Source organism: Primulina eburnea, chromosome 5, assembly GCF_022965805.1.
Source record: "Primulina eburnea isolate SZY01 chromosome 5, ASM2296580v1, whole genome shotgun sequence".
Taxonomy (NCBI): domain Eukaryota; kingdom Viridiplantae; phylum Streptophyta; class Magnoliopsida; order Lamiales; family Gesneriaceae; genus Primulina; species Primulina eburnea.
In genome coordinates, this window is record NC_133105.1 from 37,428,788 (window position 1) to 37,500,876 (window position 72,089).

At 40.0% G+C, this 72,089-nt stretch overlaps 3 protein-coding genes and 1 non-coding gene across 4 annotated transcripts; 2 read left to right on the forward strand and 2 right to left on the reverse strand.

Moving 5' to 3' along the window:
• Nucleotides 1-18,403: 18,403 nt before the first annotated feature.
• On the reverse strand, nucleotides 18,404-18,510 carry LOC140833218 (small nucleolar RNA R71). Its single transcript, XR_012118350.1, has one exon. It is a non-coding gene; the product is annotated as a small nucleolar RNA R71 (small nucleolar RNA).
• Nucleotides 18,511-35,566: 17,056 nt separating this feature from the next.
• LOC140831515 (ferredoxin C 1, chloroplastic-like) lies at nucleotides 35,567-36,013 on the forward strand. The gene has a single exon (XM_073195269.1). It carries the CDS (start codon nucleotides 35,567-35,569, stop codon nucleotides 36,011-36,013), a length of 447 nt encoding a protein of 148 aa, XP_073051370.1.
• A 680-nt stretch (nucleotides 36,014-36,693) lies between these two features.
• LOC140833171 (FRIGIDA-like protein 4a) lies at nucleotides 36,694-39,879 on the reverse strand. Its single transcript, XM_073197649.1, is given in 4 exon segments — nucleotides 36,694-37,401; nucleotides 37,735-37,796; nucleotides 37,799-37,909; nucleotides 38,861-39,879. Coding segments are annotated over 4 exon segments (1,572 nt in total). The 5' UTR covers nucleotides 39,777-39,879; the 3' UTR covers nucleotides 36,694-36,918.
• Nucleotides 39,880-47,364: 7,485 nt separating this feature from the next.
• Nucleotides 47,365-47,919, forward strand: LOC140831517 (uncharacterized). The gene has a single exon (XM_073195270.1). It carries the CDS (start codon nucleotides 47,365-47,367, stop codon nucleotides 47,917-47,919), a length of 555 nt encoding a protein of 184 aa, XP_073051371.1.
• Nucleotides 47,920-72,089: the final 24,170 nt, after the last annotated feature.

The following is a 72,089-nucleotide window of genomic DNA, read 5'->3' on the forward strand; positions in this document are numbered from 1 at the left end:
GCACGATGGGCGAGCTCACTTGAGAGTAGGTGGAGATGAAGTCTGTTCAACACTACAACACCATCAAATGAACAAATAGGGTAAGTACGTGTAAGAGAGTATTGATATAATTGATTATGTGTATCTCGATGTTTGGGGCAGGAAAGTGACAAAACTCCTTTGGAGAGATGCTTGTTGGAATTAGCTTCTAATAGATGAAGAATGAGGTGGAGTGCAGAGGAGTTACTTGCTCTCAATACACTACCTAAGGAAAAGGTGAACCCACCGTGAAGATTACTTGAGATGCAAGTAAAGGGTACCAAACATCCCCTGTATGAAGATGTACCGATCTTGTGCTATGCGTTCCTAGCGAGGGTTTTCGTCACATCCGGTAATTTAGCTTCTGCTCTTACTATGATAAATGATAGGTGGTTGAGGGTGTTGAGAGAATTTAATCTGAAGTTTTTGGGGTTGACAATGTGGATATAAGGGGATTAGCCATATGATTTGTATGCAAAAATCTTGATGCAGTAGTCCTATTCCCCATGTTGATCAGCAGAGGAGGCTGAATCCACCGCCAATGAAAAGTTGTGAGGGCTAGGTATTAAACATTGCTAAATGCTGGTGTTATTATGCTATATACTGTGTGCATTCCTTGGGTGTCACATACAGTAGTGGCCTAAGAAAGGGAGGCATAAATTGTAGTTAGAAATGGAGAAGTGAAGCGAGATTTAATTGCAACTCTCCATGACTGTTGGCGAGTGTGTAAATAGACTACAGGAAATCGTGAAGTGATCGACGGTGTAGGAAAGAATCACGTTCCCTCTGTCCCTTATGTGACGCAGATCTTGATATAGTAGGTGGTTATCATATTATTGCTTTCTAGATGGAGTTCCAGGCTACAGCAATTGGTCAGTGATGCACCGATGATCAAGGAAGAAGACACTTCCACTGTCCCTACGGTAACATTGGCCTGTAGAGAATGCCATTTGGACGTGGCAATGCGACCTGCTACGTTTCAGAGGTGGGTATATGGCCATATTTTCCTGAGCCAGGCTTGGTAGGAAAATGGAGGTGTTTCATGGATGATAGAATTTGTCTTTGGTTCAATCCTTGGATCATGTTTGTAGAATTACCTTGTTTTGCAGCGATGTCAGGAGAAAAATTTAGTGTTGAATTGGTAGAAATGTCACTTCATGGTTGCAAGAGGGGGGTGATGGGTGCTTGGGCACAAAATTTCAGCGAGAGGAATGAAGTGGACAGAGCCAAAGTTGTGGCAATTGAAATCTCAGCCACCACCAAAAATTTGAAAGGGATCAGAAGTTTTCTTGGGACATGCCGGTGGGGGTTCTATCGTCATTTTATTAAGATGTTCTCTAAATGACAACCTGTTATGTAATCTGTTAGATAAGATTCTACATTTAGTTGTTGACGATGATTGTTTGGCAGGCGTTTGCCAAGATAAAACAAGCTCTGACTTCGGCACCATATCATGATAGTGGCCTACGGGAATGACCCTTTTGAGCTCATGTGCGATGCGAGCGAATATGCTTTGGAGCAGTATTGCGGCAAAGGGCGAACAAAGATGGTTCAACTATCACTATGCTAGTCGTACACTTAACGCACGCAAACAGAGTCTATACAACCACTGAGAAGAGATGCCGCAGTGGTGTTTGCATTGGGCGATAGTTCCAGAACAGATCGCATTGCACGCAAGGTAAGGTGGTCACACACGACCATGCAGCCGGCTTCGTTAATTGTGTGCCACAAAGGAGCAAAACCAGGGGGATAAGATGGATACGCCTACGTCAAGAAGTTGGATTTTTGAAGTCAAAAACAGAAAGGTTGTGAGAACCAGGGGGCAGATCATTTGTTCGCGCGTAGAGTTGGACAAAGAACGAAGGTGGAGCTATGCAACGAGTCGTTCCCAGATGAAAACACGTTTCAAGGTAAGTCGACACATCCATGGTTGCAGATATAGCTAATTTCCCTGCTGCAGAGAATTACGCGCTTGCAGATGTTTAACGTATCATTCAAAGAATAAATTTGCTTCTGATGCAGTGTTATCTGTGGGATGATCCGGTCTTTGTTCAAGAGATGCCGCTGATCAGATAATCAACGAGGTGGTAGCTGAAGAAGAGCTGGTAATAATTCTAGAGGGCAGTGTCATTCCTCACCTAGGCGGGGACACGTTGGAGAACGAGAACAGCAGCGAAGGTAGGAGTCAGGTTTCTATTGGCCTATTTATTGAAAGACAGTTATACTTTAGTCAAGTCTTGTGATAAATGCCAAAAGTTGGCATATTTACTAGACGACATGAATATCACTAACAATTATGTTGGAGGTGGAACTTTATGAGGTCTGGGGTATTGATGTTGTATGGTTTCATGTCCCATACATCTTTTGGTCATCTTACATTTACGGCTGTTGAGTATGTGTCAAATGGGTGGAAGCAATCGCCCCCCGTCCTTAATGATGCTCGACGTGTAAAAAATTGTTAAGTATTAATTGTCCCCCAATGACCCATCTTAACAACAAACAAAGATTCGTACCGCCTGAGCCATTATAAGTATGAGGTACGCATGGGGGTTGTGAAGGCCGAGAATTATAGAAGTGATAAACACAATATTTTATCTTCATTAACGTGAGACTCGGAAGATATGAGAATTACAATGACATGCAATGAGGAAGAAAAGCCATGAGAAAATATGGTTTTCAAGACGCACCGCGGTGGAATCATGACCGCACACCGCGGGCCATAAATTATGATTTTTGGTAGAAAGGCCGTAGCCACAAAGCCGCACCCGCGGTGACAAAAGACCGCAACCCGCTGTGCGCTGACATTGGGGTGACCGCACCGCGGTAAGAACAAGATCGCACCCTCGGTCTTGGATGTTAGAAAATGATACTTCGTGGGCAACAAGCGCCCCGTGGTGCAAAACAGACCGCAGCTCGCGGTGCGACGTGCGTGCAAAGAATTGTTGCCACATCTGGTATGTTATAAAATGCATGGATTATAAAATAGGGTGAGCCGGTCATTCTTCAGGGATAAAGAGAGAAAATCGAGGGATAAGAGGAATACTTTGAATTCCTTGAGCTTAAAAACAAATTTGAAGACATTCTTGTATCGAATCAAATCCGAAAATCGGGTAATCGGTGTTCCTATTGATCAAGCTGCCAAGGACGTAAAGGTTGTTCTTACTTTGAGAGGTTAAAATATGAGTAATGTCAGAATTGACTCCAAATAGCTATAGAAGTTTCCGTCCTACCGTAACATTGTCAATTGAAGTCAGAATGTAAAGAACAGACTGTTGCTGTAATTGTTTTATGATTTTTTGGAAGAGAGGTGGATGTACGATTTGGATCATCAAGGGGTCGGTGGGTGTGTTGTAGCACTGATTTTTGAATATACCGATCTTGCGGCTTAATTCAGTTCTGGTATTAGATATGTGATGTCCAGTGACGGGGTTATTCGGATGGTGTTTATGCCGTCGAAACATCAGGCAGACTGACCTCTAATCCGTTTTGGATAGTGACCGAGATATAAGTTATCTGGATTTTAAATCTTGGTTAGATCAGATATGATGGAGACGGATTGGATATCGAGGACATGAAGTGAATGGTAGCTTGTTCAATATTGCAATCATGTACTAAGTTGAGTATTGATCAGAACAGATTTGTATTGAAGTTATGTCACTGATACAGCGTATCGATATGTCATTTCAGATTTTGATTATGCAGATTTGGATACAGGTCATCGTCTTTCGTCAGACAGGGACGACAAAGGGATAATTCATGTGATATTCGAGAAGATACAACCAAATAGATCCTATTTGAGTTTCCCAATAAAATCAAACATACTAGAATTATGGTTGTTATTTTATGATATGATTTGATATTTTCTAGATGATATATTCGATATCTGGTGATTTTTACGTGTTTTATTGCATTACTTTGTGTGTGTTTGCATTGTGCATGCGTACATTTCGTTTTCATTTTGTTCATTTTAGAGTAATCATACGCATTTGATCGTTTCTCACTTGTGCGCGACAAATTTGCAGGAAAAATGGCCGAAAACAAAAATCGGAGCCAAATGCCAAGCTAAGAAGATAATTTGCAGAAGAGGCGGCGCTAGGGCGGTGAAAGTGTACCGCCCGGCGCGAGAGGCGAATTGCCAAGGAGAAGTCCAGAGAAGTCGGCGCTCGAGCAGTACTTTTCTACCGCCCGAGCGCCAGAAACCGCATGCCCAAGTGTTTTACAGAGGGTGTGGCGCTCGAGCGGTAATTCTTTACCGCCCGAGCACCACCTAATTTTGGCAAGATTTTGCAGCCGATTCTTTACCTTATTTTGGAGGTGTGGCTGATAGGGAAGCGATTTGGACGACTTTTTGGGGGTATTGAGACATATTTTCAGAGCCGTCACAAGTTGGAGAGAACTTTTGTGCTTGGAGTTGGAGAGTCGAAGATTTCCGGGCGTCGTTCTTCGCGTTTTTCGTCAATTTAGTATTTCTAATTTAGCTTTCATCTTTAAACTTTGTTTTGTTTAGTTTTAATATGAACTCGAGTAGCTAAACTTTTAATATTTGTTGGGAATCTATGGTAACTTTATCATTGATGATGTTTTGTTCGTTGAGAATCTTAAGTATAATCTGATTAGCATTAGTCAGTTATGAGATAATGGATTCTCAGTTCAGTTTGACAAAAATTCTTGTTCAGTCAAAGATGCAACTGATGAGGTCATACTAACTAGAAAACAATGTGGAAACACTTACATAGTCAGTTGGAATTATCAACCTTATGCACCAGTATGTTTCATTACTTCAAATTTTCTAAAATCTGGTTGTGGCATTAGAGATTAAATCACATGAACTTTAAATCTATTGCATATCTGATAACCACGATCTTGTCACTGGTTTGCCCAATCTCCCGAGGGAATATTTTTAGGATATTCGTCAGTTAGCAAAGCTTATAGAGTCTTTAACAAGAGCACAATAAATTTTGAAGAGTCTATACATCTGTTTTTTATGAAACTTTACTAACTGATAAGCCAACCGATCCAATTGCTCGATTTACAGATATCAGTTTGGAGGATGATCATGAAGAAGCAAATCATATCAATCGAAACATCCTTCAAACACCTGAACCTGAAATTTTGGACCAATCAGTCGAACAGGAAGTAGTTCCTGATAATCAGTTGGAGGAGCCTATTGATAATATTCCATTACCAACTGATGCAGCAACTAAACTGAAAACATTCAATTGCCTACTGAAGAAATGGCTGATACAGAAGCAACAAACGCTGAACTTAGATGGAAGAAATCACATCCTCCAGAATTGGTGATAGGTAATCCATCTGACCCGGTAAGAACAAGGAATCAAATTCTCAATCTATTTATTCATTCAGCTTTTGTATCGCAATTGGAAACGAAGAAAACTGATGAAGCTCTTGATGATCCAAACTGGACAAATGCAATGCAAGAAGAGCTGAATCAGTTTACCCATAACAATGTCTGGAACTTAGTTCTATGACCAGTTTCAAAAACTGTTATAAGTACAAAATGGGTGTACATGAATAAACTGAACGAAGATGGTTTAGTTGTGCGCAACAAGGCGAGATTGGTAGCACAAGGATATAGGCAAGAAGAAGAAATTGGTTATGATGAAACATATGCACTGGTTGCAAGAATGGAAGCTATCAAAATATTTCTTGTCTATGCATCATTCAAGAACTTCAAAGTCTACCAGATGGATGTAAAGAGTGCATTCCTGAATAGCCAGTTGCAAGAGGAAGTTACGTTGAACGACCACCAGTTTTGTCAATCATCATCTTCCTCATCATGTCTACCATTTGAACAAAGTGCATATGGTCTTTAAACAAGCTCCAAGGAGCTTGGTATGGAACGCTTTCAAAATTCCTAACTGATCACGATTTTTCATGTTGGATCAGTTGATAAGACATTGTCAAATTTTCAAAGAATGATCACAATTTACTCGTTTCAAATTTCTGTTGATGACATCATATTTGGGTCAACTAACCCCAAATTATGCTAGAAATTTGCTAAGTCGATATGCAAGAGAAATTTTGAAATGAAGCATGATAGGTGAACTGACATTATTTCTTGGACTACAAGTGAAGCAACTGGAGACAGAACTTTTATTAGTCAAACTAAATACACGAAGGAGTTGATGAATAAATTTGGCATGAAATCGTGTTCAGCTGCAAGTACTCCCATGAGCTCATCAGTAAAACTGGACACTGATCAAGGGGGAATATCTGTTGAGGTGACACTTTACAGAGGTTTAATAAGTTCATTATTGTACCTAACTGGCTAGTCGTCTTGATATTGTATTTGTTGTCTGTATGTGTGCTAGATTTCAGGCAAACCCTAAGCAATCACATTTTTCAGCTGCCAAGCTTATTTAAAATATCTTAAGGGCACAAAAAATGTTGGGTTATGGTATTCTAAAGAATCTACTTTCAATTTAGTTGGATATTCAGATGCAGATTATGCAAGATGTATGCTTGATCGTAAAAGTACAAGTGGATCATGTCATTTTCTAGGAGACAGACTGATCTCTTGGTTCAGCAAGAAGCAAACATCCATAGCAACTTCGAAAACTAAGCAGAACAGCTACTGGAAGCTGCTGTGCTCAACAGCTCTGGGTTCAGCAACAACTAAGAGATTATGGAGTTGACGCTATAGGATTGCCCATATTCTGTGACAATACAAGCACGATTGCCATTACCTACAATCCAGTTCTTCACTCGAGGACCAAGCATATAAATGTCAGGCATCACTTCATCAGAGATCATGCCTTGAAGAAGGACATACGATTGGAATATGTCTCAACTGAGCAGCAAGCAGCTGATATCTTCACCAAACCATTGCTCGAGACTAAGTTTTCTCACTTTCGCAATATACTTGGATTAATTGATTTATCCTAATCAGTTTTGCTATTGATATATCAGTTGTTAATTAATTTGTGTCATCTATCAGTTCTTTAGTCAGTTACTGTTCATTCAGTTCAAACTTTTATCCATTTGAATTTCAACTTTTGTCAGTTATTATGTTCTGTTTATGAATTACTTCTGAACTGATGAGATTAACTATTGCAGAAAAATAAAATACAGAGATAAATGAAATAAACATTTTATTCATTTGAAGAAATTTTTACGGATTACATCGAAAAACTCTTCCTTAACAAAAGACCTCCACTTGTTCAACCAACGGTTTAATCACCGGTGGAAGTCTTAAGGAAGCTATCGGAGTCAGCTATACGCTCTAGGATCCTCCTTTACTTGTAGAGAATCAGCTGGTAGACATTGTCTTCGTCGAAGATGTCCACCGTGTTAGCAACGTGCAAGCAATCCTGATATTTCTCTAGTTTTGCCATCATTTTGGGAGTGGTAGCCATTCCATACTCTTGAAGAAACTGGAGTCCTTGTAGCTCCTCCCATTATCGAAGGATTTTATGGAAAACTTCATCTTCCATATAAGTTTTTCTTTTTGCAGAGCTGAGTCATGAAGTCTTCAGCCATATCTAGAGTCTTTGAGCTACCTGCACCTGCCATTCTAGCTGTTGAATATTATTTGCTGATATGTTTGCGACTAACTGAGCTACTCTTATTTATAGCCCAGGGTCAAGGAAGATGAAAGGACAAAGTCATTACGGAAAACGATTAACCTTCTAAGCATAAGATTTAATTTGATTCATCTTGCTTAAATTCTTGTAATATTTATATGCATTTATTAAGGAGGAATATTTGTTTAAAATGTTAATTGAGAAAACAGCAGTTAGTAAATCTTCAACTGAAAAGACACGGTTTCACAACTGATCGTTCAACTGATTATTTCACAAACCTTCTCACATAGGTTAATAAATTAACCATTTTTTATTCCAAATTTAGTGACGTGACTGATTATCAAGTATTAAATGCTATCTTTCAACAAATGACTGGTTGAAACGTGGACCCTTTTAATCCATGCATTTTTCAACACACGATTTTACCACACGAACATATGTCCTTTATTCAAAAATTTCCTGAACTGACACGTGTCCAATAATTCGAACAGTCACGTACATCAGTACTTTACCCGCTTCATTTCAGTTCTTCTTCCATATGCATACCTAAAAATTCTCAAAGCAAAAGCAAATTCCAGCTTTCTTTCAGGAAATCATTCAGTTCTAATGTCAAATCAAATCCCCGCTCACATGTTGAATGCTATGGCTATAATTTTGTTTCAGTTCTATCAGTCGGAGAAGCCGATGTCAAAAACGTATTTCTGAAGCTAGAATCAGCTGGGCTGAGGACATTTTTGGGGCATTCTTCGCAAGAGATCTATCCAAAGGAACTTCTTGACTTCTACTCTAATGGGAATATCAATTCTGATGGAAGAATCATCTCCACTGTCAATGGTCAGTTGTTGACCATCTTTGAAGATTCGTTTGGAGAAATGTTCTTGTTGCCTTCTGATGGGCTGACACACCTTGCTGAAGTCAAAGCATCTGATGTCGAAGAGATGCAAACTCTCCTCTCTGCTAGTGGACGGAAAATCAAGGTTTCCGATCCGAAGAAATAACTGAAGCATGAGGTTCAGTTGCTGGATGATATAGTAGCCAAGGGGTTATTGGCAAAGGCAGGATCATTTGCTGCCCTTACCTTAAGAAATTTCAAGCCATTACTGTTATCATGGCTGGACGAAGACTTAACTGAAAGCACCTTATCTTCAACATCTTGAAGAATATGTTCCAATCCACCAAGCAGTCCAAAGGATTTGCAGTTCAGATGAGTTATTTGATAAAAGTCAAAGGGTTGGTGGCTGATGTTTCAGAAAGATCATCAAAATTCAAAGCTTTCAATGCAAAAAATGTTCAGCCACCAAAAACTAAACTGGACATCTCTCCTGATTAGTTTGTTAAGATCAAGAAGGAGATTGGGACTCAGGAGGCTGCTCCCAAGTCAGTTAAAAAGGCCAAGACTCTGGCACAACTGAAGACTACCAAGAGAAAACTGATCGTCAGTGGATCAGATTCTGAGGAAACACTCTTTCAGTTGATTACAAAGAAGCAAAGGATTCAGAAGACAAAGCCAGTGGCTAAGTTGGCATCTATACCAGCTGAGAGATTGAAGCCATCAGATGCTCAACAGCCTATGCAGGCTATTCCTTTGAAAGCCATTCCAGCTGATGTTTTAGCTAAAGATCAGTTACCTCCACCAACTTATACATCCAAGAAATCTATCTCTACAGCTGATAAGAAGAAGGAATCAGCAAAAAAAGCTTAAGCTCCTTTGATCCAAATCAAACTACCTTCAATTCTTGCTCATGCTCGTCCAAAAGGAATCATAATTCAGGAACGAGTGGACACTACTTACTCAGGACTGAACATTCCACATATTCTTTCTGATGAGAAAGGAAAGGGCAAGTTGATCGAAGAGCCCAGGCCATCAAATGCCATTCAGACTCACATTGACCTCATATGGGAACAGGTCAATGCATTTGCTGAGTCCAAACTGAAGGTTTATGATGCGTGGACAAGGTTCGAAACGCACACTTTTGTCAAACAGTTGAAAAAGAAGTCAAAGCTGAATACATTCATCAAACTGGAGGCAACTGTTCTCAGAATGGTCAAGGCTACTACAATAGTTCAGGCATTGGGGAGAAAGAACTATTTCTTTAATCAAATCAGAGCCAAGAAGTTGGGCCAACTGATTGAGAAGCTAAAATGCAAATACATTCCCACAAGTCCAACTGCTTACAATGATCGAGCTGTGCTCACTCAGCTGGACAATGATCTTATTGCTTTGCAATCGCAGATAAAATTTTGGAAATGGATCAAGAGCTAATCAATCATGAAGGCACTTCCGAAGATGAAGAAGATGAATCGCCATCACAGAGAGTCATCCCCTGTACAAGCTGCTGCTACATCAGTAGAACCAACTTAGGATGTGCCACCATCTTCTTCTGCTGGTCCTCAACTTTACTCGGACACTGACTTAACACTTGCCAATATTGATTGAGATCATTCAGTCAGTCACCCGAGAATTTCAATAAAATGTGCCTACAACGGAATCAGTTGATATTAAAACAGAACAAGAAGCTACAGATGCTCAAACTGATGTGCCAATTCAATCAACTGTTGATCTTATTGTAGAAAATGTTGTCACTGAGGAGGCTCGGTGGCTCGTTGACGACTTGCAACAAGTTTAAGTTGACCAACCATCAATATCACCAATCACTGACCATCAAACTGAAACTACCGCAGATCCACAACTGAATCAGCAGGACAGTCCATTTGTTGCACCTAATCAATCTTCTTCTCCTCCAGTTCAACAAGAAGTCAGTGTGAAAGATGTGCCAGAGCTGAGACATGAGGAAACAGAGGTTTCTAACCTAACTTTGGTGATTTTGATCAATCTACCAAGGAACAGGAACAAGGGCCGTCTGGACCAGTATCTCTTCATCCATCATCAGATATGGATTTGGTCCTTGAAGAAATTCAGGACATTCAACTCAACGTGTCCAAAATAATTCAAGAAATAAAGGTGATTCAAAGCACTCAGCTTTCTCATTCTCTGAAGTTGAACTCCTCCAATGAATTTAATTCAGGAAAACTGAAATCTATTCAAATAGCTGTGACTTCCATCTCCTTTGCAATCGACGAGCTTAAAAAGAACAGAGGCCTAGCTGAAAGTCTTTCTCTTACTCAAGACTCAATCAGCAAGAGATTTGAATCCATGGAGCTATCTGTCTCAAAGAAAATCGATTTGCTGCAGACTACTGTATTGACTGCTGTCAAAGACATTGCAGCTGATGTTAGGATTCTATCTCTCAAGGTCAATGTGCTTGACAAAAAGGGGGAAGCAGCTAGGTTGATGAAAGAATAAGAGAGGATACAACTGAAGAGACATTTTTGTCAGTTCTTTGTTGAAGATTATTTGTTTTCTTTGTACGAATATGTACACTAGAAATTGTTTTATCTACAATTCAAAGAATTCTTTTACTTCAAAAGATCAGTTTATTATATTCTGAGTTTTGTCAATCACCAAAAAAGGGGAAATTGTTGGAAACTAAATTTCAGTGATTTGACAAACTAAGCTTCGAAACGTCTTAGAATAACTGATCAAAGGCAACGAGCTTAACTGACTCAAATATTACAACTATTAGTTGTCATTAGCTAAAGATTAATGTGTACTAGCTAAATATTATCCACATCATCAGTTGAAGCAAAATCTAACTGACTGGTCAGTTGGGAACTGATCAGCTGAAAACAATCAGTTATGAGTTTTCAAGCAAAGTATCTTTCAGCTGATCTCCCAGTTGAACACGTCATCAGTTGAGAACGACAACTGACAAATAGTACAACAGGCTGCAACTAATAGTGGAACTCCGCATTTCAGAGATTGCAGTGTACGGATGTCAGAGAATATTGATGTGACAATTAACGAATATAAAGATTCAAATGTTATTTAATATTACCATTGAGAGGGAAGCCTATAAATAGGTGAAGAAGGCAGCTGAAAAGACAACACGCGATCTACTATTCTAATCAAGCTTGCTGTTACTCTGCTAAAATCACCACTCGTATTTGAATATCAAAAGCTCACTCTTATCAGATTTATCAGTAGAAATCAAGGCTATTTTTACGAACTTGCTAGCACTTTGAAATCTTTGTTAAGATTCATTCAGTTGTGTTATATTCAGTCACACTGTAAAATTATTGTGAACTAAGAGTTTCAGTTTGGCAATGTTAAGTCCAAACTGAAGTGGGTCAGTACAATGTGTGTATTCGCTCAAAGTCTTTTAGTGAAAATCCTATTTTCGTTATAGAAGGGGTGACGTAGGAGTTATTCTATTCTCCGAACATCCAGAAACATATCGTGTGCTTTTTATTTCAGTTACTATCAGTTATTCTATCTTTCAGTCAGTTTACCTCCGCAACTGTTTTTCAGTTAAACTGATTGTTATCAACTGACGAGATACCGAGTGTCAGTTTGTCATTAAACTGAACCCTAAAAAAATTTAGAATCAGCGAGTGTTTATTCGACCCCCCTCCTTCTAAACACTTATCACCTACTAACCGATCCTTTCAAGATCCATGAAGATCGCTGGTGCATTGGTCAACCCAAAAAGCATGACCATAAACTCATAGTGCTCATATCTAGTGTGAAATGTTGTCTTGTGAACACCGGATTCTTTTACTTTCAATTCATAGTATCCAGAACGCAGATCAATTTTAAAAAAATATCGATGCTTCTTGTAACTGATCAAATAAATCTTCAATTCTTGGCAGTGGATACTTGTTCTTGATAGTGACCCTATTAAGCTATCGGTAATCAATGCATAGACGCATACTACAATCTTTCTTCTTCACAAATAATACCGGTGCGCCCCACGGAGAATAACTAGGGCGAATAAAACCTTTGTCTAGCAGTTCTTGGATTGATCTTTTAATTCTTTCATATCAGCGGGTTCTAGACGATAAGGTTCTTTAGATATAGGAACATTTCCCGGCATTAGTTCAATAGAGAATTCCACTTCACGATCGGGTGGAATTCCAGAAACGTCCTCGGGAAAGACGCTAGGAAAATCTCTGACAATATCAACATCTTCTAATTTCTGACTAATAGTAGCATGTGCGGTAGTGACACATGCTAGAAAAACTTGGCATCCACGTTTAATAAGCTTCCTCGCACAAAGACAAGAGATAATGTGCGGAATTTGTTTGTTCCTCGCCGCCTCAAAGACAAAAGATTTACCACTAGGCGGTCGAATAGATATTGATCGCTGACGAAAATAAATTGAAGCTCCATTCGCTGATAACCAATCCATACCAAGTATAAGATCAAATTCAGGCATAGGAAGCACAATAAGATCTACCCGATCACATCTTTGAATAAACGAAGCTCCAGATTCTTGACAATTTTAGACGGGAGCATTAGATCACCAAAAGGAATAGAAACTTTGAAACTCAAACCCATATCTTCAGGAATAATATTCAGTGTTTGATGATGGTTTCAGATAAAGGAATGTGTAGCTCCCGAATCCAGTAGTGCATAGGTTGCCACACCTTGAATGATAATCCTCCAAGCGGCGAAAACGTCATTTACATCTTTTCGTGTTGAAGCTTAAGGAAATTTTTTATCATTATTCTCCCAAAATTAGGTGAATATTATGCGTTGAACTTAAGCATTTCTTCAAAAATTTCATTTTAGCCCTTCAATCTTTCGAAATTTACATTTTAGTCCCCAAATTTTTGGATATTTGCAATTTAATCATTATATTTTTGAAAAGTTTCATTTTGGTCCCTTAAATTTCGAGAATTACAATTTTGACCCTTAAGAATTCGATAATCGCATTAAAGCCCCTTAACTTTTGGTTTATTGCAGTAAGGTTCTTTAATTTTTGGTAATTGCACAATCGGTCCTTAAGATTTCGGAATGTAGCATATTTCTCCTCACATATTTTCAAAAATTGCACTTAGACCCCTCAAATTTTGAAGCCCCCTTACAACCCTTAATTATGATTTTTCTTTAATTTTGGCCCAAACTTTTTATTTGGAAATATTACATTCTTCACATAAATTAAGGTCAAAATAAATACCATTTCTATGGTTTCTAAAATCATATCTTAAATCCAACTAAGGTAGTACGTGCAACTTAATTTCCTCTAGATTAAACTTGATCTCAATTCAATTATAATAACCAATTTAACATCTTATGCAATAAGAGCAATATAAAAATGTTAAACGACTAGGTTACCCGTAATGAGTGTAGTGTATGCCTCCTCCTCAGCTTCTTCAGCATTCATAACATAAGCTCATCCCACAGTTGGTGCTTTCCTCTTCGAGCAATCTCCAGCCTTGTGCCCATTCTCCTTGCAGAAGAAACACTTGAATGTTCCCCATTCACATTTGCCAAGATGTAAGCGATTGCACTCCTTGCATGGTGCCTCTCAGGAGGCTTTGGTGCTCCAGGATTTTGTGGCCTTTGCTGTCCTTGCTTCTTGACTCGACCTTGGGGACTTTGAGGCCCTTAAGGTCTAGGAGGACCCTTATATGGTTCTAGTTTGGCTAATTGTTATTTTGGTGTTGTTGCCTCTTGCGATGTATCTCAAACTCGATGTCCTTTAAGGAATGCTCAGACTGGAATGCATAAGTAGTAGCAGTGGCAAAATCCAAAGGGCGCATCATGATAACATTATTTTGTATGGTGGGTCGTAGTCCATCCATGAAGTGTCTAAGTTTCTCTACAGGATCTCTCGCAATAAGGGGTACAAAGTGACAACCCCTATCAAATTTCTTCACATACTCAGCAACAGTTAAGTCTCCCTGACGGAGGCTCATAAACTCCCTCTTCAGCCTCCTTCTAACATCAGCAGTAAATAATTTTTCATAGAATATCTCCTTGAAACGAGCCCAAGTAAGAGTAGCAATATCAATATCATGCTCCGCTCCTTCCCACCATAAAGAAGCATCATCTCTAAACAGGTAAGTGGTACATCTCACACGGTCAGCATCCCCCATGTTCAGATAACGGAAGTGTACCTCGAGTGCACATATCCAAGCCTCGGCAGCAAAGGGATCGGTGCTGCCAGATATTTCCTTCGGCCCTAGCCTCCGGAACTGATCATATATGTCATGCTATGGCCTAGGTGTATTATGTAACTGCTGTAAACACTGCTGTAACTGCTGCTCAAAGAAACGAGCCATCCCCTCTATCGCACGAGTAGCGGCATCCCTGGAGGCGGGGGTGTATTAACATTACCTTGATGGTTCACAATGTTCTCGGCTTGATTCTCATTAACAGGGGCACGTCTAGGAGGCATTTTATCTGAACGTTTTACAAATTCTAACGTAACCAACATGCATTTAAATCTAAGTTTTCTAATCATGTTACATATCCTATTTAATTTAGCAATTTAAGCACGCAAAGCATATATACTCAAAAAGCTAGTAAAAATGTTACGTAAACATATTATTCAAGTCATCATGCAGGTAACATCATATTAAATCATATAAAGCATGTAAAACTTACAAATTGAGGCTTGACGACTGATCTTCCGGGTGCTGATGGTTGCACAACCCTTTACAGAACATGGCTCTGATACCAACTGAAACGTCTACTATTCTTTTTAGTTAAAAAGTACTAGAATTTTTTATAAAAAAAAACTTTCATGATTTCGGCCGAACCTTACCAAATATATAAAATCTTTTTGCACCATTTTTAAAATAAAACAACCAACTAATATTTGAAAGATATAGAAAATAACTCAAATCGTCAAACGTAAATGTTGGGTGCAATAATTGTCCATACTTGATAGAGCGATCGAACCGTGGTGCTTGAGCTGTTGTGATGTTTAAAAGATTTGAGTTGCACCATTACCACCAGCTATAGTTTTTGGTAAAGCGGCAAGCGCTCGGTCCTACAATTTGTATCAGAGTCAAGGTCACGAGTTCGATTCTCATTGATTGCAAGGAATGCAATTATTGGGAGGGAGATTGTTGGGTGCAATAATTGTCCCTGCTTGGTAGAGCGATTGATGGTGCTTGAGCTGCTGTGCGGTTTAAAATATTTGAGTTGCACCATTACCACCAGTTATAGCTTTTGGTAAAGCGGCAAGCGCTCTGTCTGTAATGACCCGAATATTTTTTTTGAATGAAGTATTAATTAAGACATAATTAATGAGTTGTTAATTAAGTATTATTAAGGAATTGATAATTCTGGATTAAACTGTTGGTATCCACCGAATTTTAAATGAATAACCCGAGCTACTTCGGATTACATTATCTCGAGAAATCCAACTAGACCAATGAGATTCTGACACGTGGCAGATAAGATTTTTTCGGATTTTCTGAAATAGTGCGGATGCAACCTATAAATGGAAGCCGATTCTTTTGTTTCCTTCACCGCATTCTTCAGAGAGAGTTCTAGTTGTACCTTAGGCTTTCTAGCCCGTTTCTAGGGCACTTTGGTGTCGGGAAGTTTCGGAGCTAGTATCGACTCGAGAAGGGGTCGGTGAACTGAGATCGAGACATCATCAGCGGGCTGACGACGGACGCAGGTATAATCTTAAATCCTTAGATAGTGATTTAAGGATCATTAGGGAGATCTTTGTAGCATGTTTGATCTGGTTTGTTAGTGATTTTATTATGTTGGTATTGTCTAGGTTCAGAGCTTTCTGTCAGATTGTTTTAGTGAGGTACGTGATGTACTTACTGAGATTTCCAAGCGTAGTATACACACTTATATACTGTATATTTATCTGTTGCATGATACATGTTTTACTGCTTTGGCATATTATGCATGACATATCATGTTGAGCCTGATATCTTTTGACATAGACCTCATTTGTTTGGGCCGCTCAGCCCTATTCTGTTTTGATAAGTGCATTTTATGCACTTAAATTATCTTTATAATTCATACAGATTGTTAGTCTTTTTGGGCAAAATTATGAATTCCGCGTTGTTTTTGGTGTGAGTGCGGGAACTTAGGTACGACTACGACGTGGGCATGAAAATGCATTAAAATGGTGATTATGAGAAGAAGGGTGAGAAAAACAGGAGCCGAGGGCAAGGCAACGGCGCACATGCGCGGCTTAATTTCGCGCACATGCGCGATACAAGCAGTGACCACCACGCACATGCGCGACGTATTCCCGCGCACATGCGCAACACGGGCAGAAAGATTGGCGCATATGCGCCCCCAAATCCGCGCACATGCGCGGCCCATACAGTGAGACTCGCACATATGCACGAGTAAGAGCACGCATATGCGCGAGAAATGCCCCAAGAAGAGAAATACCGAGAGCAGCGCGCATATGCGCGCGACGCGAGTTCCAGATTTAAATAGGTTTCGGCGTTGGATTTAGGGGGATTCCAAAATATTTAGAAACAGCCTCCATCAGAGAGTGCGAAGGAAACACGAGAGCCAACGACGGAACGCGAAGAACGGAGACTGGAGACGCTAAATCCGGACACGGAGACGCACTTTTATCTCCCTTCAACACGTTTCTAATTCGGTTCTTTGTTTTTACGTTTTAATGATCATAAACAGGTTTCATTGTGATCTTGATTTGAGCATGAACTAATTTTATTTTATAGAGATTGATGTAGTCGTGGTGGAACCTATGTTAATGACGATTTGAATTTTCATTGAATTATTTCATCGTGTTTATTTGTGATTTCTTGCTTTAATGCTCTTGAATTACTGGCCATAATTCGATTGATCACATAATTGAAATCTAACACTCGACAGAGGGGATTGAAATTAGGACAGAAAAAATCACATCGTTAGATATTTATAACGTGCAAAAGACGTATAACTCTGACTAATCCATAAAAGAACCTTGTTTACTTTTATTACATGCTACGTGATTTTGAATAGACATATTAAAATTAGTAATATGTAGTACATTTCTATTTAACACTCGACAGAGGCAATAGAAAATATTGTGAGTTTTTTGTTAATAAACATGGTGCTATTTAATTAAATGTTAGTCAATGTTAATTTAGCATAGGGGAGACTCGACGAAATCATATCTCTAGATTTATTTCCTCGGTGAATTTTCTGCTGCGTGCTAGAATTACAGGAATTGTTATTTTATATGAATTGATTTTAAACCAACTATTTGATTTGTTTAAATAAAGTTGAGCTATGTCAATTGTGGTAATTAATATACAGTTTTAAATATTTACTCTTCGTGGGATCGATATCTGTACTCTAACCAGTACTAAAACTTGACACCGTATACTTGCGGTAGCGAAAACACGCTACAAGTTTTTGGCGTCGTTGCCGGGGAGTAACTATTTAATTGCATATTGATATCATTACTAATTAGTCTTTACTTTAATTTAGACTTTATTTTATTTTATTTTATTTTATTTGTTTGTTAATCTATAATCTTTTTGTTTTGCAGTGCATGCAAAGATTTCAAAATCCCGACTTGCTGATTTTTGATCCGGAAATCGAAAGAACTGCCAGGAGATTAAGGAAAGCAAGGAGAGACCAAATTAAAGCAATGGCTGAAAACAGAGATAATCAGAATGAGCTCCCAAGAGAGGTGCCAGTCAGAGAACATTTCCGCCCAGTCATAAACGCTCACTACTCTGGAATATCTCGTGGAACTATTGCTGCTAATAATTTCGAGCTAAAGCCCGCACTCACCAATATGGTTCAACAGAACCAATTTGGAGGAGCAGCCACCGCAGATCCCCATCTTCACCTCAGAACTTTTCTGGAGATCACGGATACGGTAAAAATTAACGGTGTTTCTGACGAAATTATTCGATTGCGCCTGTTTCCGTTTTCTCTTAGGGATCACACAAGGAGTTGGCTCCAATCTCTACCGCTGGGAAGTGTTACTACTTGGGCAGATTTGGTTACGAAGTTTCTGTCAAAGTACTTCCCTCCTGCTAAATCTGCTCAGCTGAAAATAGATATCACCAACTTCAGGCAGAGAGAATTTGAGGTATTATATGAGGCGTGGGAGCGATACAAGGAATTACTCAGGAAGTGCCCGAATCATGGCTATGCAGATTGGGTGCAGATTGAGTTATTTTACAATGGTTTAGATAGGCCAACTAGAGGGAATGTGGATGCAGCCGCCGGAGGTACTATTTTTTCTAAAACACCTGATGAGGCCTATGATTTGCTTGAACAGATGACCATCAACAGTTATCAGTGGCCGAGTGAAAGATCTGGATCAAGGAAACCTGCTGGAGTGTATGCTGTAGACCCAATCACATCACTTACTGCACAAGTTTCGGCATTGACCGCACAGATTGCAGCGATGAACAAGCCAAGCCAATCTACGTCTGAGGTAGCATTGGTGACTGTTGAGGAAGAGCCAGTTATGTAGGAAGCTCAGTACATCAACAACCGTGGCTTTGGAGGTTATCGAGGTAATCCTCCCCCTAATACTTATCATCCAGGTTTGAGGAATCACGAGAATTTCTCTTATGCAAACAACAAGAACGTGTTGAATCCCCCACCGGGGTTCAACACACAAAAAGGGGAAGGAAATCCATCTTTTGAAGATCTAGTTGGCACATTTGTGACTGAGTCTGGGAAGAGAATGGCGAGAACTGAGTCTCGTCTTGATAACATGGAGACGCACATGGGTAATATGGGTGCCACGATGAAATCCTTGGAAACACAGATTGGGCAACTAGCCAATGCTTTAAAAGATCAGAATCGAGGACAGTTTCCCAGCAATACCGAGGTGAATCCTAGGGAACAGTGCAAAGCTGTCACACTGAGGAGTGGCAAGGAAATTGGGATCCCAGAGCCTACTGAAGAAAGTGTAGAGATTGCAGTTGAGGAAGATGAGGAGAAGAGTGCAAGTGTTAGAGAAGAGAAAGTAGAGGAGCCTGAGAAAGTACTTAAACAGCAGCCTTTACCGAAGGTAAATCTTCCATATCCACAGAGGTTCAAGAAGAAGGGGTTGGATGATCAGTTTGCGAAGTTTCTGGAAATTTTCAAGAAAATACACATCAACATCCCATTTGCCGATGCATTGGAGCAAATGCCCAATTATGCTAAGTTCATCAAGGATGTGATGTCCAAGAATAGAAAACTTCAAGAATTTGAGACCGTAAAGCTGACTGAAGAGTGCAGTGCAATACTTCAAAGGAAATTACCACAGAAACTCAAAGATCCAGGGAGTTTTACTATTCCTTGTGTTATTGGTGGTTCTAGAGTAAATAGAGCTTTATGTGATTTGGGTGCTAGTATAAATTTAATGCCTTTTTCTATTTACAGGACTTTGGAGCTTGGCGAGGTGAAACCTAGCACTATTACTTTGCAGCTGGCGGACAGATCACTTACCTATCCACCAGGGATAGTAGAGGATGTGCTGGTAAAGGTAGACAAATTCATATTCCCTGCTGACTTTGTAATTTTAGATATGGAAGAAGACCAGGAGACGCCACTTATTTTTGGAAGGCCATTCCTAGCTACTGGGAAAGCCTTGATTGATGTGCACAAGGGCGAGCTCACATTGAGAGTAGGTGGAGATGAAGTCGTGTTCAACATCTACAACACCATCAAATGACCAAATGAGGTAAGTACTTGTAAGAGTATTGATATAATTGATTCATGTGTATCTCATGTTGGTGCAGGAAAGTTGACAAAAGACTCTTTGGAGAGATGCTTGTTGGAATTAGCTTCTACACTAGATGAAGATGATTGGGATGTGCAAGAGGAGTTACTTGCTCTCAATACACTACCTAAGGAAAAGAGTGATACCCAACTTGAAGAGTTACTTGAGGATGCAAGTAAAGAGGTACCAAAAGCATCCCCTGTATTGAAGGATTTACCGAGTCACTTGTGCTATGCTTTCCTAGACGAGGGTTCGTCACATCCGGTAATTATATCTTCTGCTCTTACTAGTGATGAGAATGATAGGTTGTTGAGGGTGTTGAGAGAATTTAAATCTGATTTGGGTTGGACAATTGTTGATATAAAGGGGATTAGCCCTATTATTTGTATGCACAAAATCTTGATGCAGGAGTCCTATTCCCCCTATGTTGATCATCAGAGGAGGCTGAATCCAGCCATGAAAGAAGTTGTGAGGGCTGAGGTATTAAAATTGCTAAATGCTGGTGTTATTTATGCTATATCTGACAGTTCTTGGGTTTCACCAGTACAAGTAGTGCCTAAAAAGGGAGGCATAACTGTAGTTAGAAATGAGAATAACGAATTGATTTCAACTCGTCCAGTGACTGGTTGGCGAGTGTGTATAGACTACAGGAAATCGAATGATGCGACTAGGAAAGATCACTTCCCTCTTCCCTTTATTGACCAGATGCTTGATATAGTAGGTGGTTATCATTATTATTGCTTTCTAGATGGTTATTCAGGCTACAATCAAATTGTCATAGCACCGGAGGATCAAGAGAAGACTACCTTCACTTGTCCCTACGGTACATTTGCCTTTAGGAGAATGCCATTTGGACTTTGCAATGCACCTGCTACGTTTCAGAGGTGTATGATGGCCATATTTTCTGACATGCTTGAGGAGATAATGGAGGTTTTCATGGATGATATATTTGTCTTTGGTTCATCCTTTGATCACTGTTTGTAGAATTTGACCCTTGTTTTGCAGCGATGTCAGGAGAAAAATTTAGTGTTGAATTGGTAGAAATGTCACTTCATGGTGCAAGAGGGTATTGTGCTTGGGCACAAAATTTCAGCGAGAGGAATGGAAGTGGACAGAGCCAAAGTTGTGGCAATTGAAAATCTCCCACCACCAAAAATGTGAAAGGGATCAGAAGTTTCTTGGGACATGCCGGGTTCTATCGTCATTTTATTAAAGATTTCTCTAAAATTACTAGACCTTTATGTAATCTGTTAGATAAAGATTCTACATTTATTTTTGACGATGATTGTTTGCAGGCGTTTAGCAAGATAAAGACAGCTCTGACTTCTGCACCTATCATGATAGTGCCTGACTGGAAGGAGCCCTTTGAGCTCATGTGCGATGCGAGCGACTATGCTTTAGGAGCAGTATTGGGGCAAAGGCGAGACAAGATGTTCAAGACTATCTACTATGCTAGTCGTACACTTAACGCAGCCCAACAGAACTATACAACCACTGAGAAAGAGATGCTAGCAGTGGTGTTTGCATTCGATAAGTTCAGAACATATCTCATTGGCACCAAGGTAACTGTTTTCACTGACCATGCAGCTCTTCGTTACTTGTTTGCCAAAAAGGATGCAAAGCCCAGGTTGATAAGATGGATACTCCTACTTCAAGAATTTGATTTTGAAGTCAAAGACAAGAAAGGTTGTGAGAACCAGGTGGCAGATCATTTGTCACGCTTAGAGTTGGACGAAAGAACTGAAGGTGGAGCTATCAACGAGTCGTTCCCAGATGAACAACTTTTCAAGGTAAGTGCTACACATCCATGGTTTGCAGATATAGCTAATTTCCTTGCTGCAGGAGAATTACCTTCAGATTTAACGTATCATCAAAAGAATAAATTTCTTCATGATGCCAAGTTTTATCTGTGGGATGATCCGTTCTTGTTCAAGAGATGCGCTGATCAGATAATCAGACGATGTGTAGCTGAAGAAGAAGCGGGTATAATTCTAGAGCAGTGTCATTCCTCACCCTACGGTGGACACTTTGGAGCATCTAGAACAGCAGCTAAGGTATTACAGTCAGGTTTCTATTGGCCTAATTTATTTAAAGACAGTTATACTTTAGTCAAGTCATGTGATAAATGCCAAAGAGTTGGCAATATTTCTAGACGACATGAATTATCACTAACAAATATTTTGGAGGTGGAACTTTATGATGTCTGGGGTATTGATTTTATGGTTTCATTCCCATCCTCTTTTGGTCAATCTTACATTTTACTGGCTGTTGATTATGTGTCAAAATGGGTGGAAGCAATCGCCCCCAGTACTAATGATGCTCGAGTTGTTGTTAAGTTTGTCCACAGGAACATCTTCACAAGATTCGGAACGCCTAGAGCCATTATCAGTGATGAAGGTACGCATTTGTAATGCCCGAGAATTATAGAAGTGATAAACCAAGATTATTAATCTTCATTAACGTGAGACTCGGAAGATATGAGAATGCATGACATGCAATGAGGGAAGAAAAGACATGAGAAAATAGGGTTTGCAAGACCGCACCCGCGGTGTAAACATGACCGCACCCGCGGTCATAAATTATGAAATTTTGGTAAGAAAGGCCGTAGCCACACCGCACCCGCGGTACGAACAAGACCGCACCCGCGGTGCAGCTACAGTGGGGTGACCGCACCCGCGGTAAGAACAAGATCGCACCCGCGGTCGTTGGATTTTAGAAAATGATAAGCATGTCGTGGGCACAGCGCACCCGTGGTGCAAAACAGACCGCACTCGCGGTGCGACGTGCAGTGCAAAGAATTGTGCCACATCTTATGTTATTGCATGGATATATAGGTGGAGCTCGGTCATTCTTCAGGGATAAAGAGAGAAAATCGAGGGATAGAGGAATACTTTGAATTCTTGAGCTTAGAAAATCAAATTTGAAGACATTCGTGTATCAGAATTCAAATCCGAAAGCGGTATCGTGTTCCTATTGACTCAAGCTGCACAAGGACGTAAGTTTTCTTACGTTTTGAGATGTTTTGAAAATATGATGTTGTCAGAATTGAATACAAATCAGATATGATGTTTATACTACCGTAGACATTGTAGAATTGAAGTCAGATTAAAGAACAGACTGTTTCTGTAATTGTTATGATTTTTGAAAGATATTGATTACGATTTTGATATCAGAATTGTGTATCACTGATTTTGAATATACCGATATTGAGATTATGAGTTCTGGTATTATATATGTGATGTTCAGATTGACGGGGTTATTCGGATGGTGTTGTTATGCCGTCGAAACATCAGCAGACTGACATCTAATCAGTTTTGATAGTGACCGAGATTATAATGTTATATTGATTTGAATATTGATTAGATTCAGATATGATTTAGACTGTATTGTGATATCGATGACATGAATTGAATTGTATCTTGTTCAGATATTGATCAGATCATGTACTAAGTTGAGTATTGATCAGAACAGATTGTGTATTGAGTTATTCACTGATACAGCGTATTCGATATTGTCATTTCAGATTTGATATGGACAGATTTGGATACAGGTCATCGTCTTCGTCAGACAGGGACGACAAAGGTATAATTCATGTGATATTCGAGAAGATACAACTCAAATAAGATCCTATTTGAGTTTCCCAATAAAATCACATACTAGAATTATTGTTGTTTATTTTATGATATGATTATGATATGTTTATAGATGATATATTCATATCTTTTGAAATGAGCATGCTTTGTTTACAGATTGTTATTCATTGCATTTAAGATAGGAAGTCTTGACAGAACAGTCAAACTTCTAGACAGTTCGGTGATATCACAGCTTCGGGGAAGATCAGTCTCCTATTGTAGATGTGGATACAGATCAGGCCGAATTCTAGGAATAAGACGTACAGTCACCCCGATTGGGAGGGTAGGTGATAGATCGTCTTATTCACACCGGGATCCCTAGAGTTATAGTTGAGTCGAGTCTAGACATGATTTGACTAGAACTGCATACGTTTATAGATGTGGTTTCATAGACTATGAAACCCATTTTTATTTCTTTCAGTCATGATAGCATGTTTTTATGATTTGATTTGAATAGCATGTTTAGCTGATTTGAGTTGCATGCTTATTGTGAGTTAATTTCACAGATTATGAAATCTATTGTTTTTTATTATATTCATGATAGAATATTTCATGATTTATTTATGTATATGCATGTTTACCATGTTTTATACTGGGATTTATTCTCACCGGATTATCCGGCTGTTGTCTTGTTTTGTATGTGTGCATGACAACAGGTGGGACAAGATCGGGGTCAGAAGATGATGAGAGAAGACGAGTTTAGCGTGGTGATTCCGGACTTGGATATAGATAGGTTTTATTACGGGAACTTTAGTAGTTGAACCTTAGATTAATTGAAAGACTGTTGTACGTTATTGTACTTTTATACAGATATGTATATTATTTAGATGCCATTACCTTCCGCACTTGTATCTTAAAAGAAAAATTTTTAGACCCTGTTTTATCTTAATTGATAATTAAATCCCAAAGAAGATTAAGAAAAAGATCAGCGTCCAGGTCCCCACAGCATTTCTGTAACAAAATTTTTAACTCACTATTGGCCAAATATGATGTGAAGCACAGGGTGACACTGGCATACCACCCGCAAGCCAATGGGGCAAGCAAAGATATCCAACCGGGAGATGAAACAAATATTAGAAAAGACAGTGAAGACAAACCGGAAGGATTGGACGATCAAGCTAGATGATGCATTATGGGCATACAGGACTGCATATAAGACACCTATCGGAATGTCGCCTTATAGGTTGGTCTTTGGGAAAGCTTGTCATTTACCTTTGGAACTGGAGCACAAGGCATTTTGGGCTGTCAAAAAATTAAATTTGATAAGGGAGCATCGGGCAAACAACGACTGCTGCAGCTGAATGAGATGGAGGAGTTTAGGAATGATGCATACGAAAATGCCAAGATATACAAGGAAAAGACCAAGAGATGGCATGACATACAGATTCTTCGACGACTTTTCGAACCGGGGCAACATGTGTTATTATTCAATTCCCGACTGAGGCTGTTTCCTGGTAAGTTAAAATCACGATGGTCTGGACCATTCACAGTGGAAACAGTGTACCCACATGGGGCAATTGAGCTAAAATGCAAAAATGGTGAGACATTCAAAGTCAACGGTCAGAGAGTCAAGCATTACTTTGGGAATGAAGTGCGACACATGGACAACATCCCACTGCGAGAACCAAAGTAGACTGAAGAAAGTCAGGCTGATGACGTTAAACCAAGCGCTGTGTGGGAGGCAACCCACGTTTATTTAATTTTTGCATTCGTTTTATTTTGATTCCTTAGTTTATTAATTTTAATTTTCTCGTCTCAAGTATTAATTTGCATTTTGCTATTTTTTGCAGGTATTCAAAAAAAAAAATCGAGAATCGCTTGGACAGTGTGCTCCACGCACATGCGCGACATATTTCCGCGCACATGCGCGAAAATTACAGAGAGTTCAGCGCACATGCGCCACTCTGGGCGCGCACATGCACGACAATTACAGAAAGGTCGGCGCATATGCGCCAATCAGGGCGCGCATATGCGCCACCTCCCAGCATGCCAGCCCGTAGCATACGCGCATATGCGCCGCTTCAAGGCGCGCATATGCGCGCGACCCAGTATAAAAAAAAAGTGGCAGATCGCGAATTCCTCTCAGCAACACACTCAAATCCCTAGCCACCACACCGCCGCCGCCTCCTTGCACACCGCCGCTCCTCCTTCAGCCGACCGCCGCTACCACCTTTCAACAGGAATTTTTCCACCACAATCCAAATTCCGGTCATCCTCTCGTTCAAGTAAGGGGTTCTCTTCAGATTTTGTTAAAATTTTCAGATTTCATAGAAATTGGTTCAAGTAATTTGGGGAAACTCTTGATATACGTGAAGTGGGTACGTCGAATTGGTATACATTCTCTGTGACTGGGTTGTACATTGCATTGTTTATTGCATTTGTTGGCGTGGTGAGATATTTGCTCGGCTACTTGATTTGTTGAATTTAGTTGGTGTTGGTGTAAGTTGTGATACATTAATTGATTGATGGCACCAAAAAAGAAGTCAAAAAAGGGTGCTTCTTCCTCTTCGAGCTTTGATTCGCACCGATTTTGGAATGAAGAAGCACAACAGGTGTATGAGAGCTCGATGACTCGGTCGATTATCCCGGAGAGGGGATTTAATTTATCAACATTACGTGGTTTTATTAAGCGTGAACTGCAAAGAAGACAATGGGTTGAATTTGCTCAACCGCCTCTAGACGCTGTGATTTCTGTCGTGCGAGAATTCTATGCCAATCTGCGGATACGTCATGATGAGTCAAAGGTACTGGTGCGAGGAATATTGGTATCGTTTGATTCTCATACGATAAATACGATATATCAGATGCCAAGCCTCGAAAAAGATGAGTACAGTGCATTCTTAGATGATGGAGTTGATTATTCAGAGGTAATCCGGACTGTGTGTCAGGCAGGCGCCGTATGGAAAATGAGCGCGAGTGGTCCAATCTCACTGAAGAAATCCGAGATGAATCCTAATGCAAGTGCGTGGACGTCATTCGTGTTGGCTCGGGTTCTCCCATCCTCACATTACCACGACGTAACCAAAGACAAAGTTGCGCTTGTCTTTGCGATTTTGATGGGCAAATCTGTTAACTTGGGAAGAATAATATATGGATCGATCATGAGAGCCGGCATTGGATTAACCCCGGTCGCCCTGCCATGCCCCCACATTGTTACCGAACTCTGCAGACAGGCCGGCGTCTCTTGGTCGCCTGATGAGCAAGTACTTAAGCCGAAGGCTCCCATCGTTGCGCCCTATATGCCTCCCGTTGATTCAGATGACGAGGACCTGCCACAGGCACCGCTTCAACCACTACCACCACCGGCAGCAGCCAGAGAGCGCAGGGGAGACAGATTGAGGCGATTAGAGATTGAGATGCAGGATCAGAGGAGATTACTAGTTGAGCAGCGCCAGGTGCTGGATTCGCTTCAGCACCGCACGGACTATGCCATGGGTTATATGATGGACTTCACATCCGTTCTTGCTCAGCGGTTCCCACCTTTAGGTCCAGATGATCCCATGTTTTCCCAGCCACCTGCTTGGCCACCACAGTATCCACCACCACCACCACAGTATCCAGGAGCTCCTCCACAGTACCCACCCCAGCACATGGATGAGGATGTCGATGATGATGACGGCGAGCATTGACGCTCGTCGTGTGAGGTATGCATGTCCCATTTCTTTCTTGTTTATACATTGAGGACAATGCATATTTTAAGTTTGGAGGGGTGATTTGATTATTTGATCTGAGAGTTGATTTGTTGCTTTGATGTTATTTGCTTTGATGTTATTTTTTATGTTTATTTAATTTGAAAAAAAAATTTAATTCAATCTTTATTTTTATTTTCGTAGTCGTTAATTGTTTTTTAGAATTGTGGGATTAAGGTAATAACCAAACAATGATGAGAGTTGACCCGAAATTCATGTTCTCCTTGATTACGAATCCGAATGCATGCTATCTTTACTTGACCGTTTACACATTAATTCACGATTGCTATGATTGTTGATACACCCGATGTCGAGAGAGTTTTCATGTGGTTTGTGAGTTGAAATGAATGAATGGATTCCAAACCTACATGTTGATTACTTGTTGTTGAGCTACATGTTCACTGACACAAAAATGATTCTAGCAGTCTTTGAAATATGTTGGGCCTGTTTTTTTTTTTGAATAAATTGTCAATTGTTAGCCCTTTGAGCCTAAATGAGAATGAGATGTGATTTGTTGTGTTTGAATACCCGAAAACATGAGCTATTTGTGTTTGTCGATTGTTAATTGAAAGTAGTCTAGAACTTGGCTTGGCACTCTTCGAGGCGAGATACGGGTATTGTGTGACTTAGGGATGATTTAGGCGATTTTTGGAACGTTTGAGCCTTTCAAGCCTACCCATAATATCATATACACCCTAGTGTCCCATGTTTGATCTTAATGAAAATCGAATGGAGTGTGCCAAGGCACACAAAAGCCCCCATTCGTATCAATTCTAAACTCCTACGTCGACTACTAACTTTTGAGCATATACACTAGTGTCTACCGAAAACTGAGAGAAAACGAACATGTGTATCACTACAAAAGTTCTTCTCCCTTGTGTGCATATAAGAATATCATGAAAAGGTGAAAAGAAAGAAAGAAATGTTTATTTAAAAAAAAAAGTTGAATAAAGAGGAAAAGAGTATGACATGTGATGTAAAAAGGAGGACACAATGATGAAAATGTTGTGGCAAGGCAAGTGGAAGTGAAAAAAAAAAGGGAGGAGACGCGTGTTGAAAAATAAATTTGTTTGTTTTCTCTCACTTTTGACTCCCTACCTTCATTTGAAGCCATTAGCCATAGCCTAACGTTATAAGCTTAAAAGACCTATTAACCGAGTCACACGTATCCAATATACTAGTGGAGAAGAGTTGTCAAGGTTAAGCCTATGGACACTTGAAAAATACCGTCGAGAGACACAGGATTTGATTGCGTATATGTGCGCATCTCATGATATTGGATTTTATTTGGTTAATTGTTGTCTTCATAATACCACTTTGTTTAGCCAAATGTTACCCTATAAGTCCTGTTGATTTGTGAAGGTAAATGTGTGCTTCAATGATTTTACTATTTACATGTGTGTCGAGGAGTCCAGAATTTTATGAGATGAACAGCTATGAACTTATCTTGACATTTGGAGTGGGTAAACGAGAATAGCAGAACGCACACGCACGTGAACTTGAGTAATTTGGCATGTGTTCGATTCAACATCATGGAAACTGTAATCTCTGAGGCTAGGGTAGATCAGAGACTACACACTCAGGCACCTCTAGACTGAGCATGAGATTCTTGACTTGATCCTTGATATCCGAGCATATTGCATTTCGCATGCATCATATCAGTTTGTATACTCGTACATTCTCGTATTGGACGATTGTCGCTCACGTCCTTGTTTTCATCTTGGGCACCCCATTCCACGGGGCAGGTCTTAGGTTGGACGGTTCAGACGACCAGGGCAGTGGCTAGAGCAGTTGGGTTTTCGGTGGTGATCTAGTGGAGGTTTCTGTGGTTTATCGTTTTCACGTTCAGAATCATGTATTTGTTATGGTTGTATTAATGTTTAAGACTGTTGTTATTGTTTTTTTTCATTTGGGTTGTAAGATGATTAAGTATTTGGTTTCCGCTGTTTAATTGTCGGTATTGAGTTTAATGTTGCATGTTTATTAGTCTGTTTAGTAGTGGCTCGGGTAAGGGCGCTACACTGTCCTACAGTATACCAAACCTAAAAAGCAATAAATTTGAAAATTCTAGCTCATATTAAAACCTCTCAAAATCTCTCAAAGCATAAATAAAAGGTCTTAAAATCTTTTAACATAATCATAAACATAAATCATGAGTGCGGAAAAGTGGAAACGCTGGTCCTCGGGTTATGTGCACCGACAGTCCAGCAAGGTCGACCATCAAGACCTCCAATAACATTAACATCGTAATCACCTGCATCTTTCACACCTAGTGAGTCTAAAGACTCTACACACCATAATCTTGATAACAAATAATACGTATAAAATCACATACAACAGTGAAAGATATTTTTTACGTAAAAATAACATTTTCATGACATGCATAACATAAACCTCAACCTTTCATTTTCCTCATTTCATAACATATATCCTTTTATCATGATCATAAGCATTTTACCTTTTCATTGAATTTAGATCGTTAATTGTGACTTTCCCCATCCTCATAAAGTCGATGGATCCATCTACATGTAACCACAGTACTGGGCGGCGGGGACATCAGCGACACTCTCTCGTCAACTGAGCCTTGGCCTATCCTCATCGAATGGAAATACGATCGGCGAGCTCCCTCTGGGGCCTTCTCCCACAAATGGGATCCTCTGGGGCTTTTTCTCTCACGTTATCCTCGTTCTTATCCTCATATTCTCAATAGTCACAATTACTTCACTTCCTTCAACATTTTACATTTTCACCACTTTATAAAAATCATGCATTTTATATCTTTTTTCCTTTTAAAACAAACATGCAACATGTCCTCTTAACTTTATCGTTTCATCATAGATTACATCATTGAATCATAAAATTGCATAAACCTTTAAAGTAAACATTTTAGCATATAAAAAAAAGCATTTAGAGCACTGCCATGACGTTTACTAATTTTCGGGTGTAAAATTCCCGTTTTACCCCTATGCATAAAATTTCTCGGTTTTGAATTTTTCTTAATTTCATTGACTCTGACATGTTCAAATAATTATTTAAGCTTAAATTAATTTTTTTCATTATTTTATTTAGCTTAAATATTAGGCTTTTTTATTTACCTATATTTGTTCGTTTTTACGGCATTTTAATTCCGAAAAATCCCAAACTTTAAGATAAAATTCCCAAACCTAAAACTAAATTTTTAATAATTATTTGGCCCTCGTGAACCATGACTCGACCCCCGTGAGCCACGTTTCAATTTTATTTAGCAAGGAAGACCATAGTTCGAACATGCTTGATCACCCTTGAGCCATCTTGTGATTCCATCGAGCCAAGCCCAAACCACCACAAGCCAGCCCTTTCCTTACCCTTTTGTGGACCCTACTGGACCGTCCTGACCCCATGGACCTGACCCTAGCCCCAACCGTGAGCCACAACCCCAGCTGCAAACTCTCGGCAGAAGCTCCCATGCGACATGGACTCCTTAACTTTGAGCCTAGGACCTAGCCAACACCCTAGACCTTGAACCAGTCTCATGTGCATTCACCTAGGACCCTAAGGACGCCCTCTAGCCCAGCCTGTGACCTCAGACCGAGCCCCTCAACCCATGTGTGCTACTGCACTTAAGGACGTGCAACAATCCCTTCTCGGGTGGGAGTCCTAGCCCGAGCCCTGTACTCGAGTCCTAGCTTGCTAGGACTCTCTCCCCGACTCGCACATGATCTTGGCTAGCCCTGGTCCCAGCCATGCCAACCTACACCCCAAAACCGAACCCTCAAGATCACCAAACAGAAATAACGAACCAGCTTGTTTCCTTTGTGATAGCTGTGTGTATGGTATGTGTTCTAGGACCTTAAATCATGTAAAAACCTTGCTCGAACAAGTCCTAATCATGACAGCCCCTTTGTACAATAACATAACATGATTTAGGACATAAATTCATGAGTTTACCACATGTGTAGGCAATATTACGAAAATATTAACAAGAACTTCGTGCTTTTCATACAAGCATGTTTTAAATCAATAATGCGATATGATAGACGAGAAAAGGAGATGTATGGCGTGCCTTTGGTTTTAAACGCACGATTATACATTAACGACGAAGAACAGAAACGAGGAGGGCCTAGGCTTGTGTTCCCTTAGCAACTTTCGAATTTTTTTTCCTCAAACTATGATGTGTATGTGTCGAGTAAGCTGATGGAGAGATTTGTGAGGGTGTGTGGCATCTATGAGGGTTTAGGGTATGGTTTAACACTTTAAATACATAAATAATCAACTAACAAGCTTAGGCCTAATAAGCATACAAATTAGGCTCATTAGTGCTTAATTAAAATGTAGAGGCCCGAAATTTGTATTTGAAAATTTACGGAAAAATTTAAAATTTTATCTTTAAATAAATAAAATGCCTCATTAAAAAATGTACTGATAAAAAGATTCAGTGTTTACAGTGGCAGCGGAATAAAAGTTCAAATGTCAAAATAGCAGCAGAAGTAAATATCTGTTTCAAAACAACAAATTTAAAATAAGCAATCGCGATAAAAATGTTTGATCATAAAAATGGTAAATGAACTGAAGCATGAGGTCCTCGGGTTCCTACTACTGCCGACCCAAGATGGCTCGCTGGTCCCCGCCTCGGTCCCGACCTCATCAGTACCTACAACAATCAAGTCTAGTGAGTCTAAAGACTCAGCATGCATATATCGTAGATAACAAGTAAATATATCATAAAATTTCATGTCGTGTAAAGATATCATGTCGTAAAGCATAACGTGAAAATATCTTGTCATGAGTAATTATAAATACGTGCATAACTGAACTGAAAATCGTAAGCGAAATGTTTGTTCGATAGAGCCTTGTCATGAAATAGCATATGATAATTTTCTGTTGAGAATATGTTCTACGCAAGTGGCCCATAACGTGAAATGGATCGTCTGATCATGACTAAACCACAGTATACTGGGCGGTAGAGATCTACCAATACATGAACATGAACAGAACCGGCCAGTGACCACCGGATGAAGTGATAATCCCATGATAAGCTGCAATCCCATGAACGTGAAGTGGCCACAAGCAATATCGCATATATCTCAAAAATGAACATTTTATATTTTTATGCACGTAATATAATCAAAAATCTTGTATTATTTTACCGAATGGGTTGGATCGTTCCCAGGCTCGCTGCGACCTAATTCTAACGTGAGAAAAATGCAAATAATATTAACTTGACCAACACGTCAAAAACTCGAACTAAAAACGAGACTATTACGCCCAACAAACTTAATATTTAACCATGACTCCGTACCAACCCGAACCAACATCGAACCATCATTTAGTCATGATTAAAATACACCTAAAATACTGGAAAATAATTACCAAGGGCTGTAATACACGAAAATTATGCATGGAGGCCAAAATCATGAAACGCTCTTTCGAGAGTCACTTTGGCACCTTGCACCGTAAATTTTCGTACGAACCCTAAACTTAACCAAATCACGAACGGCCAAAAACATGACCTTCCTAACTCAATAAGGTACTGTCCAGGTCAAGGCCATAGGCTAAAAGCCAAACAAGAACTCGAACCACACCTCTGAACCGAAGCCACCTGTTGTCCAACAAAAATACAGCAGCAGCTATTACGCTTCCTTGCGTCGTTTGCAAGGCTAACGGTCATTGGGGCTTGAACCACCGACCAGAGCCTCTTACCAACATCCTAAGGTATGATTTGAACATGGCTAAGGGTCCTAGGCCAACCACAATTCCAGCCAACACCTACGACAATACAAGCTTCACCCGAGAACACACACATGGCACGCGTGGGGGTGTTGCATTGTTTTGCTGTCAAATGAAGGATCCAATGGCTATGAGGTTAACCATGGTCCATGCTAGACATTCTAAGGTGTTGTATGAGTCATGGCTAAGGGCTAGATGCCAACCACAACCCACTTGACACCTCAAAACCGAAACTCAACACACTCAACAAAAACCAGAATTTTAAAACCGAAAGGGGCTGTTCTTGTTTGTTTTGAAAACCGATGGGACCATGAACCAAGCCATTAAAGGGCATCTTGGTCACGTCTTAGACATGTCAAGGAAAGGTTCTAACCATGGCTACAGCCCCTAGAGCAGCCAAGATCAGAACACTTGCCTTAGACAAGCAACACAAAAATTCGAGACTCATAAATTGCCATAAGAAGAGTTGTTGTCAAATCTCTTCCTCCAGCATGTAGGGGCTGGTACCAATGGACTAACATGACCCTAACATGTCCTAGTACATGTCTAGATGCAGCCTTGGGTACCTGGAATCGAGCCAACCTCCTGAAACCACAAAACCAACAAAAAACGTGAAGCACAAGTGGGAGGGCCAAAAATATGTGCAGAATTTTTCTAACACTTGTTGTACATTTTCGGGTTATGTTCCATGAAACATGATCATATTATGTTTTAAATTACTTATATGGCTTGATTGAAGAGAAAAGAAACGTATATACATGCCTTGGATTTATTTGAAACGAAAACAAATCAATACGACGACGCGGCGCGGAGGAGACGGAGTTGCTTTGCTTTCTACTTTTCTCTCTTGTTTTCTCCCTAGAAAATCTTGATTTTCTCTCAAATTTACTCTGAATTTTCGAAAATGGAGAGGGAGAATGAAGGCTAGGAATGAAGGGAAAGTCTACAAATAAAATGGGATAGAATGGCAAGATCAAATCTTTCTATCTAGAGTTTGATAGATAGGCATGAGGGTTGATTTGATTGAAGGGTGGCCGATTTTATCACTAAAAAAATGTGGTAGAAAATTGCTTATTTAATAATTATGGAGAACTAAAAAGAAGGGAATTATCCTACCAAGAATGGATTAAGGAAATGAATTAAGTGGTGAGTTGTCAAATATTTTTGAATCTAGAAAGGAGTGGACGGTTTTTATCTCTCAAAAACAAGGAGAAAATTTCTTAATTGTTAATTAGTGGTGAATAAAATTTAGGGAATTATTTATCAAGAAAGAGGGTAAGGAAATATATCAAAAATAGGAGAGTTGACAAATCAAAGTTAATACTTTAAGGGGTGGCAGAATTTTTGCTTAATAAATGAAGGGAAATATTGCTTAATTATTGAATTTTAAATCTTTAAAGTTTTATCTACTCATTAAGTATTTTAGTGAATTAATAATTAATTATTGGACCTAGATGAACTTCTTTACTACTTACCTCAAATTACTTAAATAATTCCTTAAACATTCTGTTACATTAAATTAACTTATTATTTATCTTAAATAAATTCTAGGAATGTTTTCTTAATATTAAATTTTATCTCAATACTCCAACTCCAGTCCGACCTCACTTATTTAACTGAAAAGGGAAAACTATACTTACGCGATCTAAAATAAACAATCATGATTGACAACTTTAAAAATGCTTTAAATAATAAAAAAAATCATATTTAATAAAAACATTTTACATTTTTCGGTCAATGGTCTCCGTTCCTCGATTGCAACTTGAATAATCCTATTTTTATGCATAATAACAATAAAATCCTATTTAACATATAATCGTGCATATCACATAATCAATTAAGAAATTAAAATCAATTAATTAGTCATTTGTCATATTTCCTAGATTTGGATGCTATTGGATTACGTTTTCTTGAGCATTACACCAATGTAGGCAAGTTACCCACACTGCACCCATTGAAGCTTTGTACATGTACATACACTATTGTATAAAATCTTAATATTATCTTATTTACAAATAAAGATAATTGCCCATTAAGAAAGTTGGAGCCCATTGAGTTCGACTGATTTACAACTCTATATACATAATTCTTATCATAACATAATATCGAAATTATATCATATGATAAAAACATCGCTCTACTTAAAATTTTAAAATTTTTAAACGTGTTAACTAAATATAAATGACTTTTGCAAGAATATCACTATTATTATCATTTTTCAGAACAAATATTTCATTAAAAAAAATTTGGGCACAACTCTTCCCACGTTCCACTGTATTCACTCTCCATGGATGTAATATAGATATTATTTCCCACCTCTATTTTTCAAAATATAATATAAAATTTCAAAATTTATGAATATTTTTAATTATTTAATAAATAATTAATATGGAGCAATAGTAGCCTTATCTTCTCCCCACTCCATCGCTTCCACCCAAAAAACCACAAGCCAAGAAACAATGGCTTCACTCCCAGCTCTTCCTATAACCGCTACTTCTTCCTTCAAATACTTACCTCTCCCGACCAAAAGATCCCCAATTCTCCCCACATTCCCGCCACCTCGCCGCCGCCACCGCTCATTCACCGCCGTGCGATCATACAAAGTGCTGGTCGAGCACGGCGGGGGAACCACGGAGCTGGAAGTCGACTCGGACGAGACGATCCTATCCAAGGCTCTGGAAAGTGGGTTGGATGTCCCGCACGACTGCAAGCTGGGCGTGTGCATGACTTGTCCGGCTCGGCTGGTGGGCGGCTCGGTGGACCAGAGCGAGGGGATGCTGAGCGACGATGTGATCGAGAGGGGCTACACTCTGATGTGCGTGGCGTACCCTAAATCGGATTGCCACGTTAGGGTTATACCTGAGGAGGAATTGTTGTCTCTGCAATTGGCCACTGCTAATGACTGAGGTTGAGTTTTCATTTTTTTGTCTTCAATTGTGCAACTTCGTAAGATGATATTAAATCTTCAATACAAGCAACAATTTTTTTTTTTACAAAAACCTGTGAATTCACCACGTCATTTTCAGCTCTCACGATCCTCGAAGTACCACGATAAATCATATTAATTTAATCACTTGTGGGATCTTCTTTTGAGATGGATACTTGGGATTGATTCATGATACTAGCCTCTACTCCAACATGTGTCGTAAATTAAATGCATGAGAATGATGATACTGAGATTTATGTTTTAAATGAGTTATGTATAGTATTGCACATTTATCATACTCCAAGCCCACAAGAGGAGACCAAGGCAATGTTCTTGCAATTAATTTTCACACATCCTCTTTGCGAAACTCTGAAAATTTTAAGTTAAAAGTTTTCATATAACAATAATATATATATATATATATATATATGAAATAGTTGTTAAGATAGCTCAGTAAGGCAAACGCGAATATATATATATATATGAAATAGTTGTTAAGATAGCTGAGTAAGGCAAACGCCCCTATTCGGGACGGAGCATCCGATGTTTTCAGAACAAGAAGGATAATTATTACCAGCCCCATGCCAAGAATGTCCAAAAACACAATTTAAGAAAAGTCGGACTCCGACACCCTTGTAAATTACATCGAAAAATCCTATGATTGATCAGATAGAGTCCATGTTAGGCATTTCTTAATACTTTTCACAACCTAGAACGACAAGTTTGCGACAATCAGAAAATACAGCCTGCCCTTGTCAAGGAGATCAACACGCAGATAAAAGGCTACCATTAAAGGTTAGTGATTACAGAACATCAACATTAAAATGACATTAAGATTTCGTCGTCATATATCATCAGTCACCTTTTTCGGCAAGAACCCCCCAGTCAGTAGTAAGCTTGCTGGTAAGTAGGCGCCATTACATTGCTGTACCCTCCGTAAACCTGGTAGTTTATCGGAGAAACAGAATATGATCCGATTATGGCGGGAGGGCCGGTTTCTGGGGAGTAGGGATACTGGGGACTTCGATTTGCGTGTGGGTATGTGGTAAAATTTGCAGGGTATGCTGGAACTGGAGATGGATACTGGGTGTGTGACGGGGAACGGATATATGTAGGAGGAGATGGGAAAGATGAAACATAGGCATTTGTTGAGCGGCCCGCCTTGGCTGGAGGCATGGGGCCTCCTGTGCTGGCTCGTGTTCTTTTGGCGGTTGGGCTAGCTGGTTTCTTCTTCTCGATTTTTGTTTTGTCCAATTGTTCGAGGCGTTTCTTGAGGCTTTCTGGTGGGAATTCAGCCTCGAGTTTGTATTCCTCTATGCACTTGAGAACTGCTCGAATCGATGATTGCTCTTTCTTTGCAGCTAGATGCTGTACACAAATAGTCGACAGAGGACAATGAGTAAAGATATGAATATCTCCACACACCAACAATAAACACAGGTACGCATGTTCGTGTATTTTGTGTCGTCTATTATAGATTACAGCCAACTAAGGTATTGAATCATTTTGGTTACGACGCGCAAGATATTAGAGACGATTTGATAGATGACAGGTGGAGCCAGGCGGAGAACTACCTGATTCATGTTCCGACCAAATATTTGAGAATAACTTACTTTACAAATGATGTATACAGAAAAAGTAAGGATATCATTGCCTGATAAAACTCGATGTACATGAGAAACAATAGAATCTAATGCGTACCGCAGCACGTCCAGAATTGCTGCCATCCTCCAGAAGTGATGTAGCAGCCTTTTTTGCATCTTCAAGAAAGCTTTGAGCAGCGGGACAGGAGGGAACTTTCCTGTGAGTCCAACTTCATAAGAAAAATGAACAGCATCGACCTGCTGTCCCCTTCCAATCAATTCTTCAATCATATCTGCAGACGAGTGAGCATAGAAGTACTGAGACACTATGAAGTATTCCTGCATCATCTAGATCCAATCATATGCCTAGGTGGAATCTTATACCTGTTATAAACTTAATATATGCGCTAAAGAAAATCTGACCAACGAAATAACATGTTCTTAAACAAAAGAACGTAACGAAGTTATATACCACAACATCTATTTATTTGAGGATATCCGACCTTCAACAAAGTCATATACCACAACATCTATTTATTTGAGGATATCCGACCTTCAACAAATTAATCCACATACTTGGGTTAATACGTGGAGAAAACTGTCTGCAAACTCATGCTAAAATCACTAAATCTCAAAATCTCGAACCCATTTGGTCATCAAACTAGTACTAGTTAAAATTAGATGTCAAATCAATCTACACGTATGTTAACCAAAATTAGGAAACCGGGTAGGGATTGAGTCATGTTCCTTCACTATTTAAGTACAAAAAAAATAAAAATCCACTGCGATGACAACTGATATTATTTTTCTCCAAGCTAATCTAGCTAAAAAGAAGTTTCTTCCCTAAACTGGCCACAAAATGGTGAGAAAACGATGCAGGTGCAAGACCTTAATTGTCTCATACAAAACCAAATATTTCAAACAAATAAAAAGGTGTATGATCTTGATATCTCTCACAAACGTGTGCCCACTTCTAATCAATTACTTCATTTGACGTTAACTAACAAATCTTAAGGTTCAAAAATCAAAACCAAGAAACCAGGTCAAGGTTGTCTTGTATTAAAATTTTCGTTTCTCTACTCGTACAAGAAGAAAGAGCATGCAAACAACAAAATATAACCAGCAACCTTTGTTTCCCTGCCTCGGAAAATCAAAACAATGATCTTCAGAGTCGTAAATATCATGAAAAAAAAGGAACAAAGAAGAATAGCTGATTCGACAATGAAACAAAAGAATGAAATTACCGGGCATTTTATTAGCAAGACCAAGAGAGACTGCGAGCTTTGGCATCTGCTTTCTCCAAGCAGAGGCCACCACGAGCTTCCTGTACAAACCCAAATCTCCCTCCTTAACAATCCCAAAAGTCACCAAATGCTGCAAAAAAGTATGCACATCAGGAGTTTTTGTATTCTCAATTCCACCCCTCTCCTCCAAGCTCTTCTTCCATGTCTCTGCAATATTCTCAGCCTTCCCTTTGATGCTCGGCGTCACCAACATCCTCTCCTTCCCTAACACAGGGTCCATCATCACAGGAATCAAAGACTCCAGTAACAACACACAAGCCCACCCCAAATCGTAACTGCTACTTGCCTCACGTTTATCCACAGGAAAAACCTCGGAAATCGCCTCCAAGACAAACTTCGGAGGATCCACACAGTCGGCCAGGGCTTTCGGCAGCTCGGATCTGAATACCTCCAATTCCTTCTTCCTTGCAGTCACGAAGCTCCAGCACTCCCTCGAGGCCATCTTGCGGCAGAAAGTGCTGAACTTCATCAGCACGCCAGCTGAATTATCAACCTCCGGATCCTCCGTTGACTCAGTATCCTTATCCGTGCTGGAATCCTTCGACATCGCAGCAGAAACAGATAGCTTCGTCGCCCGTTCAAGCGATTCGTAGGCCATTGACATAGATTTCGATATCGATGACTCACGATTGTCCAAAACCCGCGTAGATACCTGCGTTTCATTGGTCAAAGCTTGGAACTTCGCCTTCAAGGATTCGGACTTCTTCATAATGTCCTGCTCAAGTGAAGAGAAATGATCGGAGAGTTCCTTCCACAGCAGAGTGCAGCTGGTCATGAGCGAAGTCTGCCGCTGGAACTCATCGAAACTCGGCGGCGGCGGCTGAGTTAACTCGCCTGGATCGGGTTGCGAACCCATCGCGACAGGATAATTGAGTCTGGAGACAATGAATCCGGATTCCGTATAAAAGTAAACCCTAGAATTTGGTAGAGGGAGAAAGGAAGTATGAAAGCGAAGGTGGTGGGGGAGAGAAAGCGAAGATGGCGAGTGGGTGTTGCAAGAGGATGACGTGGACGGCTGATCCTGCGATACGTATGAGCTGTCGGTTGAAGTTTTGGTGAAGTGGCTGAGGCTAACGTGAGCTGAATGTCTGTTTGGTGCGCATACCGCCCAGAAATTTAACAGAAAACAGTGTAACGACATACGTGTCGTTTGTTTTTACAATAATTTTTAAATTTATTTGATTTTGAAATAATAAAAAATTAAACTGTAATATGATATATTAATTAAAAAAATAAACAGGAAAAAAGAAAGTTCAAAAAAAATGTCCAACTAAGAATTGAATCGCAACTTGACGTTTAAGAAATAGAGGTTCTATCCACTTAGATACAATTTACTTACTTTAAAATTTTAGTATTTAGTTTATGTAAATAATTATTATAATAGATATCTCAAACTTAATAATATAATAATAATATAATATATATATATATATATATATATATATGTGTGTGTGTGTAAAATTTTATGGCTGTCCAACATATTTTTATCATTCATATTATAGGAGCAAAATTATTACCAACGCAAGGAATGAATTTATTTTACCTAATTTAGAATTTGCGGATTTTTTTAATTTATGGTAAGTATTCGCTTTCTTCCAAAAATCTTAACATGATGATGAATACTGAATAGAACAACAACTTCGATAATTTTTATATTATAATTATTGTTTAGCCCAAATAGATGGGCCATTACCCAACTTATAGTGATTTAGCCAAAGTCTTGGGAGCCCAAGAGATAAAGCCCAAACAGAGAAAAAGCCCAATGGCCCAATGAAGAAACGTGATAGCAGTTCGCTGCCACGGCCCGACGTGGAAGGAAGTGGAAGAACGTGGAGTGACGGGGGAAGGGAAAACTGTCGTGCAGAGTGGAACAAAAGTGGATGAAGACGATCAGAAACAGTCTCTCAACAACTACACACAAAAAATCTACAGTAAAAGCTCTGCAGAATTCTATCATCAATTGCACGCTCATTTTTTATTTTCCAGTATTTTAGTTTCTTCATATTTCGCATATTCCTCCGACTTTCTTGTAAAAATGTCGATCAAATTCATGGCAGCATAATGAATATTGATGTTGTTTATGAATTCCACCTTTAATTTCAGTATATTCTTCATTTTATGTTCTTATTTTTGGAGACATTTCGAGGGAATTAGAACGAACGATCGAATCGAGAAACACAACGTTTGGTAAAAGAAGTCAGATTATTTTCACAAATTTGGCACGAACACGTGCCTGGCACGCCCGCAATTTTCGTGACAAACAAGTTGGCACGCCCAGTGGGACCAAATGCCTCCCAAGCGTACTGAGAAGAATGAAGGAATTCCTCCATCACATGTAAAAAATCATCGTTCACAGGAGGAAGAAACTGATGCAGAAGGAAGAACGGTTGAAAGGCTTGTACACCAGTTCGAGGAAGAAACAATGAAAGAAGGAATTGCTATTTCTGGTGGTGACGGGTCTTCGCTGAACTTTATGTTGGCTATGGAGAAAAATATCCGCTGTGATTTCAAGGAAATGACCCAAACTTTCTCTACTGTTATGATGGAATTTGTGGCAGAAATGAAGGAATGAAGGAAATCTGTAAGAGGAGAGGCTGCTACACCAGAAAACGCGGAACTCCAATAAACTGACGTTAAATTGCTAAAAGATCAAGGCCAGGGTTCAAGAATTTCTCAAGCAGGTGAAAATCGCCGCTTGGGGGAAACACGAAGTCCAGAATCTGCCAGGGGAGGGAGATACACTCCTCCGCACAAGAGGGATGAGGAATTGGGATTGAAGTTCCAAAACTGCAACAATGGCAAACAAATGGCTGGTAACGTGTTCTCTGTGACGTCTCCTAACTCACATCCAGGGATGTATGTTGACGGGGGAGTGCGTGGATATCCAGCGCCAGGTTCGGGGAATAACACTCGGGGGGCAAACTATTCCCCTCACCATTTAAGACAAACTCCAGCGTTGGATTTTGAGATGGTACGTGATGTGATTCAAGAGTTGTATGGCCCAGGAGTGAGGCCAATCAACCGACCAGAATTCCATAAACCGTATCCTGATATCGTGGATTATGAAAACCCTTACCCAAGAGGATATCGCATTCCAGACTTCACGTTATACTCCGGGGAAGACGGTCAATCCAGCATGGAACATGTAGCCAGGTTTACAATTCAGTGTGGGGAATTGGCAAATTTGGAGAACTTTTCTAATTACAAGTTACGTTTGTTCCCAAATTCCCTGACCAGTACTGCTTTCACATGGTATGCAACGCTGCCTCGGAACTCTATTATGACTTGGCATGATATGGAACGTCAATTCCATACACAATTCTTCAGGACGGTACCTGAGATTAGTATAGCAGAATTGTCAAGAGTGGTCCAAAAACCCGGGGAATCTGCTAATGATTTCATTTGTAAATTCAAGAAGGTGAGAAGCAGGTGCAGAGTTTTCCTTCCTGAATCAGAGTACGTGAAGATGGCACAGCGAGGACTCGATTTTGAACTTAGAAAGAAGTTCCAAGGGATGGAATTCCGTGACTTTTATGAACTCGCTGCCAAAGTGTCAGAGTATGAGGAATTGTTACGAGAGGAGAGCCATAAAAGAAAATCTACAGTGGGCTCTTATTTCCAGGAAGTGGAGGAAGTTGCGTTGGCAGAAGTAGCAAATTCCGGATCACGCACGGTCCCTTCGTTGAGGCGCAAGGGTGAAGAACTTTCCAAGAAAAACATGCCTCCAGCGCAAGCTCCCTATACGTTCGATGCATCAAGGACGGAGGAAATCTTTGATCATTTAGTGAAGGAAAAGTTTATAACATTCCCCCCAGACCATAAGCTGCCCACTAGGGAGGAATTGAAAGGGAGAGATTACTGTAAGTACCACAATTCCTTCAATCATAATACTAATGCTTGTTGGGCTTTCAAGAATGTCTTGCAGGAAAGAATCAACAAGGGGATCTTGAAATTCCCCGAGAAAAAAGAGGCAATGATCGTGGATGAAGATCCTTTTCCCCCGATAGCCAATGTGAACATGAGCAGTACTGACTTGCGCTTCTTGATCAATGAGAGGAGGAGGAGTGGAAACAGGGACATGTCCATTAGGCCGAGAATTACTGTAAAGAAGTGTTGGGTGCCTCGGAAAATGATGTTTGAGGTTAAAGAGAAAAAATCAGAAACTTGCCATGGAAAAGACCGCTATTACAGTGAGGAAGATCTGCATTATACTGGAAGGAATATGAGGTATGACAGGGAATCCATGGCCAGAAGGCCGGTGAACCAGTACCTCAGAAGGAGCCCATATTCTTGGTCGATGAATAACGAGAGAAGAAGTGGCTAGCAGTCATCTCATAAGATAATACAGAGGCCATCTCTTATGAACACTGATAAAAAATATGAGAGGAATTCCCGCTTTGTTGTTCCTCCCAGAGCAATCCCTGATGGTATATGGAGGCGAGTAGAACATCCAAAATTCCCAAAGCCTCTTTCTAGAACCCAAAAACGACGTTTGTTGAGAGAAAAAGCTGCTGAACGTAGGTCTGGGGTAGAGGAGTCATTTAAAGAGAAGAAAAAATTTGGGAGGAAGGCTACTGAATATAATGAGGAGGGAGATGATGATCTATTATCGGAGGAAGACAGTGAACCAGTCAAGAGGGCTACTGTCAAAGTGGGGCAGATTTTGATTTCATTTGAATGTGCCACTGGCTCGTTAATGTTGCCAGAGGAATTCAAACGCAAAAGGATGTGTGAGTCCGAAGTGTTCGCTGGAAATCAAAATGGTACACAACCTGTTCAGACTGAGATTTTGAATGAAAGCGTTGGTGTTTTTGTCGATGAAGAGAAAAGAGTATTGATGAAACAACCCACAAATGAAATGACTCAGCATATTAAACCACTCTATATTGTAGCGCATGTGAATGGAAAGCCATTGTCTAGAGTGTTAATAGATAATGGGTCTGCTGTGAATATTTTGCCGTACAGAATTCTTCAGAAATTGGGGAAGGAGGTGGAGGATTTGATTCCCACCGAAGTTTCTGTGGCAGCCTTTACCGGGGAGTCTACAAAAACTCTTGGGGTGTTGCCAGCAAACATCACTGTAGGCTCCCGATCTTCGTTGTCAGCCTTTTTTGTGGTAAATTCCAGTGCTAGTTTCCACGCTTTGTTAGGAAGAGATTGGATTCACACCAATCATTGTGTACCATCATCCATGCACCAGTTATTGTTGAGGTGGAAAGGGGATGAAGTGGAAGTGGTACAGGCTGATTCACAGCCGTATCAGTCAAACTCCAACACAGTAGAAGCTAGATACTATGATGGAGCCTTCGGACCTATCAGAATTCGTGATTACAAGGTGAATGGGCAGCAAGGAGCAGTCTACATGGACACCAAGAAAGTAAGGGAAGCAGTTGAAAAAAATTCTCAAACCCACTGCCATGGTCTCTCCTAGACCCATGGTTCGACCTATTATCGAGGTGGTCGATGATTAAGTTCACTAAAGAAGAAATGGAAGTGGCTGCAACTTCCGAGTGGAAAGCCACATTGCAGCAGCTGGTCACTGAAATCCAATCTCAGAAATTATGGGACATTGATGGAACTGAAGTAATATTTGAAGACGGATTTGATATTAGTGAGGAAACAGAGTTACAATTGGAAGACATAGTCTTAGCTCCGGCTCAAATGGAAGATCGGCAGCCGGAGACTCAAGACCCTTTGAAAGAGGTGAATCTGGGAACTGTGGAATGCCCTAAACCCACGTACATCAGTGATTTATTGGGGGAAGAGATGCAAAAGGGAATTGTGAAACTTCTCACAGAATTCAAAGATTGTTTCGCATGGGAATATGAGGATATGCCTGGTATAGACCGTAAATTGGTGGAACATCGACTACCAATTAAAGATGGTTTCAAACCATACCAACAGCCAGCTAGAAGGATGTCCAAGGCGATTGAAGCAAGGGTGAAATAAGAAATTGAAAAATTGCTTAAAGCAAAATTCATCCGTCCGATAAGGTACACGGAGTGGCTGGCAAACATAGTCCCGGTCATGAAAAAGAATGGGAAGCTTCGAGTTTGCATAGATTTCAGAGATTTAAATTGTGCCACCCCGAAAGATATTTATGTCATGCCAGTAGCTGATATGTTAATTGATGCAGTGGCAAAAAATGAGTTGATGTCATTTATGGATGGATTTTCAGGATACAACCAAATAAAAATAGCAGAGGAGGATGTATCCAAGACAGCTTTTAGATGCCCTGGAGTGATTGGCACGTTTGAATGGCTTGTTATGCCATTTGGATTAAAAAATGCAGGGGCAACCTACCAAAGGGCCATGAATATCATTTTCCATGACATGATTGGTCAATGCTTGGAGGTATACATTGACGACATTGTTGTGAAATCAAGAAAAGCAGCAGATCACCTTGGCCATCTTGAGAAGAGTTTTATAAGGATGAGGCAGCACAACTTGAAGTTGAATCCTTTGAAATGTGCTTTCGGTGTACAGGCTGGGAATTTCCTTGGGTTTTTGGTTCACCAACGAGGAGTAGAGGTGGACAAAAATAAGGCTAAAGCTATTATGGCAGCGATGCCACCGAAAAATAAGAAGGAGCTACAAAGATTCCTCGGCCAGGTAAATTATTTAAGAAGATTTATTTCGAACCTGGCAGGTAAAACTCGTGAATTTTCTCTATTATTAAAGTTGAAAGAATTGGAAGAATTTAAATGGGAAAAGTGTCACCAAGAAGCCTTTGATAAAATAAAAGAGTATTTGTCTAAACCTCCTGTTTTGATGCCCCCAAAACATGGTTTTCCCCTCAAATTGTACATATCGGCCGCTCAGGATTCTATTGGATGTCTTTTAGCACAAAATAATCAAGAGAATCATGAGCAGGCCATTTATTATCTGAGTCGTTCATTAACAGAGGTGGAAGTTAGATATTCAGCCGTAGAAAAGTTGTGTTTGGCGTTGTATTATTCATGTACTAAACTGCGGCATTACCTGATTCATTCAAGAGTTTATGTGATTTCACAGACAGATCTTGTCAAATACATGCTTCACAGGCCTATCTTGACTGGGAGAATTGGCAAATGGTCGCTGGCTTTGGCTGAATTTACATTGATTTATTGTCCCCAAAAATCCATGAAAGGCCAAGCCATTGCAGATTTTTTGGCGGACCACCCTATGGTTGACGCGGCAGGGAGTGCACCAGTAGATATTCCAGTATTATATGTCGATCAGCCTTGGATATTAAAGTTTGATGGCTCCAGCACTGAGAGGGCATCAGGGGTGGGAGTCGTGATAACATCCCCAACGGGTGTGAAGACTGCCTTGTCATTCAACCTAGACTTCCCTTGCACCAATAATCAGGCTGAATATGAAGCATTAGTGATTGGTTTGGAGATTTTACGAGATTTGGGCGCTAAAGATGTATTGATTATAGGAGATTCCCAGTTGGTTCTCAAGCAGATGTCAGGGGAGTATAAATGTTCGAGTTTGGCGTTGGCCCCTTACTTTACTGCTGCTTCACAGCTTCTTGATGATTTTGAAGATGTGACATTCCAACATGTGCCAAGGCAAGACAATTGGGAAGCTGATGAATTGGCTCAAATTGCTTCCGGTTTAAAGATGTCGCCCGAGCTCACCCACAAACTCTTGTTGATACAAAAAAAAAATCACCCTTCAATTCAACAGCGTGGAATACAAGTGGATACTTTCGATATTGATGTTGACCTCGCTGGAGATTGGAGAGATGAGATAAAAGATGCATTGAGAAATCCTGAACAGAAGGTGCATTATGGTTTGAAGGTAAGGACCTTACATTATATCTTGATGGGAGATGAACTGTACAGGAAAGGGGATGATGGTTTGTTGCTGCGATGTTTGGGTTTCCCAGAGGCCATGCGAGTAATGCAGCAAGTCCATGAGGGAATATGTGGAGCACACCAGTCGGGGTTTAAAATGAGGTGGTTAATCCGCAGACATGGCCATTACTGGCCATCGATGCTGAAGGACTGTATAAGATATTCGAGAGGATGTCAACGGTGCCAAAAACACGGAAATATCCAGAGAATACCAGCTGATGAATTGCATGCCGTCATAAAACCATGGCCCTTTCAGGGGTGGGCCATGGACCTGATAGGGAAAATTTATCCTCCTTCATCAAAAGGACATTCCTTTATAATTGTGGCTACCGATTTTTTCACCAAGTGGGTTGAAGCCCTTCCTATGAAGAAGGTGGAACAGAGAGATGTTGTGACATTCGTGAAGGAACATATTATTCACAGATTTGGAATCCCGCAATCGATCACCACTGACCAGGGAACTATGTTCGTGGGGTCAGAAATGAAGGAATTTGCCGAGGATTATGGAATCCAGTTGATCAATTCTTCACCTCATTATCCCCAGTCCAATGGCAAGCTGAAGCTTCAAATCAAGTATTGATCAAAATATTGAAAAAGATGATGGAGGATAACCCCCGAGATTGGCACCGTCTGTTATCAGAAACTTTATGGGCTTATCGGACATCAAAGAGAAGTGCTACTGGCACAAGCCCTTTCACCTTGACTTATGGGCATGATGCAGTGTTGCCTATGGAAGTGGTAGTCCCTTCTTTGAGAGTAATGAAGCAAAATGATTTGGAACCAGAGAGTTACACTGAAGCTATGATCATGGAACTTGAGGATTTGGATGAGCTGAGAATGCAGACATATAATGCTTTGATGCTGCAGAAGTCCAAGGTGGCCAGAAGTTACAATAAACGTGTGAACAAGAAAATATTCGAAGAAGGAGACGTGGTTTGGAAGGTGATCCTACCTCTTGGATCCAAAGACAGGGAATTCGGCAAATGGTCGCCCAATTGGGAAGGGCCATTCAAATTTTATCGAGTTTTAGATGGAAACGCATACTGGCTGTCCAGTCTGGATGGGAGGCCACATAGAAGATGCATCAATGGCAAGTATTTAAAGCACTATTATCCCAGTAGTTGGGTGGAGATGTCGGAGCCGAAGGGTTCATGAAGCGGGATGCAAAGGAGTGCAGTACTAAGTAGGCTAAATGGCCACTTTGTTTATATCTGTCGTAATTAATTTGTAAGGAGTTCATATTAATATGCAAGGAATCGGCTTTTAAGCCATTCCTTGTTGAACTTGTTTGTAAATAGTGATGAAGTACATGTAAATAAATAAATTAGGCTCATGGAGTCCGTTGTAATTAGTTTAGGTAAAATGTTCATGGTGCTAGTGGGCCAAATCGACGACAGAACGAAGTTCATTTAGTGCAGGACTTGAAACTTCGCTGAACTTTAACAGGAACAATGTGGTTTGGCCGTTCATTGGGAATATGTGTTGATTTGCGTTGGTTTGCGTCGTTATGAGGTTCACTTTTTGGAAAAATTTTGGCAGAGTTTCCCTTATAAATGTATTATGCCAAAATGTGAATACCTGCAACAAGCCCCCAAGCAACAGATGTCCAAACAAAATTATATTCCAACAGCAAAATTGAGTTTCTAATCATTCACCAACATTCACGAAACAAAAGAACAAGCCAAATCATGGCAAAAAAGTGTAATATGTCAAGAAAACATTACATTAATGTTCTAGAAAATTCCCAAAAACACCAAACATAAACTGAGATCGCCATAAAAATGAGACGGAGTATCAAGAAATGTCAAGTTGGCGCAATTCTTCCCATTTGGACAGGCACTCGGCTCGAGTTTGTTCAGCAGCCCTCAAGTCATCCTCCCATTGTTGATAGGCTTGTTTCTGATTCATCAAATCATCACCCAGACATTGAATGTCGAGCTTGAGTTTATCGGAGGAGGCTTTTACAACCTCACTCTCGTGCAGAAGAGTTACCATATCAGCTTCGTGTTGAGCGAGTTCCGTTTCTAGTTTCTTCACTAGTTTCTCCTTGGCATCAAACTCTGTAGTCTTTTGATGCAAACTGGATAAGGCAGTTGTTCTCTCGGAGAGTAGGCTATCCAATCTTTCTTTCTGTCCCTTGAAATTTCTTACCTGAGTCAATGTCTCGGAACAAGTGGAACTCGAAGCCTGAAAAGCAGAAAACATAGATGGCATAGTATTCAGTATGTCATGCAACGGGGATGTGGAGGAAAAATCAGGGCTACTCTGCAGTATGGACATGGCAGACAGAATGGTGCTCCTCTCCATGGCTCCTAAGGCATCAAGATTTATATTTAGAAAATGCCGCAGCGAAGTCTTGGCGGTGGCTAATTTAGAATTTATATTACCAACGCAAGGAATGAATTTATTTTACCTAATTTAGAATTTGCGGATTTTTTTAATTTATGGTAAGTATTCGCTTTCTTCCAAAAATCTTAACATGATGATGAATACTGAATAGAACAACAACTTCGATAATTTTTATATTATAATTATTGTTTAGCACAAATAGATGGGCCATTACCCAACTTATAGTGATTTAGCCAAAGTCTTGGGAGCCCAAGAGATAAAGCCCAAACAGAGAAAAAGCCCAATGGCCCAATGAAGAAACGTGATAGCAGTTCGCTGCCACGGCCCGACGTGGAAGGAAGTGGAAGAACGTGGAGTGACGGGGGAAGGGAAAACTGTCGTGCAGAGTGGAACAAAAGTGGATGAAGACGATCAGAAACAGTCTCTCAACAACTACACACAAAAAATCTACAGTAAAAGCTCTGCAGAATTTTATCATCAATTGCACGCTCATTTTTTATTTTCCAGTATTTTAGTTTCTTCATATTTCGCATATTCCTCCGACTTTCTTGTAAAAATGTCGATCAAATTCATGGCAGCATAATGAATATTGATGTTGTTTATGAATTCCACCTTTAATTTCAGTATATTCTTCATTTTATGTTCTTATTTTTGGAGACATTTCGAGGGAATTAGAACGAACGATCGAATCGAGAAACACAACGTTTGGTAAAAGAAGTCAGATTATTTTCACAAATTTGGCACGAACACGTGCCTGGCACGCCCGCAATTTTCGTGACAAACAATTATATTATTTAATTTAAATTTTTTTTTTGCAATTTTTGGTCTTCTTTTGTAACATTCAAAATTTGACAATTTCAAAAAACAAAATTGGTAAAATATTAACATGACATTGTATGTTGATGTAATTAACCCAACTTGATGATTCTTTTTTTTTAAAAAAACTAAAATAAAATAATATTACTAGAACTGAAATCTGTTAAAAGACGTCGTAAAAAGTATGCATATATTTATATATTTTGCAGTTTTTCGTTACAAAATCTTAATTCATCTTGAATTGTCAGACCTTTCAAATATTCTTCAGGGGAGAACGTTGGTATTTTTCATCAAACATTACTTAATTTAACTTTTCAAGTATATATTTATATTTCTATATCTATATTTCTATACTATTTTATTAAGTTTGAGACACTTAGAATAACTAAATTTGGTGTCATGGTCTGTTTTAATAATTATATTGTATATATTAGTAAATTGTTAAAATTTTAATGCAAATTAAATGTAGTTCATCGTATATAGTAATTGTTTCTTGGGGTTCAGGTTACATGTTGATGTGAATCTTGACACGAATAAATAGCAAACACGATTAAAAATAAATCGCACCCTCTATTCAATTACGATATTAAGATTCGTGTGTTTTTCCCGATCTTTTGAATCAAGTATTGTGTGATATTCACCTCTAAACTAGCAAAAGTTTAGCAACAAATAAACACGAGGATAAACAATCGAAAACTATACGAACCTTCGAAGAACTTTGCCTACGACAATCCGCACAAGCAACGATCGACAAACGCCACAAAGTTAAAACTTTGATAAGTTTGATTTTGATTTAACAAAGCTTGGCTTTGAAAAGTTGAGAGAAAATTCTCAAAGGGTTTGATAAACTCAAAATATTATGTGTATTGTGTCTTGAATTTCGTCCAAATACATTATAATAAAGAAAAGATATCAAAAATCTAGTCTCCCAAAATAATAAAACTCTAGAAAAGGAAACAAATCCGCGCAGAAAACACTAGGCACGGACCCCGGGCAGACCTCCGTGTCTGGGTCCGTGTACATACTGTAAAACTCTTCAATCGGGATCAAGGGACACGGACCCCGTGCTCACCTCCGTGTACGGGTCCGTGTAGGCACTGTATTTGCCAATAACAAAGGGCACGGACCCCGTGCCTGGGTCCGTCTCCAGGTCCGTGGAGCCACTGTAAAAACTCATCCCAGCTTGTAAAGGACACGGACCCCGTGTGCAGGTCCGTGTACACGTCCGTGTAGCCTCGGGTTTCTCCAACAATGCTTGAATGACATTCCGTTGGCCTCCAAACGTACTCCCATGCATCACGACTTCTTCAGGCTTGCTCATGACTCCTTGTAGTGCCTCCTTGAATCTCTTTAGTCGACCCCTCGTGATTGGTCCCTCCGGCAACTGCAAAGGATCCCATGCTTTCCTTGGGACGTCCACGTTCGCATCATCCTCCCCTTCTTGAAAAGGATTTGTCCTCAAATCTTGCTCATCACCTACATCAAACAACGACAAATCACTAACATTAAATGTAGAACTTACGTTGTACTCACCTGGCAAGTCGAGTTTGTAGGCGTTGTCATTGATCCTCTCAAGAACTTGGAATGGCCCATCGCCCCTAGGTAATAGCTTTGAGCGTCGCTTCTCCGGAAACCTCTCCTTCCTCAAGTGTAGCCACACCCAATCACCCTTCTCGAATACCACCTTCTTTTTCCCCTTGTTAGCTTGCTTGGCATATTGCTCATTCTTCTTCTCAATGTTGGCTTTGGCCTTCTCATGCAACCCCCTAACAAATTCAGCCTTCCTTTTGCCATCCATGTTTAACCTTTCACTCACAGGTAAAGGCATCAAATCCAACGGAGTCAAAGGATTAAAACCGTATACAATTTCAAATGGCGAATAGTTAGTAGTAGAATGCACACAACGATTATAAGCAAACTCAACAAATGGCAAGCAATTCTCCCAATTCTTTAAGTTCTTCTTGAGAATAGCACGTAATAACGTTCCTAACGTCCTATTAACTACCTCAGTTTGACCATCAGTTTGAGGATGACAGGTCGTAGAAAACAGTAACTTAGTGCCAAGTTTAGCCCACAGTGTTTTCCAGAAATAACTTAGGAATTTAACATCACGGTCCGACACAATTGTCCTAGGCATGCCATGCAGCCTAACGACTTCTCTAAAGAATAGGTCCGCAATGTTAGATGCATCATCCGTCTTGTGACAAGCAATAAAGTGTGCCATTTTTGAAAACCTATCCACAACAACAAATATAGAGTCCCTCCCCTTCTTTGTCCTAGGTAACCCCAAAACAAAGTCCATAGATATATCAACCCAAGGTTCACTAGGGACGGGAAGTGGTGTATATAATCCATGTGGTAGTGTCCTAGACTTAGCTTGTCTACAAGTTACGCACCTCTCACAAATACGCTCAACATCACGTTTCATGTGTGGCCAATAAAAATGTTCATGCAATGCACTTAAAGTTTTAGCCACCCCAAAGTGCCCCATCAAGCCACCCCCATGTGCTTCCCTAACAAGTAACTCACGAATTGATGACTTAGGAATGCACAATCTATCCTCTCTAAACAAGAAACCCTTATGCAAATAGAATTTATCATGTGGACCATGCATACAAGTTTCAAACACTTCTTTAAAATCATCATCTAGCACATACAATTCTTTAACAAGCTCAAACCCCAAGATTTTAGATTCCAAAGTAGAGAAAAGCACATACCTCCGTGATAGTGCGTCGGCCACTATGTTTTCCTTACCTTGTTTGTACTTGATGATGTAGGGGAACGTCTCTATGAACGCCACCCACTTGGCATGCCGCTTGTTCAGCTTTTGTTGACCCTTAAGGTGCTTTAGAGATTCATGGTCCGTATGGATCACAAATTCCTTAGGCCTCAAGTAGTGCTGCCACGTCTCTAGGGTCCTCACAAGTGCGTAGAACTCCTTATCGTACGTGGGATAGTTAAGCGCTGCCCCATTGAGCTTTTCACTGAAGTACGCCACCGGCCTTCCTCCTTGCATCAACACGCCACCAATACCTACACCTGAAGCATCACATTCAATTTCAAAGGTGTTAGCAAAATCAGGTAAAACAAGTAAAGGAGCATTAATCAACTTTTGCTTAATAAGGTTAAAGGACTTCTCTTGCTCCTCGCCCCAATAGAATGGAACGTTTTTCTTGATTACCGCCGTCATCGGTGCCGCCAGTGTGCTAAAATCCTTGACAAACCTCCTATAGAAGCTTGCAAGACCATGAAAACTTCGAACTTGACCAACATTAGTAGGCGTTGGCCAATCCCGAATAGCACTTACCTTGTCTTCATCAACTTGTATACCCTGTGAACTTACCACAAAACCAAGGAAGACAAGTTTGCTAGTACAAAAATCACATTTCTTCAAGTTAGCATACAAATTTTCAGCTCTTAATGTGATTAAAACAAGCCTCAAGTGGTTAACATGCTCATCCAAGTTTTTGCTATACACTAGGATATCATCAAAATAAACAACAACAAATTTTCCTATGTGTGCACGCAAAACATGATTCATTAACCTCATAAAGGTGCTAGGTGCATTAGTTAAGCCAAAAGGCATAACCATCCACTCATACAACCCGTATTTAGTTTTAAAAGCAGTTTTCCACTCATCACCTTCTCTCATCCTAATTTGGTGATACCCACTCTTCAAGTCAATTTTGCTAAAAATGCAAGAACCATGCAATTCATCTAACATATCATCTAGTCTAGGTATGGGATGCCTATACTTAATGGTTATGTTATTGATTGCCCTACAATCCACACACATACGCCATGAGCCATCTTTCTTAGGGACTAGTAAAACGGGCACCGCACAAGGTGACATGGACTCACGCACAAACCCCTTATCTAATAGCTCACTTACCTGTCGTTGCAGCTCCTTAGTCTCCTCCGGATTGCTCCTATAAGCTGGACGGTTTGGCAAGGCACTCCCGGGCACCAAATCAATTTGGTGCTCAATCCCCCTCAATGGTGGCAAGCCTTGAGGTAGCTCCTCCGGAAATACATCGTCAAATTCCTGCAATAGTGAAACAATAATGCTCGAAGGGATCCGGCTATATCACTTGTGTTAAGGAGAATCTCCTTGTAAAGAATTAACACAAGTGGTTCATGTGTGTGCAATAATTGTTTCAACTCACCTTTTTGGGCCATATATGATTTCTTTTTGGCCTCTTTCCTCTCTTTTTCTTTTCCCTCATTTTCTTTCCTCTCTTTTTTTGTTTTTGTGGCTATCTCACTCTTTTGATCACTCTTTTTTTCAGCCACTTCATTTTTGTTTTCAAAGGCCATCTCACTTTTTAGTTCACTCTTTTTTTCGGCCTCATCTCTCTTTTTCTTTTTCAAGTGGTCCTCCAATACTTGCTTTGGGGACAATGGAAGTAAGACAACAGTTTCTTTTTTCAAGACAAACGAGTACTTATTTTTGAACCCATCGTGAGTCACTCGCCTATCAAATTGCCATGGCCTACCCAACAATATATGACAAGCATGCATAGGTACCATGTCACACAAAACCTCATCCACATACTTCCCAATTGAAAAGGACACTAGAACTTGCCTATTCACTCTCACCTCCGCACAATCATTCAACCATTGAAGCCTATATGGTTGAGGGTGTTTTATTGTAGGCAATCCCAATTTTTCCACCAACTCAACACTAGCCACATTAGTGCAACTCCCTCCATCTATGATGATATTGCAAACCCTACCATTCACAAAACATCTAGTGTGGAACAAATTCTCCCTTTGGCTAGCCTCCTCATTCTTGACTTGGGCACTCATGATTCGCCTAGTCACTAGCGCTTCTCCTACAACCGCCCCATATCCCTCATCGGGATCCTCCAACTCAGGCATATCATCATCACTACCCTCGCCATCTCCCTCACTTTGAGATTCATACTCACCATAATCATTCAAGATCATCACCCTCTTATTAGGACAATCACTAGAAATATGACCCATCCCTTGACACCTAAAACATCTAACATCTCTAGGGCGATTAGAAGGAGTTTCAGATTTACCTTGGACTCCTTGCTTAGGCGCCTCTTGTTTGGTCTCAAATTTGGGCTTGGCCACTACTTTGTTCTCCTCACGCTTCCCCACATTTGATCTCCAAGAAGATGATGCACCTCCGGTTTGATTGGTGCGGCCAACTCCTCGCCTCTTGAGTTGTTGCTCCACTTTTATGGCCATTTGCACCATCTCGTCTAGATCTAAGTAGTGCCGAAGCTCCACTTGATCTTGGATCTCCCTGTTCAAACCACAAAGAAAACGAGCCATAGTTGCTTCATTATCCTCCTCAGTATTTGCCCTAATCATGAGTACTTCCATCTCCTTATAGTAGTCCTCAACACTCTTCAACCCTTGCCTCAAAGTTTGTAGCCTCTTAAACATCTCCCTATAATAGTGGTTAGGCACAAACCTCTTCCTCATTACACTCTTCATCTCATCCCAAGATTCAATAGGTCTCTCATTATACTTTCTTTTAGTGGTCACTAATTGATCCCACCAAATGAGAGCATAGTCTAAGAATTCAACCACCGCCAACCTCACCTTCTTTTGTTCGGAGTAGTGGTGACATGCAAATACGAACTCTATCCTCTTTTCCCATTCTAGGTACGCCTCCGGGTCCGATTTCCCATGGAATGAAGGGATTTTCATCTTAATGCTACCCATGTGACCATCTTCCCTAGTCTCCTCATATCTACCCCGCATGGCTTCCCTTCTTCCTCTACCAAATCCTCTATCTCTTCCATTCCTACCCCAATTCTCATTTTGACTCTCATCGCCTCCTCCTAGATCATACTCCTCGTCATCTCTACCCAAATCCTTAGGCTTAGGTTTACCCCCACTAACACTAACCTCAAGTTTACCCAACCTCTCATGCAACGACTCCATTTGGGTCGTCATCGCCCTACTAAAATCCCCAAACAACGCATCCATTTGGGCCTTAGACACCCCCGAATTCGAACTATCTCCTACCTCCCTCTCCATTTAATTTCAAATTTGTACCTGCAAGAAAAGGTTAGTAGAAATAAAATAATCCTCACCCAAATGCTCACGGTCACTCCAAAGAAATTCTCTCGTTTTTTTTTTTTTTCCTCACAATTTTGTTTGCTCACAACAAATACTCACCGTTCACTCCAAAGAAAAGTCACTCGCACTCAAGTGTATCACTCGAATTTTGAAAGCTCTCTTGGAAGTGCTCAAGCTTTGTATTGCGGGTATATCAAACAATCAAGGTTCAAACTTGTGAACAAATGCGACCGACTCACTTGGACTGTGTAGACAAGAAATTCGAATATAGGGAAATTTTTTTTTTTTTTTTTTTGACTGCGAGAGGCAATTGAATATGACTCTCTAAAGGGAATAGAACAATATATCAAAAAGAAATAATAGGTGAATTTTCGGAATTTTTGTACTCGTTTTTTTTTTTTTTTTTGGCTTGAGTACTACTCGAAAATCCCAAAAAAAATCACCAACAAATTTCGAGAATCACAGATTCACGAAAAAAATTTACGAAGAACGATAGAACAAAACAGATATGAAAATAACGAAGAAATAATACAGATCTGCAATTTAAAAACAAGATAACTAACTTGAATTCAATAAACCTAAAGCTCTGATACCAAATGATGTGAATCTTGACACGAATAAATAGCAAACACGATTAAAAATAAATCGCACCCTCTATTCAATTACGATATTAAGATTCGTGTGTTTTTCCCGATCTTTTGAATCAAGTATTGTGTGATATTCACCTCTAAACTAGCAAGAGTTTAGCAACAAATAAACACGAGGATAAACAATCGAAAACTATACGAACCTTCGAAGAACTTTGCCTACGACAATCCGCACAAGCAACGATCGACAAACGCCACAAAGTTAAAACTTTGATAAGTTTGATTTTGATTTAACAAAGCTTGGCTTTGAAAAGTTGAGAGAAAATTCTCAAAGGGTTTGATAAACTCAAAATATTATGTGTATTGTGTCTTGAATTTCGTCCAAATACATTATAATAAAGAAAAGATATCAAAAATCTAGTCTCCCAAAATAATAAAACTCTAGAAAAGGAAACAAATCCGCGCAGAAAACACTAGGCACGGACCCCGGGCAGACCTCCGTGTCTGGGTCCGTGTACATACTGTAAAACTCTTCAATCGGGATCAAGGGACACGGACCCCGTGCTCACCTCCGTGTACGGGTCCGTGTAGGCACTGTATTTGCCAATAACAAAGGGCACGGACCCCGTGCCTGGGTCCGTCTCCAGGTCCGTGGAGCCACTGTAAAAACTCATCCTAGCTTGTAAAGGACACGAACCCCGTGTGCAGGTCCATGTACACGTCCGTGTAGCCTCGGGTTTCTCCAACAATGCTTGAATGACATTCCGTTGGCCTCCAAACGTACTCCCATGCATCACGACTTCTTCAGGCTTGCTCATGACTCCTTGTATTGCCTCCTTGAATCTCTTTAGTCGACCCTCTCGTGATTGGTCCCTCCGGCAACTGCAAAGGATCTCATGCTTTCCTTGGGACGTCCACGTTCGCATCACATGTTCAATTATTATTGAAGTTATTTTTTTATTCTTTTATTTTTCAATTTATTTTTTAATTTATATATCAAAATTACAATATAGTCTATCACTATTTCTTATAATTATATTTTGATCCTAATTTAAATATAATCAAATGAATTATAAAAAATATTACGTGCATCGGTGCACTAGTTATATTATTAAGTTTAAAACACTTAAAATAACTAACTTTTGGTGTCATCATCTGTTTTAATAAAATAAATATTTATTCAACGGATAGAGATTTTGTTTCTTAGTCATTAAGTTGTAGGTTCAATTCCTACATATATATTTTTTTATTCCTTTCTTTTATCTATTTATTTTTTAAATTTATATATCAAAATTGCATATAATCTTTCATTATTTCTTATTATTATATTTTGATCTTCATTTAAATATAAACAAAAAAATTATAAAAAAATATTGTAAAAACATATAACGCTAGTTCATAATAGGCATACGAAAAACTTTCCCGCAAACCGAAGTTAAAAAAAGTTAAAAAAAAAAAATTAAGGCTGAAAAGGTAGGAAGTGCCACGTGCTTGCCGTCAGATAAAGTAAACCACATACCCCACCCCCTAACCCCTCCCTGAACTGTACAAAAATTGTCTATTATCGAAATTGGATATGATTACCATTTCAATATATAAATGTGATCAAATTTTTTTATTAATCGTTCGAACCGTATTCCACCATACCGTTTTTCATAATATTTTTAAAAAATCACGATTAAAAATAGTAATGGTAAACCGCACCGCATACGTGGTTCGGTTATTTTTTTTTTGCCAAAAACAACCGCATCGTCTAAACCGCTTGCCATAATATTTGGCCTTAAATTATAATAATTTGTAAACACTATATTCAAATTAATAAGTTGTCATTCATTAAATCTCAACTCTCTTCAAAATTATTATTTTTACAAATAAAACTTATCTTCTTCTTAATTATTCTTCATATTAATATTTTAATAGATTATTTATTTCTTTTGCTACAATATTTAGTTTGAAGTTTAAAAGTAAAAAAATGATAAAGTAGTATAAATGTCAATTTTGTTGTGAATATGTTGTGTTGTTAAATTATTAACTTAGTTTTAAATCTTGATTATTGTTTTATCTATTTTTATTTTTATATGCTTTGAACTATAATTTATATTTGAAGACACTATATTGTTGTTGTTTTCAAATAAATTAAAATATATATTCTAATATTTTTTTCTTTGAAAAAACCGTAAACCTACCGCAACTGCTAAAAACCGTAATACTAATTCTTCATGTAAAACCGCACTGACCAACCGCATATGGCAATTCGGTTTGAATTTAAAAAAAAAAACCGCAAAACCGCACCGTGATCACCCCTATCAACCGATTTGAACTCAAATTTATTTTTTAAAATTAAAAAGCATAATTAAATATAATGATGCCATAATGTGGAACTATTAATCTGATTGTTCATCAATTATATTATGAAATAATATTAATATTTAGTCTTTTATTTAAAAAGAGAAAAAAAACACGAGATTAAATTTAATTTATAATATGAAATATTTTAATTGAATAATTTAATATGTTTACATACACTATAAAATCTTAAAATTTAATATTAATTTACGGTTTCATATTTTTAGAAATCTAAACCGAACCCATGGTTTTGGTTCTGGTTTTTAAAGACCGTTTCAGTTTTGGTTCAATGTTCTTAAGAACCATAGGTGAGTGTAAAAATGTTTTTTTTTTTAATTCATCTTTATTGTACAAATGATAGCGGAAGAATGATTTTTATTTATATATCTAAAGATTATATATATTTTCTTTTTTTAGAAAAAGCTCACCAATATATTATTGAGAAATAGTATTCAAAATTTTGATGAATACAAAAAGGAAAGAAATAATGTAATTGGTCACTTCTTGCAATATTGCTTACCACTAATGAGAAATGACTCATCCCTATATCAACATGTGACATTTAAGTGATTTGAATATTGATTTAATTTCATTATTGCACACAAATTTCTCTTAATCTAGTGAAATATATATAAAAAAAATTTAAAAAACGACATTAAGATGTGTCATGATCGAGACTAAAATTTAGAGAGTATTTCGATTGAGTTAGAAACACTGAACTTTTATTCTTGTCACTCAGGTTATAAGCAAGTCAATGAGCTACTGTAATCTTTTTTAAAGTGTATTCGTTTACAAAAGTAGATGTCATTGTTGTCATGTTATTGTCATTTCTGACATGTTATGGTAGTGTATCAAACCTGATATTCTGTTAAGTTTCATTGACAGTTATATGATCCTTAATCACTGATTATACTGATTCTTCAGGGAATGTATGGATTTAGACTGACTGATCAATTAGATAGAATGTCAGTTGAGTTTCATCAGTCAACTTTGAACCAATTTGGCTAACAGTATCTTCCCGCTCTTTTATCAGTCTGGATTTCTAGTCGTTTAGGCTTTTTAGGAAATTTCTTTTTATGAAAGTTCAATTTCCTCATCGAATTCTGTTCGGTTATGTTCTGTAATAATTCGTTATATCAACAACCTTGTTGAATTACCAAAACTTAAAATATTACAACAAAATGTCATAATATATTACCATACTATCATTATAACCTAAATGCAAAAGAAATGATCATATTGAAGTAGATAATGTCTAATTAATACTAAAACAGGAAGATAAATTAAAAGTGGAGTGATGGTGGTGGTGGTGTGTTAGAGTAGATGTCCTGCAAGCCAACGGTTGGCTAGGGAATTTATTGACTCAAGTGTAATAAACAGTCTTTATTTTAATATAATTTATTTTTTTTAATAGTTTCGTTATACTTTATCTGTATACCCATGCAAGCAGCATAGATAAAGTCCTTGATTATGCTTTAATACAAATGAATCGTAATTCGATGTTGAAACTCATTTGTAAACACTGCATATTCTAAATTCGTTCCTAGTCGAGTCAGCCGCCTAAAACATGGATAAAAGTCGCTTGAGCTCGAGACTAGCATCTGTGATGTTGTGTACTGCGTTTCTTGGTAAGGGCATAGAGATGTCCAAACATACAGATGGGTAGTCATATGATGATTATACCGAACAACCCTCCCTCGGACTTTCCAAGTGGTTATCATTCATCGAGAGGATAAGTCCGTGGTTATGATTGTACACCATTAGTCCTTATGACCCGGGACAACACTGAGGCTCTATATGCTAGGGCTGTTCTTTGACTCGTTTACCGGCTCCAGGAGAGTCATCAGGTGGCGAGGTTGGGTACAGTCGCGACACATATAGGAGCCAGTGCATTGTAGTCGGGGATTCACCGCTCACCTACGGGTGTGGATATCCTGTGTGATCTAATGAAATAATAGTGCATGGAATCTCTGGCCAGAGTATGAGATGTACGTTAGAGAAAGAGTTCTCAAATAGTACACGCGATGCCACTATTATAGTTATCACATAGTTATCGAATTAATATGCAACCCTCGATGAACCAATGGTTGCAGATTCGATCGGGATATATGAGATGAAGGGACCGTACTGTACGTTAATCATAATCTACTGGTTCTTGTAGGCACTATCAGTGATACCTAGAGGATCATGGGGCGATGCTACTAGACGCTCTTACCATGATCCGATGGGTGCAATCAGAAATGAGTTCTGACATTCTTAATCAAGGTGTTGATGAAAAGAATGGGGCTAACTAGGGTAAGCCCGAATAAAGGATTATGTCCTGAATCACAAAGAGTTGTGAACCCACGGCTAGCTGTATCCCTGAACCATTGAGGGTCACACAAGTACTGGATTGTTTGTTCCCGTTGAGAGAATAAATTCAAGGAGTTGAATTTATATTATGATATAGTAAATTCAAGGAGTTGAATTTATGATAAATAAATTTTGAGAAAATAAATTCAAGGAGTTGAATTTATGATATAGTAAATTCAAGAAGTTGAATTTATGAAATTTGGAGAGAATAAATTCAAGGAGTTGAATTTATAAAATTTGATAATTTAATTTATTAAACTCAAAAGTTGGTTTATTAATTATTAAATTTTGGAGGTGATAAATTCAAGGAGTTGAATTTATAATTTAAATATTAAATTCAAATGTTGAATTTATAATTGATTTAATTTATTAAACTCAAGAGTTGAGTTTATTAAATATTAAATTAAATATGATAGGAGATATGTTTAAATGGGATTGTAGGAATACAAGTCCAACATATAATATGATTAAAGTTCTTAATGGACTTTAATATAATTAATTAAACTAGTTTGACTAGTGCATTTAATTAACAAAGCCCATTGGATTTAATTAAGAAACCTAAATTCATAATTATGAAATTTAGGTTAAAAACTCCTTTTAGAATATAAAAAGAGTAGCCTCCACTATCTCAAAGGGAAATAGGATTTTCGAGATTTGCCATGATTTTAGATGCATTTAGAATCTTTAATTAACTTGATTAATGAGATTAATTAAGTTAAGAAAAGAATAGAAAAGATAATAATGATTTTTTTTATTATGATAATGCATGGATTTCGGTGGTGACTTTTTGAGGAATTTAAAAGGAGATTTCGGCTCTTTACATGTAATGCCCAGAATATCGAGTGATCATTCTGAATGAATAGATATGCCATGAATAATGAGCATAAAGATAAGAAATAAGAGATGAAGAAGTTTGGCTTGAAATATAGAATTTTTCCATAGTAATTCGAAGCTACACCGCACCCGCGGTGCTTGTAGACACCGCACCCGCGGTGCATGGACAGTAGGTTGGCCAAAAATTCCGTAGCTTCACCGCACCTGCGGTAGAATAAGACCGCACCTGCGGTGCTGAGACCGCGCCCGCGGTCGTTACATGACCGCACCCGCGGTCTATGCATTATGGAAAATAAAAAGTTCTGCCGAAGCCATAGCGCACCCGCGCTCCTTACAGTACCGCACCTGCGGTGCTGCATGCGAGCCATCCACCCTTTCTTCTTAACGTGACACATGGCATAGTATATATATGAATTCGTGCTGATTCACTCATTCTGCATTTTCCAGCCAAAGAACCGAGAGCTTCCTTAGAACCCTCAAACTTCTTCAAAGCTTTGAGGTAAGATTTATCAAGATTTGGCTATTCGATTTTAAATCCGAGTTTAGATTATTGATCCTTGCATCGACGACTACAAAGTGATGTAAATTTCATTTAATTTCAGCATGGTTCGGATTTTAGATGTTGAGGAAATTGGACTATGATAATTATATTGTGTTCTTGGCGTATTGAGCATGATATATTGGAAAAAGGATCGAAGAACTGATATCATATGCAAGTTCTATGAATTTCAGCATGTTTAGAAATAGAATATGCAGATTTTGAATACTCTCATGTGCTTATGAGGAGGATTATGGGTTGAGGTTATTGATTATGGATATATGTTGAGAATTAGATCGATCGGTATCAAAGAAATGCGTAGTTATACCGTCGAATTCTATCCAGCTCGTTTAGTGAATTGTAAATAGATTGAATTGAGTGAGAATTAATAGAATGTGTATATCCACATTTCCATTTCAGATTTATCTTCACGATCGTGACAGCGACTGTGTAAAGAAAGGTATAGTACATGTTTTGTTTGGGAATTCATGACTCAAATGAGATCACATTTGAGTTTCCCAACCAAAATCACATACTTGTGTCATTGTTTATATCTAGACATGATTATTATTGTTTATAGATTTGTTTATAGAATTGTATACAAATCTTTCTATGCTTTGTTTACAGATCATGTGGCATTGCATTAGAAAGATTATGCTTGTTTACAGATTGTGTATTCATGCATTAAGATAGGACAGTCTGGAGATCAGGCAGACTTCTAGATGTTCGGCGATATCTCAGCTTAGGGGAAGATCACCGCCCCTTTGTAGACGTGGATACAGATCAGGCCGAAGTCTAGGAATAAGACGTACAGCACCTCGATTGGGAGGGTAGGTGACAGACAGTGACGTCTTATTCACAACGGGATCCTTAGAGTTCTAGTCGAGTCGCATCTAGACATGATTAGACTCGCATTGCATGATTATATATGCATGTCATTCATATTAGCATGTTGCATGTTTTAGATTGTTTTACTGCATGTATACATGTTTATACTGGGATTTGTTCTCACCGGTTTTCCGGCTGTTGTTATGTCTGTATGTGTGCATAACAACAGGTGGGGCAGGATCTGGGTCGAGACAGCGATGATCGTGATAGCGTGGTGATCTCGGGCGCAGCAGAGTACTAGTGGTTCTTTTGTTAGGCTTGTACTATCATTTGAGTTTAGATGATAGTGAACACTAGTTGTTTATGGATCAAGACATGTACTTTATGTTTTATGTTGTAAATTAAAGTAAGAACTTATGTTGGTTTAGTTACATGTGTTTTTATGTAAAAAGCGAAAATTTGACCCATGTTTTATAATAACGATCCATTTAATCCCAAGAAAAAGAATTAGAGCCCGGGCCCCCACAACAGGTGGTATCAGAGCGATAGTTCCTTTAAAGTAAGATAAGATAGAATGAGCGGGGTAGATCGAGTCTTCTTCCTTGCTTATGATGTGCTAGCATGTTTATTGCTTTCCTTATTACATGTTGTTGTTATCTGATCGATTATAACATGTGATTAACTGAATCAGAACTGATTCTAGATCAGAGGTAACTGACTAGAGGATGGCTGAGACAGTTGTATATTTTGTATACTAATCCTTTGGATTATTAGATATGCCACCTAGAAGAGCAGCAGTACCTCTACGACCCACAGCACCAGAACAGGGGAGCACATCCGGAGATCCTATGGATGTTACGGCGACCCCTATGGAGACGTTGCTGAAGCGATTCCAATCCTTTCGACCTCCCACATTAAAAGGTACCGAGAATGCCATCGAGTGCGAAAGTTGGCTTGAGGACATTGAAATGTTATTCGAGTCTTTGGAGTATGGTGACGAGAAAAGAATAAAGCTTATTGGCCATCAACTCCAGGACATAGCCAAGAACTGGTGGTTGAACATGAGAAGAGCACTAGAGCAACGTGGTACAGAAATTACATGGAAAGTGTTCAAGACGGAGTTCTATCAGCGTTTCTTTCCTGTATCCTACCGTAAAGATAAAGGCGCTGAATTTGCAAACTTGAGGCAAGGGCAACTGAACATTGAAGAGTATGTTACTAAATTCTCTTCCTTGCTTCGTTTCGCACCCCATGTTTCAGGGAATGACGAGGCCATGGCGGATCAATTTATCAATGGCTTAAATCCAGATATCTTTACGTTGGTAAACACGGGGAGACCGAATAATTTTGCAGATGCGTTAAATCGGGCCAAAGGAGCAGAAGCATGATTGATAAGACAGCGGAGTGCTCCATATGTTGCTCCTGCGCCAAGACCCCCACAACCTTCAGTGCAATCTCCTCCTCCAAGATTTGATAGTGGCGGTAGTAGCAATGGCAGAAAGGAACAGCTGAAGGCGAAGGGGAAACAATTTAAGCGACCTGGGAGCAGTTCGTCGAGCTCCAGCGGATCAAGACAGACTGGTTTTGATCAAAGTTCAAGGACTTCAGGTGTCTACTGTAATTCTTGTGGAGGTAGGCATGCGACTGAACAGTGCCAAGGAGTTACAGGCCGATGTAACATTTGTAGGCAACCGGGACATTTTGCCAAAGTCTGTCCACAGAGAGGTGTACAGCAAGGCCAGAGTGGAAGAGCATCCGGGTCAGTACCTCAGTTTGAGCGGCAGGCATTGTAGTGACCCGTTCCAGAATCACCTACTAATCAGAACTTAAGCATGCAAAATTAACATTTAAAACTTAATCAGGTAAAACAACGGAAAAACAGTAATACAACCCAATCGAATCTGTAAGTACAAAATACTTAAACAACCAGATCGAACTAAATACCAAGAACGAATACCAATAACTACAAGTCAACCTCTGCCAGCTCCCTGTCCACTCCCTCCTGGACCGTCCAACCTGAGACCTGCCCCATCGAATAGGGTGTCCAAAACAGAGATAAACCGAGGACGTGAGCATAAAACACTCAGCACCGAAAGCATGAGTATACAAGACTATGACATGCATGTATGCAAAATGTACTGGATACCAGGATCTGGGTATAACGAAATACTGCTCAGGTAAATGACGTCAAGGTATGTAGCACTCTGCGCCGTCGCACCAGGAGGTGGCTCCCATACCAAAATAAACCTGTGGATATACCGGTGACCTGACCACCGTAGGCCAACGGGGTCCAACCATCCACAACAAACGAGGGCTGAGCACCCTCTCAACAGGCTATCTCAAAGATAATCAGGCTCAACATGATTATGCAAATGCCGCATAATAAACCATGCATCATATGACAGATAATAATGCAACATATAAACATGCAACACATAGCAAAGTATACTCAATCCTGCTATCTCGGATAGTACTTTCGTAACTCAAACCAGTAGATCCTAGCAATCAGCCCTAGAATCAAGCATGCGTCCGTAGTCAGCCCACTGATGTCGCTAGCTCCCAACTAGAGCACAACTCCGCTACAAAACCAGTAGCTCCCCGCTAGTGCCTAAACCTCGGGAAAAGACTAGAAACCCATCAGAAACGACTAAAACGCTCTGGAACACTCGGAATTGGCGAGTAACAAATGAAGCCTCGCGCCTCTATTTATAGACAACGATCGGTAGATCCGATCCACTTCGGACGATCCGATCCGGCACACTTCGGACGATCCGACCCTGATCGGACGATCCGAATCCTGCATGTCTTCCACGTGTCCAGCCACCTGTCTTCGGACGATCCGAACCCTGCATGTCTTCCACGTGTCCAGCCACCTGTCTTCGGACGATCCGAACCCTGATCGGACGATCCGAACCTTGATCGGACGATCCGAACCCTGTTCGGTCCTTCCGATCCCACCGAAATAATATTTAATCCAATAATTAACTCAAATTAGGCATCGGGATACTACATTCTCCCCCCCTAAAAAGGATTTCGTCCGCGAAATCGAGTCTGAAAAATGACAATTCTGAACAACAATACATTCAACTTAAGAATGAATTACAACTGAAAGTACAACTGAAATTACAATCATAACTGAAAATACTACAACTAGAACAACTCTGGATGCTCTGACCGCATGCGACTCTCTAGTTCCCAAGTAGCTTCTTCAGTACCTCGGCGCTGCCACTGCACTAAGACAAGAGGAATAGTCTTATTCCGCAGTACCTTATCCTTCCGGTCTAAGATCGAAACCGGTCTTTCCACAAAAGACAAATCCGGATTCAGCTGAACTTCTGTCGGATGCAAAAAATGAGACTCATCCGCTACGTATCGTCTCAACAAAGACACATGAAACACATTGTGAACACTAGACAGATACGGTGGCAAAGCTAATCTATAGGCCAAATCTCCCACACATTCTAAGATCTCAAAAGGACCAATGAATCTCGGAGATAGCTTACCCTTGAGTCCAAATCTCAGAATCCTCCGAAAAGGTGATACCTTGAGAAACACTTTCTCGCCTGCATCAAAATGAAGAGGTCTGCGCTTGGTGTTCGCATAACTCGCTTGTCGATCCTGAGCAGTCTTAATCCGCTGTTTGATCACAAGAACTTTGTCCATGGCCTGCTGAATCGATTCTGGACCCTCGACCTGTCGTTCTCCGACTTCCTCCCAGAACAGAGGAGTACGACAACGTCGACCATACAATGCTTCAAACGGAGACATACCAATACTCCTATGAAAACTGTTGTTGTATGCAAACTCTATCAGTGGCAGATGATCCTGCCAAGCTGGCCCGAAATCCATCACACAAGATCTCAACATATCCTCAAGAGTACGAATAGTCCTCTCTGACTGACCGTCAGTCTCTGGGTGATATGCAGTACTCAAACTCAAGGTAGTGCCCAAGGCTTGCTGAAAGCTGCCCCAAAATCTAGATGTAAATCGAGGATCTCTGTCACTAACGATACTCACGGGCACACCATGAAACCGTACAATCTCTTGAATGTACAACCGTGCCATCCGATCGAAAGTGAAATCTCTGTTATACGGAAGAAAATGGGCAGACTTAGTAAGCCGATCCACTACCACCCAGATAGCATCTCTATTCCCCACAGACATAGGCAAGTGAGTCACGAAGTCCATCGTGATATGCTCCCACTTCCACTCCGGAATAGGAAGATTCTGCAACAAACCTTCAGGTCGTCGATACTCAGCCTTCACCTGCTGACAGACTAGGCACTTGGAGACATACTGATAAACATTACGTTTCATACCTTTCCACCAAAATCGAGTCCTCAAATCCTTATACATCTTGTTGCTCCCCGGATGAACACTCAACTTGCTACGATGAGCCTGGGATAAAATCTCCTCCCTCAAAGTGTCATCTTCCGGTACAACAACACGACCAGATAAGCACAAAAGACCCTTGGACTGATAGTGGAATCCAGAAGTATTATCTCCATCAGCCAACCGAGCTAATCTCTGAATCTTAGAATCAGACATCTGAGCATCTCTAATCCGAGAATACAAAACTGGCTCAGACAAAATAGTAGCTACACGGATACTCTCCGTTCCCTTCCGATGTTTACAATTGAATCCCATCGAACAGAAATCCTGAATAATCTCAGATACAGCACAAGTCTGAAGAGCAGACAATCTCACCTTGCGACTAAGAACATCGACCGTGAGATTCGCAGATCCTGGATGATACTTGATCTCACAATCATAATCCTTGAGTAGATCCATCCAACGACGCTGACGCATGTTCAACTCAGCCTGAGTGAACAGATACTTCAAACTCTTATGATCAGTGAAAATCTCAAATCGCTCACCATACAGATAATGGCGCCAGATTTTCAAAGCAAAAACGATCGCTGCTAATTCCAGATCATGAACAGGATAGTTTTCCTCATGAGGCTTCAACTGTCTCTACGCATAAGCAATCACATGCTCATTCTGCATCAGAACACTCCCTAGTCCCTGTAAAGAGTCATCGGTGTAAACACTGAAACCACCAGATCCAGACGGTAAAGCCAAAATAGGCGCAGATGTCAAACGTCTGCGAAGTTCCAAGAAACTCTCTTCGCACTCTGATGTCCACTCAAATGAAACATCTTTCCGAGTGAGCTGAGTGAGTGGCTTAGCAACCTGAGAGAAGTTGACAATGAAACGGCGATAATACCCAGCCAATCCCAGAAAACTGCGGATCTCGGCTACTGTCGTCGGACGCGACCAGTTCAATACCGCTTCCACCTTGCTCGGGTCAACTGAAACTCCCTTGCTAGAAATGACATGACCAAGGAATACAACCCTGTCAATCCAAAACTCACATTTACTCAACTTCGCATAAAGCTGATTCTCGCGAAGTGTCTGTAAAATAATCCTTAAGTGTTGTACGTGTTCTTGCTGATCATGCGAATAGATTAAGATATCATCTATAAACACCACAACAAACTTATCCAAGAATTCCCGAAAAACCCGATTCATCAGATCCATAAAAACTGCTGGTGCATTCGTCACCCCAAAAGGCATAACCAGAAACTCATAATGCCCATACCGGGTCCTGAATGCAGTCTTCGATATATCTCCCTGATGAACCCGAAGCTGATGATAACCAGACCTTAAATCAATCTTGGAATACACAGAGGTACCTTGCAGTTGATCAAATAAATCATCAATCCGTGGCAACGGATACTTATTCTTTATCGTAGCATGATTCAACTGCCGATAATCTATGCAGAGCCGCATAGAACCATCCTTCTTTTTGACAAAAAGAACTGGTGCTCCCCACGGGGACACACTGGGTCGAATATACCCCTTGTCAAGAAGATCCTGCAACTGCTGTTTCAATTCTTGCATCTCTGATGGAGCTAAACGATAAGGAGCTCTAGAGATTGGTGCCGTGCCTGGCACTAAATCAATGCCGAAATCCACTTCCCGAACGGGAGGAAAACCAAGAATCTCCTCGGGAAAAACATCCGGAAAATCGCAAACCACTGGAATGTCGCTGATACCGACACTATCTGCGGACGAATCAATAGCATAGATAAGGTAGCCTTCCCCGCCCGACTCTAAAGCACGACAGGCTTTCAGAGCAGAAACCACAGGCATCGGGGGTCGCGCTCCCTCTCCATAGAAAAACCAACTGTCGCCCTCAACTGGACGAAACTGCACAAACTTCTGATAACAGTCCACAGTAGCTCTAAACACAGTCAGCACATCTATTCCCAGAATGCAATCAAAATCCTCCATCGCAAGAATCATCAAATTAGCAGTTAAAACATTACCCTCAAACTCTAGAGGACAACCCAAAACTAGACGTTTAGCTAGCACCGAATGACCCATCGGTGTGGAAACAGATACCACAACGTCCAAAGAAGTGAAAGGTAATGCATGACGCTTAGCAAATCTCGCAGATATGAATGAATGTGATGCACCAGTATCAATGAGAACGTAAGCAGGTAAACCACATAATAAAAAAACACCTGCGATAACTCTATCGTTCTCCTCAGCAGCCTGATCCTGGTTAAGAGCAAAGACCTGCCCTTGAGTACGCGGTCGGAGGTTAGAACCCTGAGTAGACTGTCCCTGCTGTGGCCTCTGATGAGCTGAAGCCTGAGAACCAGATCCTGATCCTCCGCCTGTCTGTGGACAGTCTCTCTTCATATGGCCCATCTCACCGCATTTGTAACAAGCACCCGCAACTTTGCGACAACGCTCCGTCGGATGATCCTTCCCGCAATGCTGACACGGGCCCTTCTTCTTCCCAAAATGGTGAACTCCTCCAGATCCAGAGGAAGAAGAAGTAGATCCAGCCTTCTTGAATGCTTGGGCGCGGGGACCCAAAGAACTAGTAGGACGAGCAGACTGCATGGCTCGACTTCTCAGCAAACTGCCCTCAGCCTGGCGACAACGGTTCACAAGGCCCTCATACGATGTCGGATCATCGCAGACAACAACCCGATCAAAAATCTCCTGATTGAGGCCCTGGAGAAAATGGTTATACTTGGCCCTAGCATTGTCACTGACATGTGGAACATACGGAAGCAACTCAAAGAACTTCTGCTGATACTCATCAACAGACAAACTTCCCTGCTTCAGATTGATCAACTCAATCGCCTTGGTCTGCAGAAGGGCTGGCGGAAAGTAAAGCAGCATGAAAGCGGCTCGGAAATCGGCCCAAAGAACTCGACCCTGTCGCTGAACTATCGGTGTAGAGGTAGACCTCCACCACTTGCGCGCACCACCCTCCAGCAAGAAATCAAGGGTATCAATCTGCTGTTCCGTCGAGCACTGAAAAGTCTTGAAGCAGCTCTCCATCCTCTCAAGCCAGTTCTCCGCAACATCCGGAGTCTCACCGCCCGAAAGAGGTTTCGGCCCCATCTGCAAGAACCGATGCATACTAAAACTCCGAGGCTCATCACGACGGTGTTGACGATGTTCTCGATGCTCTCGACGACGCTCCCGATCGTCGCGGTCTCCCCAGCGTCCAATGCTGCCATGACTACTAGCATCGTCGTCAAAACCAGACATCTCTTAGCTACAAAAGTTACCAGAGATTAAACCCAAAAGAACAGTTCTAATCCCAAAATCTTAATGCTGGCTCTGATACCATAAATGTAGTGACCCGTTCCAGAATCACCTACTAATCAGAACTTAAGCATGCAAAATTAACATTTAAAACTTAATCAGGTAAAACAGCGGAAAAACAGTAATACAACCCAATCGAATCTGTAAGTACAAAATACTTAAACAACCAGATCGAACTAAATACCAAGAACGAATACCAATAACTACAAGTCAACCTCTGCCAGCTCCCTGTCCACTCCCTCCTGGACCGTCCAACCTGAGACCTGCCCCATCGAATAGGGTGTCCAAAACAGAGATAAACCGAGGACGTGAGCATAAAACGCTCAGCACCGAAAGCATGAGTATACAAGACTATGACATGCATGTATGCAAAATGTACTGGATACAAGGATCTGGGTATAACGAAATACTGCTCAGGTAAATGACGTCAAGGTATGTAGCACTCTGCGCCGTCGCACCAGGAGGTGGCTCCCATACCAAAATAAACATGTGGATATACCGGTGACCTGACCACCGTCGGCCAACGGGGTCCAACCATCCACAACAAACGAGGGCTGAGCACCCTCTCAACAGGCTATCTCAAAGATAATCAGGCTCAACATGATTATGCAAATGCCGCATAATAAACCATGCATCATATGACAGATAATAATGCAACATATAAACATGCAACACATAGCAAAGTATACTCAATCCTGCTATCTCGGATAGTACTTTCGTACCTCAAACCAGTAGATCCTAGCAATCAGCCCTAGAATCAAGCCTGCGTCCGTAGTCAGCCCACTGATGCCGCTAGCTCCCAACTAGAGCACAACTCCGCTACAAAACTAGTAGCTCCCCGCTAGTGCCTAAACCTCGGGAAAAGACTAGAAACCCATCAGAAACGACTAAAACGCTCTGGAACACTCGGAATTGGCGAGTAACAAATGAAGCCTCGCGCCTCTATTTATAGACAACGATCGGTAGTTCCGATCCAC

What these genes read in the sequence shown, in the direction of transcription:
- LOC140831517 (XM_073195270.1), top strand. Translation starts at nt 47,365, where the DNA reads ATGGAGGATAACCCCCGAGATTGGCACCGTCTGTTATCAGAAACTTTA.
- LOC140831515 (XM_073195269.1), top strand. Translation starts at nt 35,567, where the DNA reads ATGGCTTCACTCCCAGCTCTTCCTATAACCGCTACTTCTTCCTTCAAA.